Below are 72,089 nucleotides of genomic sequence, written 5' to 3'. Positions count from 1 at the left end.
CAGTTAGCAGAAGAAAAGAAATCATAAAGATCAGATAAGAAATAAATGAAAAAGAAATGAAGAAAACAATAGCAGAGATCAATAAAACTAAAAGCTGGTTCTTTGAGAAGATAAACAAAATTAATAAACCATTAGCCAGACTCATCAAGAAAAAAAGAGAGAGGGGCTTCCCTGGTGGCGTAGTGGTTAAGAATCCGCCTGCCAATGCAGGGGACACGGGTTTGAGCCCTAGTCCAGGAAGATCCCACATGCCGTGGAGCAACTAAGCCCGTGTGCCACAACTACTGAGCCTGCGCTCTAGAGCCTGTGAGCCACAACTACTCAGCCCGTGCGCCTAGAGGCTGCCCTCCGCAACAAGAGAAGCCAGTGCAATGAGAAGCCTGTGCACCGCAACAAAGATTAGCCCCCACTCGCCTCAACTAGAGAAAAGCCCATGTGTATCAACAAAGACCCAGTGCAACCAAAAATAAAATAAATTAAATTAAATTAAAAAGGAAAAAAAGGGGAGAAGACTCAAATCAACAGAATTAGGAATGGAAAAGGAGAACTAACAACTGATACTGCAGAAATACAAAGGATCATTAGAGATTACTACAAGCAACTATATGTCAATAAAATGGACATCCTGGAAGAAATGGACAAATTCTTAGAAAAGCACAACCTTCTGAGACTGAACCGGGAAGAAATAGAAAATGTAAACAGACCAATCGCAAGCACTGAAATTGAAACTGTGATTAAAAATCTTCCAACAAACAAAAGCCCAGGACCAGATGGCTTCACAGGCGAATTCTATCAAACATTTAGAGAAGAGCTAACACCTGTCCTTCTCAAACTCTTTCAAAATATAGCAGAGGGAGGAACACACCGAAACTCATTGTACGAGGCCACCATGACCCTGATACCAAAACCAGATAAAGATGTCACAAAAAAAGAAAACTACAGGCCAATATCACTGATGAACATAGATGCAAAACTCCTCAACAAAATACTAGCAACAGAATCCAACAGCACATTAAAAGGATCATACACCATGATCAAGCGGGGTTTATCCCAGGAATGCAAGGATTCTTCAATATATGCAAATCAATCAATGTGATAAACCATATTAACAAACTGAAAGATAAAAACAATATGATGATATCAATAGATGCAGAAAAAGGTTTCAACAAAATTCAACACCCATTTATGATAAAAACCCTCCAGAAAGTAGGCATAGAGGGAACTTACCTCAACATAATAAAGGCCATATATGACAAACCCACAGCCAACATCATTCTCAATGGTGAAAAACTGAAACCATTTTCACTAAGTTCAGGAACAAGACAAGGTTGCCCACTCTCACCACTGTTATTCAACATAGTTTGGAAGTTTTAGCCACAGCAATCAGAGGAGAAAAAGAAATAAAAGGAATACAAATCAGAAAAGAAGAATAAAGATGTCACCGTTTGCCGATGACATGTTACTATACATAGAGAATCCTAAAGATGCCACCAGAAAACTACTAGAGCTAATCAATGAATTTGGTAAAGTAGCAGGATACAAAATTAATGCACAGAAATTTCTTTCATTCCTCTACACTAATGATGAAAAATCTGAAAGAGAAATTAAGGAAACACTCCCATTTACCACTGCAGCAAAAAGAATAAAATACCTAGGTATAAACCTACCTAAGGAGACAAAAGACCTATATGCAGAAAACTATAATACACTGATGAAAGAAATTAAAGATTACACAAACAGATGGAGAGATATACCACATTTTTGGATTGGAAGAATCAACATTGTGAAAATGACTCTACTACCCAAAGCAATCTACAAATTCAATGCAATCCCTATCAAACTACCAATGGCATTTTTCACAGAACTAGAACAAAAAATTTCACAATTTCTATGGAAACACAAAAGACCCCGAATAGCCAAAGCAATCTTGAGAAAGAAAAATGGAGCTGGAGGAATCAGGCTCCCTGACTTCAGACTATACTACAAAGCTACAGTAATCTAGACAGTATGGTACTGGCACAAAAGCAGAAATATAGATCAACGGAACAGGATAGAAAGCCCAGAGGTAAAACCACGCACATATGGTCACCTTATCTTTGATAAAGGAAGCAAGAATATACAATGGAGAAAAGACAGCCTCTTCAATAAGTGGTGCTGGGAAAACTGGACAGCTACATGTAAAAGAATGAAATTAGAACATTCCCTAACACCATACCCAAAAATAAACTCAAAATGGATTAAAGACCTAAATGTAAGGCCAGACACTATAAAACTCTTAGAGGAAAACATAGGCAGAACCCTCTCTGACATAAATCACAAGAAGATCTTTTTTGACCCACCTCCTAGAGAAATGGAAATAAAATGAAAAATAAACAAATGGGACCTAATGAAACTTAAAAGCATTTGCACAGCAAAGGAAACCATAAACAAGACGAAAAGACAGCCTTCAGAATGGGAGAAAATATTTCCACCGAAGCAACTGACAAACATTAATCTCCAAAATATACAAGCAGCTCATGCAGCTCAATATTAAAAAAAAAAAAACAACCCAATCCAAAAATGGGCAGAAGACCTAAATAGATATTTCTCCAAAGAAGATATACAGATTGCTAACAAACACATGAAAGGATACTCAACATCACTAATCATCAGAGAAATGCAAATCAAAACTGCAATGAGGTATCACCTCACACTGGTCAGAATGGCCATCATCAAAAAATCTACAAACAGTAAATGCTGGAGAGGGTGTGGAGAAAAGGGAACCCTCTTGCATTGTTAGTGGAAATGTAAATTAACATAGCCACTGTTGAGAACAGTATGGAGGTTCCTTAAAAAACTAAAAATAGAACTACCACATGACCCAGTAATCCCACTACTGGGCATATACCCTGAGAAAACCATAATTCAAAGAGTCATGTACCAGAGTCTTCATTGCAACACTATTTACAAAAGCCAGGACATGGAAGCAACCTGAGTGTTCATCAACAGGTGAATGGATAAAGAAGACGTAGCACATATATACAATGGAATATTACTCAGCCATAAAAAGAAATGAAATTGAGTGATTTGTAGTGAGGTGGATGGACCTAGAGTCTGTCATACAGAGTGAAGTAAGTCAGAAAGAGAAGAACAAATACCGTATGCTAACACATATATGTCGAATCTAAAAAAAAAAAAAAAAAAGAGGTTCTGAAGAACCTAGGGGCAGGATAGGAATAAAGATGCAGACGTAAAGAATGGACATGAGGACACAGGCAGGGGGAAGGGTAAGCTGGGACGATGTGAGAGAGTGGCATGGACATATATACAGTACCAAATGTAAAATAGATAGCTAGTGGGAAGCAGCTACATAGCACAGGGAGATCAGCTCTGTGCTTTGTGACCACTTAGACGGCTGGGATAAGGAGGGTGGGAGGGAGATGCAAGAGGGAGGGGATATGGGGATATATGCATACGTATAGCTGATTCACTTTGTTATACAGCAGAAAATAACAGAACACTGTAAAACAATTATACTCCAGTAAAGATGTTAAAAAATATATATATATAATTTATCCTCAATCTATATTAAAATTTCCCAATAGTCTCTGAAACCTCATTTTATATATATGTTTATTTTAGGGTTAGTAGCTATACAAGGTTCATGCCTTGCATTTGATTGTTAATTCACTTAGTTCTCTTTTATCTAGAAATATCAAGATGCGGCTGTTTTTCTTGAATAATCATTTTCCAATGCTGCAAGCTTTTGTTTAATTTCCAGAGTTCATAAAAAGATGATTTTGACAATTGTTCTCATTGCTTTTATGTAGGAGATAATTTTTGGAGACAATTACTCATCATTTCTACTGACCTCATTCTTCCTTAATATTTTTGCTTTCTTATTTTCCAATGTGATTCTTTCAAAACTTCTCAAACAAAAGCACATTCTGTTTCCCTTTACTGTTAGCTAATGTGATACTTCAGTGATAAAAAAAATGGAATCCGGAGATACAAACTTACCTACATATGTAATTACGTTACCACCCACCCTTCCTTTCCAATGGAAAGCATGGTCCCTCTCCTACTAAGTCCAATCCATTCACCTGTGCCATAAATCACATCTCCTCTTTCATACTCTCAGGCTTCATTCTTTCAAATTTCTCCTATCTTTTGAATTATCATGTTTCCCTTCTTTACTCTATCATGACCAGAAAGATACAACTTACTTTATCATAATATATTCTCTACTGAAAAATTTCCTCTGTTGACCACCTGTTTTCCTACTCTTAACTGTGTCCCTACTATTAATTGAACTATTTCTCTGCTCACTTTTTTGCTCAATGTTCACAAATATGTTATCCTTTACTCTCCCCATTTTCTTAACTCCAGTTTCTAAGAAAGGACCATTTCATAGCTTAACAGTGAGCTGTGACAGCCTCTGGGGCAAACACTGGGTCTGAGAGGTCTTGGGTGAAGAGAGGCTAGCTGAATTATTGTTTAACCCAGGGACAAGTGGTACCGATTCATGTCTGGAATATCCAAATGCAACAATAATTTAACATATCAATCATCCTTGCCCGCATAATCCCTTAGTTAGATGAAATAAAAAGAAGTGATGCATAGTGATGCATAGAATCTCTGAATACAATAATACCCTGTCCTAATACCATCCTGAGTCCATGCTCAAACAGGTTTTAAGTGGAATAACTGGGCAGACCTAGCAGTAGTGACTGACAGCTGCAGCTAAAGATCTTAGGTTTGGGTTATCTAGAATTGTGCCCCGTGCCCAAACTTCTTAAAGTAAAATGCAATCACAGGTCAATTCAACTATTCCTAATATTTTTACCTTAGCTGTGAGACTTAAGAAAGACCCTCTATTCTCTAAGGAAAACATATAATATTATTATCCAATCATCATTATTCTTATCTACACCATTACCAGTATACATTGAAAGAATACAAATTATACAGAGAAGCAAGAATCTGGAACCTATATTTAAGCAAAATTTATTCAACAGAAACAAAATCAGAGATGACCTGGATATTAGATGTAGCAAACAACTTTACAATAGTTATTATTAATATGTTCAAAGTATTACAGGAAAATATAGAAAAATGAGTTAACAAATATGGAAATATAAACCAAAAAACAGAAACCATAGAAGTTCTAGATCTGAAAAATATAGAATAACTGAAATCTAAAACTTTGGAAGGTTTGGCAGAAGAATGACTACTACTGGAGAAATAATTAGTGTGAAGATAGGTCAAATGAATGCCCAAAAATGAGGCAAAGAGAGAACAAAAATACCTAAACAACCCTGAATTGAATCAGTGATTCTAGGGCAGTATCAAGCAGTCTAACATATGTGTAGTTTGAATCTCAAAATGAGAAGAGAGAATAGGGCAAAAAATACATTAGAAATACTGGCCAAAATGTACTCAATTTGATGAAAACCTTAATCCACAAATCTAAGAACCACAAATCACAAACAGAATAAATGTTCAGAAAACCACACCTAGGTACATTACTGCCAAACTACAGTATACTAAAAGTAGAGGGGTAGTTTCTAACACTCTCCCAGGTTAGTGGTTACATATTCTATGCAGGGAAACAGCAATAAGAATAACAATTGAATTTTTATCTAACAATGCAAGCTAGAAAACAAAGTGCTCTCCATTATGAGAGAGCTAACTATGAGGAATAAATTAAGCCAAGGTGAAGGAAAACTTTCAAGTTATACTTAAGGATTATAAGTAATGCTGTGGATAATGTCACAGGACGTAAGTAAGCCACAGGAACAAGTGGCGGGTTGGGTCAGAAGCAAAGAGGTACAGATACAATAACGAGATTGAGAACAGATGAACAAAGGATGGTGTGAAGGCACCCAGAATACAGACTTACACATATACAAATGATTTTTGACAAGGCACCAATATAATTCAATGGGGAAAGAGAAACCTTTTCAACAGCTGGCCCTGGACCAACTGAATATCTTTATGGGATAAATTGAATTATGACTTACACCTCACATTATACATAAAATTACAATACAAAAATTAAAGGTAGATTACAGATCTTGTTGTAAAGGCTAAATTTAAAAGTTCATAGAGGAAAACAGCAACTGCAACGTGAATGAGGATTCACATTTCTTAGAATGCATAAAGCATTGAACTGCACTTCAACAAAGTTAAAAACTTTTACTCATCAAAATACACAGTAAGTGACAAGCAAACCGCAGACTGGGTAATCAGATTCTCAGGACATATATTCTCCGAATGAATAATACTTACATTATGTAAAGAACTCTTATAAATCAATAACAAAAAGGACAGTAACTCAGTAAAAAAAATGGGCAAAAGGCTTTCTCAGGTACTTCATAAAAGAGAATGTACAAATATGTAATAAACATATGGAAAGAGTCTTAACATTATCACTTATCAGGGAAATGCATATTAAATGACAATAAGATGCCATTACTCACTCACTAAAGTGGTTAATATTAAAAAGACTTAATCAAGTATTGGGGTTGATGGGGAACAACCATATCTCATGTATTGCTGGGAGGAATGTATAAAGGTACAACCTCTGTGAAAAAGCATTTGTAGTCTCTTACACAGTTAAACATACCCCTATCTTATAATCTAAGAATTCCATTCCTGGTATTAAAAGATATGATGCACAAAATGACATGTACAAAATATTGGTCATACTCTATCTATTATGGCAAAAAACTGGGAACTTCCCTATGTCTATCAACTAAAGACTGAGTAAACAGTGATATAATCATAGAATGTCATTATATTCAGCATTTGACAGGAACAAATAAAAAGGAACCTATACATGCAACAGCATGGATGAATTGCAAAACAAAACAAAGCAAAACAAAAAAACCTGCTTCAACCCTCCTCCTTGATTAGATTTCCAGCTTTCATGAAGCAAAAGAATTAGATAGTAGATTACCTTGTATTTTACTGCAAACTTTTCTGATATTTTTCTATCAGATATATTTGTTACCAACTATTTTTCTGCCATGTTGAATTGCAAATATGAGACATGCAAACTCTGCTTGTTACTACAAAAAACAAAAACAAAACTTTTTTTTTTTAATTTATTTTATTTATTTATTTATTTATTTTTGGCTGTGTTGGGTCTTCGTTTCTGTGCGAGGGCTTTCTCTAATTGCGGCAAGCGGGGGCCACTCTTCATCGCAGTGCGTGGGCCTCTCACTATCGCGGCCTCGCTTGTTGTGGAGCACAGGCTCCAGACGCGCAGGCTCAGTAAGTGTGGCTCACGGGCCTAGTTGCTCCGCGGCATGTGGGATCCTCCAGACCAGGGCTTGAACCCGTGTCCCCTGCATTGGCAGGCAGACTCTCAACCACTGCGCCACCAGGGAAGCCCAAAACTCTGTTTTTTAATTATATTGTTTGGTGATGAGGAAGTGATGTTTTAATCATTTTACCTCTTAATAATTTATAGTCAGTTTGGTTACATTTTAGGAAATTAGATGGAGGTTTGGGGTAATAATACAGTGCAATATAATTTTTTTTCTTCAATATAATGGAAATAAGCTCCAAGTTTGTATTTTCTGTAAGAATGTTTGATTATTATAAGCAATTTACTGATGCTAAGCAGGAGATGCCTGTATTTGATTTCACCTTTATTTGTCCCTATTTGATCCCATTAAGTGTCTCTATGAAGTCTCTGTGGGAGAGACATGAATAGGAGATAATGCCACAGAAATCCAAGTAACAGATTAAAACATATATGTAGATATGTTATAGATGTAGACATAGATATATGCCTGTCATTTTCCTCAAATACCAAAGCAGAGGTTTCTTCTGAACTGGAGCATGTAAACACACAGGGTTTCCCTTTCACCTTTCTTAGCTACACAGCATCACGGTCATGCCATACCATGGTTTGCACTGTGAGCCTTGAGATAAGACACGCCAAGAAAGCTGACCTGGCTTCCTCCATACCTGAGAGCTGGCCTTAGACTGATTACTTTTCCAGCAGCCTAAAGAAAAAAGAGAAAGTGAGCACGACTGTGATTTTTTATTTCATTCTCCATCTCGCATTATGCACAGCTACCTAGACCAAGATAGTTCATCAGGACAGATTATACAGGGAGTGCTGTGTGATACTACAACACATAATGGGATGCTGATATTTATATAATGCAAACCAATTTTACAGAAGGTAAGTTAAACCCATTTCCACAGAGAAGCTCAACAAACAAACGAACAAAAAAACCCTTTCATTTTAAACATATTTTAAAGTTCTACAAAATGTAATAAATATGTCAAATGACTTTTAAAATATCTTCTCCCCAGTTTCAAGGAGTATTTTTTAAACATTTCCTCAAGGTCTTTGGTCTGCTATGCTTTATATATTGACTGATTTTTATATGATACCATAAGCCTTAAGTTGACGTGTGAACTATAGTCTTAAATTCATCAGTACTTTCACTCGGGAACCTTGCCAATTGTCTTTTGTGCCTGGAGTCTATGTCACAGGGTATTGTGTTGTCTTTTGTTAAATGGAGAAATGCATCTCTTACAAAATGCTTGTATGTTGTAGACAAAAGTAGGATAAACTGCCTTTAAAAATGTTCAAGTTTCTATTTCCTCCAAGATTGTTTAAAATAGTTTTTGTTTATTTAATTTGTTTTTAAAGTATAAGCATAAATGCTACCATTACCTTTTCAGGTGTTATAATTTTTATTTAATGATGACAGCATAATCAAGATTTTAAAATTATCCTCCAAAATCTACGCTCTTGCTTATTTCCTCAAAAGGTAGGAATAATACTAATTTTCAGAAATGTATGAGCAAGATATAAATATAAAAAATATTTCCAGGAGTCTAATTTTATAAAGGAGAAAAAATCATAACCCTGATGATATGTTTGATGAAGAAAAAAATAGTAAAAATTGGAATCAGAGCATTACTTCACTGTGAGTGAATGTGTGTGTGTGTTTGGAAGTAAACAGATGTTACCAACCCTGTGATTATCACTTGTCTGTCTGCTTCTTAAAAATAGAACATTTGCAATATTCTTGTTCTTAAGTCAGATCTTTTCAGAGAAAAGATCAAATGGAACAGAAAGAAATTTTGAACTTGGATCTGATCCTGATCCATTTAATCTTGAGCTCAGCTACCCAGCAGCACTTTTCCCTTAAACCTGATTATCAGTAGGAAAACACTTCTTGTCAAACTACAAAGAAAATCTTTCTAAATCCAGACTCCTATGAGATCCTCTTGTTTTTAGTAAGTCAGAGAACTGGTATGATATATTTGTTTGATGTAGGATAGAGGTGATTTTTGTTGCTGTATTTGTTCATGTTGTGTTTATTCTCTGGAAAACAGAAGTTCCTAAATCAGTCTATGAATCTCATAATGGTTTTAGATAAGCTCCATGGAGGCTTTTATTTCAAAGAGCCTCACATTGGGTAAATAAAAATACTCTGTTCTTCATATAGAATCATTTCACAATGTTTTTCTAGCAACAGTGAAAAGTTTGTGAGGATCCATGTATCTCTGGGCCACTATCCTTCTTACAAACCATGCTTATTTGCAAAACAGCTGGAGTCTCAGGCTACAGTCAACTGCATTGGAATAGTCTGGAACACCAGAAGATAGCTCTTGCCCTTTCTGACAGCCTGAGAGGGGAGCCTCACATATGAATCTTTCAGGACAAAAGCAAGTCTTATGACCAACCTGGGGTCTAAGCCCATAACCAGTTTTCAATCTCTGTTAAATGATCTGCATTGCAAAATAGTTTATTGAAGTACTAAAAAATGACCAAAAAAATCAATATTTTAATTAGTTTTAGTTGAGACAACACTGGTATCCTGTTTATGACATGGGCTATTGCATCTAGACTCTTGGACCTTTGTTTATTGCCTGCAACAAGAAGGGGTGCAATTAAATTCTGCTCCTAAAATTCCTTGTCTTCCTCCCCATGTGATTATGAGCATACATATTTCTTTTCCCCAGCCAAGTTCTCAAAGGATTTAAATGAAAAATAGTGGTGCCGTGTTACACCTATGTGATCTTCACAATAGCTGAAGATGAATAGAGCTTTTCCCACTTTATCAAAGGGAGAACTGTGTGTTTTTTAAGTACCTGATTTTTAAGTAGTGTACTTGATTGATGTTCTTGAATTGATACTTTCAGAGCCTTGCTAGAAACCGGGGTGCATATACATCTGAGAGGAGCTCATCAGTCCACCAGCTCCTGCAATGTGAAGCTTTCCATTTTTAGATAGAAAATGTCTGTCCTGAACCTTTGTTTTTTTCATCCCCACAGTGGATCATTTGCACCATTCCTAGAAATATCATCTCACCTAGCATCTTTTCATTAAATGAGGGAGTGAATTTGTCAGTGTTCTCATAGAAGGCTATATTTATATTTATCAGGGGTAGCTTTTACATATTACTGGCTCCCTGCAGTACTGGGAAGGCCATGGAGAGCTGTCAGTCATCTGTGCCTCTTGCCTATTGAATTCAAACAGCTCAGAAATGGCATTGGCCCAGCCTAGAAACCAAGCATCACAGAGCAGTTCATCTCCTTTGTAAGGGTCAAGTCATGCTGATGTTTTCTTAGGTTGTGATTTATTACTAGCTGAAAACCAGTAGGCTATAAAAAGAAAAAAGACATTTATTTGTCATTATTAGATGAATTTTCATGTAAAGACAGTTGTCACTGTATTTTCACATTTAATCTCTATGCATTTATTTGTCTTGGACAAATTCAGTACTTACTACTTTTTGGTTTAAGGAGAGGAGACTTTGTAATGCTGAGATTCAGTCTGTGTTTGCTAGTTTTACTGATGACTCCTGATTTACTCATTTGATGCACATTTTGCTAATCAACCATGAGAAAGTTGCAGCCAAGTTCAAGTTATCATAAGTATTTGAGATAATCATATAATTCTATTTTGTTTTCTCTCTCTGTGTTATGATATCAAAAGTCAGTTTTTGATAAAATTTGCTCCTATGAAATTCCATGAATACACTGAACAAAGGCTATGTGTTCTTTTGACCTTATAAAATCCAATAAAGTCCTTTAAAATATATTAAAACGATAGGTTCTTCACAATCAAGGAGTAGATTCCTCATAAACTCAGATCTTCTTTCCTATTTATTGGTTCACTGTATGTGTCATTCAGCAGGAATGTGCTAAGTGACATGGGTAAGACATGTTCAACACCCTTTAGGAGTTTATTGTGTTACGTAATCTAAAATTTTCATGAATTTAATCTCAATCTCCATAAACTTCTTGAATTAACTTCTGCGCCAAGGGAGAAGATACTGGGAAATGTACGAATTGATGTCTCATAAAGGAGACATAAACTTGTGGGAAAAGTAATGGTATTGGAATAAAAAAGACAGGATTTATTGCAAATCAAAACTGCAATGAGGTATCACCTCACACTGGTCAGAATGGCCATCGTTAAAAAGTAAAGTCTACAAGTAACAAATGCTGGAGAGGGTGTGGAGAAAAAGGAACACTTCTATACTGCTGGTGGGAATGTAAATTGGTACAGCCACTGTGGAGAACAGTGTGGAGTTTCCTTAAAAAAACTAAAATTAGAGTTGCTGTATGATCCAGCAATCCCACTCCTGGGCATATATACTGGGAAATATGAAAAATTCTAATTTGAAAGGATACATGTACCCCAAAGTTCATAGCAGCACTATTTACAATTGCCAAGACATGGAAGCAACCTAAATGTCCATCATCAGATGAATGGATAAAGAAGATGTGGTACATATATACAATGGAATATTACTAAGCCATAAAAAGAATGAAATAATGCCATTTGCAGCAACATGGATGGACCTAGAGATTATCATACTAAGTGAAGCAAGTCAGAGAAAGACAAATACCATATGATATCACTTATATGTAGAATCTAAAATATGATCAAATGAAGTTACTTACAAAACAGAAACAGACTCACAGGCATAGAAAACAAACTTACAGTTACCAAAGGGGGAAGGGAATGGGGGAAGGGATACATTAGGCATTTGGGATTAGCAGATACAAACTACTATATATAAAATAGATAAACAGCAAGGTCCTACTATATAGCACAGGGAACTATATTTAATATCCTGTAATAAATCATAATGAAAAAGAATATGTGCATATGTATAACTGAATCACTTTGCTGTACAACAGAAACTAACACAACATTGTAAATCAATGATATTTCCATAAAAGAAAGAAAGACAGGCTTTCTGACTGGCACTTCCCCTGCAACCAATGACTTTAGGTGAGTCACTAGAATCTCTAGATTATGATGTCCTCAATTTTGAACAATGGGAAGAGCTTATTTAATTTTTGGAAGGGTTTAAAGTGATATAGAGGGTCAAAACATTTGGCATGTATTTTGCCTTTAATAAAATTAGTGGAAATCATAATTGGATACCATACTTGCCACATAATTCTAAAGAGAAGAGAAGCCAAGAACTTGGTTCTAAAAAGAAACCAAGAACTTGCCTCTCAGTCAAGGCAACTTTTAAGCTATTTTTACCCCCTTTTCTATTGTTCTAGTGGCTGCTGAACTAATTCCTGACAAGGTTGATTTATAAATTCCTTTTTTTTTGTTTCTTTGTTCATTTTCAGATAGACTAAAAAAGAGCAACAGAAAAATGTAATTACCAGGAAAGGAGGAAAAAAAATTGGAGTTTGGTAAAGCAAAGGAACTCTACACAATTTATTTCTGTGATTCAAAGCCAAAACAGTGTTTCACACATCGTCAGTTCACAATTAAATTTTGTTAAACTGAAAACAGACAAAAACTCTTGATGCCTCTACTTTAATAGGTATAGTGGTTTAAAAAAGTCTTTATTTTCTGGACAAATGGAAAAACTTCAGGAATCATAGTTGATAATCAAATGTCAAAGTGCTCTAAATAACTTCTATTTGTTCTGCTACTTTTAAATAACACAGGAAGGAAAACAAGATTCAGAGAAATAATGTTTAAGTGGAACAAAAAAAGCACAGGACTCATCTGAAAGTTGACACATTTCCCATAATGTTCACTATAGTGATAGGTAATTATTTTGAGCTAACATTATGGATACTAGAAAATACAATATGATGTTGGTAAAATACATAAAATACAATAACAATGCTAATAATTATAATAATTATAACATTTCTGGAGTTAACCCATGGTTATGTATCAGGTACTGTTCAGTATATTTCCATATATTATTTATCCTCATGAATACTGCAATAAACAACATGTGTTGTTCTTTTCCATTAAAGGTGAGGAGACTAAAGTACATGGAGGTTGAGTAATTGGCCCAAAGTTATGCTGCTCTTACATAGGAGAACTAGAATTTGAACCCAGGCAGTCTGACTCCAGGATATATAACTGTAATCATTATGTTGCAAAAATGTGGAAGCAGTAGAATGTTCTTATGTTTGTCTTAGAGTTTGCATCTAATTTTAGAAAAGACAATAAGGAAATTGACAAATATCCTTATTAATGGTTGATCCAAATTAATTTCAGCTACTCACCACAAGATAAACTTCACCATCGTTGTACACACCCCCAACCCCATACACACACTTCAAACAACTTGATCCACACTACCTTAGCATTCGGAAACATTTTTAACATATCTGTTTATGCTTAAAAAATAAGGTCCCTGCTCAAACCATTTTTATTGTCAACAGAAAAAAACATAAGCCTTCTGGTAATAATAACATTGCCTAGTTAACTTTTGTGTTAATCATACACTGGCTGCACTCTGAGCTTTTCTACAACAAACTTTATACCATAAAATTCTACCCCTAGAAGCTCTTAAATACTTAAGAGGGACGTTTGAACGAGGAGCTTAAGTGATGTCTAATGAAATGAATATGTATTTATGTTCTCCCATCTTCCCATTTAAGGTAACTTACATCAAAATGTCCATTACAGAAACTGCATTCCTATATTAATCTCACTATTTATTAAATGTGTTACTTTAGCTTAGATTCTAAATAGTTTATGTCTAAATTCCATCATTTTAAAAAGGAACTTAATTATCATCTTTGCCGTGTTATTGGTAGAACAAGTAACTTTGAAATGTATAATGTTTAGCTGAGTATGTGGTACACTAGAAGTGCTCAATAAGCATTGATGACAATAAGGCTGGTACTTTAGGAGAAGATAGAAATGTTTTTCAAGAAAGATATTCTAAAATGAACAAGGTATTTTAGCTGGGGTCTATCAAGCAAGACATCTTATAAAGGAAAAGAGCAATACAGTTGGAGTGAGAAAATCTAGACTCTTTTCCTGGCTTTCGAGTGACCTTGGAAAGGTCTTTTACAGATTATGAACCTGCACACTGCAGAAGGATTCTGGTGCTGGCTAGCTCCCTGACACCCTCTCTCTCCATTCTCCATGTCCTCACTACCCTTCAGCTGACTTAAAAAAAAAAAAAGCTTTATTAAGGTATAATTAATACAAGAAAAACTACACATATTTAGTTGGGTGACTTTTGTCTGTTCTGAAACCTATTTAGTACTTTACTCTTTAGAGCATTTACCTGGAAAAATCCCCTAAACCTACCCACCCAGATCTTCCTCTTGACTTCTTCTCTCCATTCAAGTTCTCATCTTAAATAGCACCTTTTCATGGGAAGTCTTCACTGGCTACCCTTTATAAACCTGACTCAGCCCCCAATCTTATTGGCTTCTTAACAATCATTATTATCTGAAATTATCTTATGCATCACTTTGTTTACATGCTGTTGTCTGTTTATCCCTGATAGAATGATGTCTCTGTGAAAGCACAGGCCTTGTCCACCTTTTTCAATGCATTATATCTGACACAAAGTAGATTCTCAATAAATATAGGTTGAATAGAAAAAAAAAAGGAAACACTACCCTATCATTCTGAGACAGTTATTACAAGGACAAATAAGATAACAGACATGAACACATCTCCTGAACTGTAAGGTACATTACAAATTACTGTTATAAGCCAGATCTTAACATGTTTATGTGACTTGCCCCAAGTTATAAGAGCTATTATGTAAAGCTAGAATCTGAACCCAGACAGTCTGACTCAAAGACCTATAATCGTAATCACTTAGCGGAAGTTCATGTGCAACTACAGAAACTAGGCAAGATAATGATGGCCAACCACTTCAAACAAAATCATTCTTTCTTCATTAGCTCAAAGACATTTCAGCCTATCAGGACTTCCAGTAGGGTCCAACATGAGCTGGGAAGCTTTGTAACTCATTTTAACAACTTGGTATGGAGTATTTAACTTTTTGTTAATATCTAAGCTCTCTTGGATTGCCGAAGGCTGGTTGGGATCATTAAAGTGAACAGTTCTTCCCTTTTTAACTTCCTTTGCCATGACTAAGGACACGTCAAGTAAGGACTCATTGGTGAAAAGAGAAGCAGGGAACTAGCTGCATGAAGCCTATAACTTTCAACCCACTTTTCCATGACCTCCAGAGAGAAATGTGGCTATATCGAGTCTGATTTCAGTATGAAAACATATTTGCCTGGCGTGAACTCTCTTGGGATTTAATTCACAGCTGTTGGAAAGAAAATGACTTAAGCGAAGCCATATGTGCTTATTTTATAATTGTTTCAGGCACTGCTTGACAAAATTCAGGGTTTTTTAACCTTAAAATATTTTTTTTATATAACTAGCTTATATGGGTACCAGTGCTAGAGCCTTTTTCATGATATAAGCAGGACATTAAGTGAGTATGACTTTTTCCTTTTCTTCTGTCAACGTCATTTTATGCTCATTTGGTTGTCTCTGTAGTTCTTATATAATGTTGAGTAAGTATTTCTCTTAGACTTAGAGCAAACTTATATTTTGGTTTCTTCATCAGTTGCTTTATACAGTTTGCCAGGGAGCTATAGCTCTGAATTACTAATATTCCATCTAGAAAATAATGATGATCTATTAGGGGAGTTAAACACTAACAACATTCAAAGGTTTACTTTTGGTCAAATATGTTAGCTAATGAAATAAGAACTGCATTATAAGAAAATTCTGATAAATATCTTCAAAAATGAAAGATTCAGGTCTTAGGTAACAACTTTGCTCATTTTTTAAGAGGAGTACTGGCAAAGTAGAAAAACATCAGAATGCTGAGAGGGCTTAAAAGTATATCATATAGCACTAAGGAAACAGGATGTTTAAAGTAGAACAGAGGAGATTACAAAAAGACTTATTATTGCTATCAAATATTGGAAGAAACATGAACTGAAGTGCCATGGGAACATGTATTGCTAATAACACCTTCTTTGAACCACTCTTTGGAGAGCAAGTGTTGTGTTAGTAGGTGGTGAGTTTTCCATAATTGGAAACATTTAAGTGTGAGATAGAAGACTGCTTACTGGAGATGTTACAGGTAAAAACTGATTTTTCAGATTGACACATAAACTTTAGAATTTTTTCAAGTCCTATGCATTTGAGGAATGAATAATTATTCTCAGGATCAGAGCCCTAGATGTATAACTAGTTCTCTCACAGACCTTTGGGGGTTATTGGCCACATGACTTAAGCACAGTTTCATTATGTTTAGTAACTCTTTCATGTACATGCAAGCACTCAGATGGGACTGTACTTTGGAGTTAGTTTCTTGAAAATTTTAAGTTTTCCTCAATTACCTCAGACCAGCCAGGGCTGACAGTATCCAGCAGGCTGCCCCAAACCAGTGCTAGGACCTGTGTGAGTCCTACCTTCTAAGCCACTTCTGGATAATCTGTGAACTCTACCTCCATGCAAGAGGTTGACCAGATGCCCCAATAAGCTCCAGAACTGACACGTATATAGTATCTAAGGGTCCCATCCTTGAGTCCAAGCCTGGCAAGTTGATTGCTCCCACTGACCAGCATGGCATTTCTTTCCACAGATTGCATGAGATTGGGCTTTCCAAACAGTGCTAACATGCTGATTTTGAGTGATCTTTGCTCATGTTAGACACAGAGTGAGTTCAGGATTACCAATACTCCACTGTCAAATGTTGGACTTAAGCCGTGTGTGTGGCTTCATGTGTAAGTTCTCATACATCTGTGTACCAAGCTTGATGAAGCCTCTAGTGTACAGCAACTGAAAGCAGCATGGCAAGCAGCAGGGAACCTTTACCTTATGCACTTCCTGTCACTGGCACTCATGGTGGTCACCTATACATTCTCTGTGACGTATTCTCTGATAGTGGCAGAACCTATTTCTTCCAAGGACTTTCATGATTTTTGCTCCTCAAAGACAATGAGACCTTTCATTCGATGTCTTCTCTGCATCCGATCAATGCAGTGACATTGTGCTTCCCTAGGTCAGTCGCAAGCCACCCTGGATAAAGAACAGACATTCCTTGTGTGAATGAAACCACCTGTTACTCTGCCCATGGACTCTTTTTCTATCCTTCCACTGTTGGTTGAGTGTGAAAAGCAGGGGTATGGCCAATATTGAAATAAATTACCTTCTAAGAAAGCAGTGGTCAAGACCTAAAGAGTTCAAGAAGATACATTATTGGGAGATGTGTTTTTCTATGTTTACACTGTATAAATTTCTGAATGGTAAATTTAACATGACCATACAATGAACTACTGTTTAAATTTTTCTGGTTAATCTGGATAACTCTTGCATTCATTATCATGGTCAATAATGCAGAGTAATAACCTTTGAGAGATTCGATGGAAGTCAGTATTCATGGGTAACACAATGGATAACCCAGAATTATGAGAAATGAGGTAATTAGCATTAAATACATGGTAGTAGGGAACTTCAGGGACAAGAAGTTCCATGCTATTTCAATACAAACTGGTCTGTAAAGCCATGGCATTGTGAGTAATAATTTGCTACATTTTTCTCAAGTTGAGAGATGTGAAATTAGCCAAGAACAGTATATGTCACAATATAGAACATGAAAGAGAATTTATAGGATTGAAGAGAAAGAGGTGGTGCTTGGGCAGTAGGTAGAATCATCATGTCCACTGACCGGACAGTAATAAAAATGTGAGGAACTCTTCTCCACTCATTTTTCTACATTTTTGTCAATAAATTACTACTCTTAGGGTTCCTTGAATCTTCTAATAAATCTTTAATTGAATTGTTTATCTAGATGGGCACCTTACAAAATATTTGCTCAGGGCCCCACATACCCTAGCCGTGGCACTGCTCATCTATTTTAGAAATTGTCCTATATTCTATAAAAAGTTCCTTTTAACTCTAAAAGGCATGATTTTATATTACCATTTTATTATCTATTCCATAAATATATTTGTGCATCATTTTTAGCAAACTTAATAAGAATAAGCAAGCTTAAATAGAATAAGCTTGATGTACAAATAAGGTGAAATATTGTATGATGGGCAAGACCGAAAAACTGGATCAGATTTGAGTACTGGTGAAAATAACAGTTGGGTCTTTTCTGAGTCTATTAATTAATGATTTTATAATTCAGTAACAAACAAGTTATACAAAGAATTTCTGTATAAATTCAAGATCACAGTTAAGTGATAGCACAAGTGGAAGTGACTTCTAAGTTTTTGATTAGTTCCCCATGGTTAAGTTTGAGAATTCACTGAGCATATAGAATCTGTTTACCATGTTAGGTGACCCCATGATCCTGGGAGAGCTTATTTTTATACACTTTAACCTAGAGTCTGGGGAGGGAAGAATGTCTTTGCTGAAGGGCTTTCCTCACTACCATAACCATGGCCAGACAGTCAGTTGATTTATTGGTGCACAATTCAACCCACTGGGTGGTTCCTCAGGCAGGTCTGGCTATAGCCTACCCTGTAGATGGTGACTCTTCCACTACACAGGTCCCTTTCATTTGCGTATGTGTCCAATATAAGTGCCCCTTAAATTAAAAAACAAACAAACCCAAGAACAATTAAAATATCAAGGTATATGTCAAAATTAAAACTGCCCAACTTTTTAGGGATTCCTAACACATGAAACAAGTTAGCCCCACACCTTCATCAGGGACTGATGGGTTTGATTAGTATTTAATGTGAGGACTCCTGATACTATAATGTTTTTATCCTTGAAACATTGAGCATAATGTGATTCAAGGGCAGAAGTGGCCGTAAGTGTTGTCATTAAGTCTAGAGCAGGAGCTGGGGAACTGTGAGATATTTGTAGGAGGAAAGTTAATAAAGTAGCTTCAAAGATACAACAAAACTTATATGCCAGCTTTCATACTGAAATGGGAGGAACCAGAGATTCAGAGATTGCACAGCATAGTGGATGCATATGTGTTTTGGTGTCAGACAACTTGACTTTAAAACTCATTTGTTTTTTACTAGTGTCATATTGAGCAGAACTGCTGCGTATGTTTGTGCAGGTTGTATACTGCCCAGGTTCTCTCAGCCAGTAAGATTCAGCCAATGATCTACTTGCCAGGAGATTCTCAGAGCTGCTTCTACCTGGAAGTAAGGAAGCTTTTTTCTCATTCCCACAAAGGTGTTTTGTGTCCTGAGGATGCTAGTTAACATCTCTGAGACTCAGTTTCTTCATCTTAAACATGTACATAATACTACTATATTTACCTTGCGGGGTTGTTGCGACGATTACAGAGAATGTATGTGGAGAGCCTCCCACGATACAGGCACCTAATTAGCGCCTGTTAGAGTAATAGGACTATTGTTTGTGCTCAGCTCTGTGTATGTATGGAAAATTATATGCATCGTATGATGTATTCTGGGGGATTATGAGTTATCTGTGGAAAAGATAATGTGCACATGAACCATATTGAGTAGGAGAGGGTCAGGGTGGCCAAGAGAATAAAGTTTCATGGCAGAGGCTGGGGCATTTTACTGTGTAATTTACAAATTATATCTCCTTAAAGAAATGTTTTTAAAAAGTCTTTTGTTTTGGAAAAATGTAGATTCTTCATGACTAGTAATAGTCAAAGTATCCTTGAAAAGAAGCCTGAGATGAAATATATCAACATGTTAATAGCATAGAAGGAGCACAGTGAGTGGACTAGAATTAATAGAGTTCTTGATTTAGACCCTTCCTCTGCTGTTTATCAGCTTCATGCTCTTTAGCAAGTTATTCTCTGAGCTCCTGTTTCCTCAGTAAAAGTAGACAATATAATAGAACCTATCTTAACACTTTTGCTGTGAGAATTAACTGAGATCATGAATTAAATAACTATAAACTATGAATAGTATCATTATCATCACTGAGCAGGAGCACCAAAGGTAACTGACTTCATCCATTTCTGAATTTTCAGTTTTTCTGTAGTGAGCATGACTTACATTTATAACAGAAAAATATAAACTTAAGTATAAAAACATTCCAGTAAAAGGAAAACTGTGATTGTATGTAAGAAAGAAGATACGTTTCATAATCAAAAGCAATGAAACTTTCTCTGGGTATATCAAATGGAGTAGAGAGAAGTGCTTTCTTATGCATACCTTTTTTCAAGTGGAGACTTCTATGGAGCCATCTTCCAGTAGATTACAAATCATAAATATTAGACTTTCATAACCCATCTACATAATAATTTGTAAAAGTTTTACACAAAAACAATTCTTTCTAAGGTGTTTGAAGTAATGCTTTCATAATTAGAATAAAAAATAAAGCAATAGGGATTCTCAACCTAAATTTTCCTTTACCCAAAGGAAAATGTTGATGATGAAAAGTAGAATGGGAATTTTCTTGTTCCATTTCTTCATAAAGCATTTTTTTCAATCAACAAATTAACATTCTAATAAGAAATATAAAGTTGGTCTTTATCCCCATTTTGGGCACAGAGCTCTTAAAACTCTTGGAATTTCCTAACTGATGACAGCGATAAAGGTATTTTTTGTTATGTTAATACAGTGACTTAGAAGATTTCCAAAAGTCAGATATCTACTGCTTTGAAAAAAAATTGTCTTCTTTGGTGTGATAAGGAAAGTGCTTTAGCTTATATTTGTTAGCAGAAGATTTTGCCTCTTAGTATATTTTGGTGAGAAGAAGTTTTTAGAGCAATTAATAATGCATTAACTGACACGTTATCATTGCTTTTTTTAAATCAAATGTCTCACCACACCACTTTGTAATTTTACTCTCAGCCATCTGCCAAGCTAGGTACTTTAACCACGTTTTGTTTTACATATGTGGCCTACTTTGAAAGTTTCAACATTTTTCTGGCTTTGTTTTCAACAGACACCAAATTCAAATAACTGAATGTGTGAATGTTCCACATTTTTATACAAATATAAGCATCACAGAAAATATACATACTATTATTACTTGAGAAATATTTCTTGTTAAGCTGTATTTAGTTAAGTGCTTACTTTGATAAAGTAATCTGAATATTTCTCTTTTGGTTAAAAGAATACTTCTGATGGCTGGAAAAGAAAAAGCCTTTAAGATTTTCCTTGACTTTTGGTTATTCTCAGACTTAGTGAAAAAATTTTTTCTGTACCCATTGCTGGTAGACCAGTCCCACAGATATGGCTTCAGGCAATGAAGAAGATAAAGTTCTAGTTCTTCATGTCCGCATGGTAGACATGAATGGAATAATCCATATTAAATGGATTGTATATGTGACAAAGAAAGCTTCCTAACATTTACTGAGCACGGTAGTAGGCTGAAAAATGCCCCCAGTCCACCAAAGATATGACCATGTCCTAATCCCTGGAGGCTGTAAATGTTACCTCATTTGGCAAAAGGGTCTTTTCAGATATGATTAAGAATCTTGAGGGACTTCCCTGGTGGCGCAGTGGTTAAGAATCCATCTACCAATGCGGGGGACATGGATTTGAGTCCTGGTCCGGGAAGATCCCACATGCTGCGGAGCAACTAAGCCCATGCACCACAACTACTGAGCCTGCGCTCTAGAGCCTGTGAGCCACAACTATTGAGCCCACGTGCCACAATTACTGAAGCCCACGCACCTAGAGCCTGTGCTCCGCAACAAGAGAAGCCACTGCAATGAGAAGCCTGCGCACTGCAATGAAGAGTAGCCCCCGCTTGCCCCAACTAGAGAAAGCCCGTGCGCAGCAACAAAGACCCAATGCAGCCAAAAATAAATAAATAAATTATTAAAAAATGAATCTTGAGATGAGGAGATCATCCTGGATTATCTGGGTGGACCTTAAATGCTATCAAAAGTGTCATAAGAGAGAGAAAGGAGAAGACTCACATACAAGAGAAGGCTTTGTGAAGATAAAAGCAGAGATTAGAGTGATGTGGATGCCAGCAAAAGAAGGTTGGGAACCACCAGAAGCTGGAAGAGACAAGGAACATATTCTTGATTTTGGCCCATTGAAAATGTTGAACTTTTGGCCTCCAGAAATGTGAGAAAATAAACTTCTCTTGTTTTAAGCCACAAAGTTTGTGGTAATATGTTAAGCAGCCACAGGAAACTAATACAGCAACCTACTATGTTCAAGGCCTAAATACGTGGTAGGTGTTTTTGTTATGTTATCCTACTTATTCTTCAGGATTATCTATAGTTTTGATGCCAAAAGCTCAGCCTCTGTGCACCAGTGCCAAATTGAATCTCGGAGACAAAGTTTTGGGTGAAGTAGAAGAGAATAGCTTTATTGCTTTGCCAGAGAAAGGGAGACACAGCAGGCTCCTGCCTTGAAAAAGTGTATGTCCCAACCAGGGAGGATTTGATGAGTTTTATAGCAATAGTTCAAGGGTGGGGTTGCTGACAAGATTATGGTGTGTGCAGGGCCTGTATTCTTCTAATCTGGTCTCAGGTAGTCTTCTTGATGAGCTTCGCTAGTTCCTTTAATGTAGCCTCAGGTGGTCTTTCTCTGGTATGAAGAATGTTGACATCTTAAAGAGTTTAAAGGCATTGTTATATGTATCCCTTGAGGTGGAACCAGGACCCTGCCCCAAGGCTGCAGTATGGTTTCTTGGCTGCTCTTCCCTTGTCTTTGCATCCCTTCCCTTCCTGGATTAGCAACTGTTTGAATCTGCCCTTTGGAACTCAGGGAAGTTCATGGAAGCCAGAGTCTGTTTCCTACAAGAAAACAGGGGACAGAAAGGCTTTTGTGCCCAGGAACCCCATGGGGTCCTGCTTGGTTTCAGTTTGAGAAAGATTATATTTATCTTAATTGTACAGAGGAGGAAAAAGAGTGAATTTACCCAATGTCCCACAACTGCAGTGCATCAGGGTCAAGATGCAAGAGTTTCTCTAAGTGGTCCCAAAATTTATGGTGCATTTACCTACTCATGTGTGCTCACTAATATATTATTCCTTTAAATATCACCCCAAACACTGGTGGCCTCTCATTTAAAGGTTTCTTTGGTAGTAATGAAAAGAAGAGACAACCAGTGTCTTAGATAAAGCTTTCATAGGTACTTGCTATGAAAAGAATAGTCACCATATATCTCTAGTATTTTTCTACTCTTTTTTCATCATAATCGTTATTTTCACACAAACCTGGCTAGCTAAAGATAGACCTGTTAGGTAGACTTTCAAATTGGTTTTGATCCCCAGAGTCTTGACAGCTGGAGTTTCTCTTCATGAAAATCTTAGCTTTGCTCATAAGACAGAGTTTGAGAAAGCCTGTTATTCAAGGAAATGATAGATTTTCATTTATGTTACCTAAGAAAAGAATAAAATCGGGGTGAGAGTGTTAAGCAATGTACACACATTAAATGTATTCATTATAAAGTGACTACATGTATGCATTTATGACTCAGATGGTTTCCTGTTTTAATTTAAATTGACAGAAAAATGTACTGTTTCTTTTCCCCATCTTGTTTTATTTCACTTGTAACATGCTAACAAAACACATTCTAGCTTAAATCTGATTTTGTTATTCATATCATATAAAATTAGGTGTACAGGTGACCAAGGTTGTTGGTAAATTATAAATCAGTCCTCAAACTGCATTCTCCTTGTTCGCTGGTCTACCTTCCTGCCTTTAGATTCAGTCTTGCTCTAGTTCTTAGGTCAGAATGGATTGTAGGGAGCAAGTACTATGTTTTGTGATCTAAAGAGTAATCTTTAGCAAAATCAGATAGAATCAATAGGTGGGATACACCCAGTATAGGTAACTGCAGCAATGACCACAGAAGTTCTTTCATTGTAGATATTATCCAAAATATTCATTGGAATACAATGAACCCATTCAAAGGAATGTAAAGAAAATGATTTTTATTATGTAAAATTTGTTTTGTATGGTTTTATTCACATGAACATAAATTTTTCCATGAGTTCATGGCTCATTGTTATTCAAGACACAGTGATTCTCCTTAACCTATTAGGTTGAGTCATAATCCTTGCTCTGGATGAGGCTGGACCTCCATTTTTCTTGGGCTGCATCCACTGAACTGACCCTTCTTTCCTGAGTCCTGTGAAGTCTGATCACATGTCATTTGCTATTGGGATATTGTTTCCTCATTTCATGACTTGAATTATGATTTCAGTTAGTCCTTTTATGTAGATTCTCTACACGTTCAAGGTTCACTGTGTGTTCAGCCTTTGGAGTGATTTGGCTGATCTCCTTACGCTGTACACAAAGCTGGTGCCTTCTCTGCTGGGTAAGTCAGGAATGTCTTTTGTTAGTCTGCTTGGCTTGGCAGCTTTCTCTCTATCTGGAGCACCCTGGCCTGCTCCATCAGTATCCTGTGCTCTGCTGTGGCAATAACAATTATAGAGTATTTTCCTCTTGGCAGAAAGAGTTACTTTTTAACTAAAAATGGATTCTACCATGAAAACTGCCATGACACTTGCTGACAACATCACTTTGGCGGCAATATCTTTTTATCTATGAGGTTAATTTCTATACAGTAAAATACACATATCTTAAGTTCACAGTTTGACAAATGTTGACATCAAGGTATAGAATATTTTTATCCCCTAATATAGGTCCCTCATGCCCTTTTCTATCAACCCATCCCCTTCCCCAGGCAATTACTATTCTAATTTTATCACGTTGATTAGTGTTGCCTGAGTGTGAACTTCATATAAATAGAATCATACATCATACATTATTAATACCTCATATATGCATCATGAATCTTTTGTGCCCGGCTTATTTTGCTCAACGTCATGTTTTGGACATTTATCCATATGTTTACACTCATCAATACTTGATTTTTATTAACGGATGAATGGTCTTCTATTCCATGAATATACTATAATGTATCATCTGTCAATTCTGCTATTGATAGATCTTTGGACTCTTTTCAGTTTGGGGCTATTCTGAATAAAATTAGTTTGAAAATTCTTGCACAGGAATATACCTAAAAATGGAATTGCTGAGTTACAGAGCAGGTGTTTCTTTAACTTAATTAGAAATTGCAACATCAGTATTTTAAGGGCAGTTGTTAATATATTTTATGGCCACTCTGGACAGGCAATAAAAGTTCAAACCCCTGTAATAACACAAAATCAACAAATTGACTTTTATTTCTAAGTTTTTGAAATTGAATATTTCACTCATTTATTTATTTGATAAACTTTTAGCACATCATTGACTGGGGGATTTTTGCAGAAACTAACGCCTGTGGCCGTAATACGTCTCCGGTCAAAAATGTGTTGATTGAGAAAGAAAAGCAGGATTGTCATATGCGTAACCCTAGAAACTCAGGTTGCCTCGTAACAGATGGACCACAAGCAAGGATGCTTTTCTTAATGGGAGGAATTGCACCCAAGCTTACCTTCAGATGGGTGCAACTCCCTTCCTCTCTCTAGCATATGCGTTCTCAATTGTGGTGACATCACCCCTAAGGGGGAGTAAATTGGTTCTTGAGAGGGTGGGTGGTGAAAAAAACTTATCCTTTTAAAGTATACAGCAGAGATATGCATACAGAACATAGAATTATAGTATATCTGTGGTATTTCTGTATATTATATACAGGTATCTATAAAAGGCTCCCTATAGGGGGAAACAATGGAAAAAAATGGTTCAGGAATATTGATTTAGTAGCTTAAATACGATTTCTCAGACAACTCCTTGCATTGGTATTTATATTTAGATTCTCTAGTGCCTAGGTTCTTTCCTTTTATACCTCACTTCCAAGGCTATTCACAAACTTGCACTATAAGAAGGTATATAACAGAGGACAGGGACCTTCCCTGGAGCACCATTGCATGGTATCACCTCCAGCCTCATCTAGTTCTCACCTGGTTTCTCTGTGTCATGATGAGAGAACTTTGATGAAATATATGTCTATATTTGATAACCTGGGGGTTTATACGTTTTCCCTACAAAGGGTGGTAAAGGGTGGTCTTAACCAGTGCCATGAGACCTGGTGTTATTAGCCTTTACCCACCTTGTCAAAATGTCTAAGTTGTATTCTATCTTGTATTCCATGTAAAACAATCCAAACTAATTTGCTTGTTTGTAAAAATCTTCTTTGCCAAGAACCTGTTGAGAAATCCAGTCTTGTTCATGTCAATTCTTTCCCTAAAACTAGTAGTCTGACCCCTGATCCCAAGTCCAGTGCTTCTGGTCATGGTTCTTCTTGAGCATACCTAAAGAGACCTTCTATTTTGCTGTCTGGGCATACAGGCCTTTCCTGCTTTGCTGTACTGACTTAGAATATTGAGATTCTTTGATACTTCATGTCATTCCCCATTTTCAAATATTTACCTTAAGAAAGAACAGAGATTTCTGTGCCTTTCACAACAAGCCATGCCAACACAAATTGACTTCCCTTGACACCAAATATGTAAGTCTAGCACCATGTCCCCATTTTTCTCCAGCCTACTCTGTCTTGCTGCAAATACACTGCAATGTCTAGTAGTCAATTCCTCAATTCTGACAAGAGTAACTCTATGAAAATGGAAGAAACTGCTTTAATCCCTCTTTATCTTATCTGTGGCAGATAACCTGGTTGAGAAATTTGCTCTGGTACCTTTCCATGGGTTTATCAAGAAAGAATGACAGGTATTCTTTTCCTTTTTCCCTAGGGACTCTTTTTCCCTTATTCTCATTGAATAGATAATAGGCTTAGGGAAATAAATGCTGGACTGTCTGAGACTGGTTGAATTCTAGGTTTTGAAAAAAAGAGAGACGTGACTCTGAGAACATATCTATTCCCTAAATCTTGTAAATTGGGTGCTTTGAGGTTTGAAACAAACCTGCACTCCCCACTTCCACTCTGACCCAGAGGTGGTAGGAGCGTTTAAAGGAATATTTGGATTATTGGAGACTGAAATTTAAGTTGTAGAACCTTGGGAATCACAACAATGAAAAAGCTGGGATTTGCCCAGAGCATCAGCACTGGAATGGCTTTGAATGGTCCATGCAGCCTCAGACAGTGAACATCTTTGTGGAGACCATGACATAGAGATCTGTGGTCTTTTTTCAAGCTTTCCAAAGTTATTAAGTATGGAATCCTGCATGACTGTACGGAAGGGAAAGGGTCTCCTGCAAAATGACTGACTGAATTTCTCATTTAACATTCAAGGAGAGGACAGAGGTAAGGAAGTCCAAAGCCAAGTTGAACTCGATTTGGAACATGGGGAGAGAGAGTTCATGCACTCAGGTGTTGAGAATCAAATTTATACTTATTTTACATTTAACAGTACTGCCTCTGTTAGATTATTTTTTTAATTAATTAATTAATTTATTTATGGCTGTGTTGGGTCTTCATTTCTGTGCGAGGGCCTTCTCTAGTTGTGGCAAGCGGGGGCCACTCTTCATCGCGGTGCGCGGGCCTCTCACTATCGCGGCCTCTCTTGTTGCGGAGCACAGGCTCCAGACGCGCAGGCTCAGCAGTTGTGGCCCACGGGCCCAGTTGCTCCGCGGCATGTGGGATCTTCCCAGACCAGGGCTCGAACCCGTGTCCCCTGCATTGGCAGGCAGACTCCCAACCACTGTGCCACCAGGGAAGCCCCTCTGTTAGATTTTGACCATATGCTTTTAAATAGACCATCCATCTCAAATTTGTATCACTTTATCTTTTTTATTTTTCTTCATGGCATTTAATACTATCTGATGTAATAGTATGTTTGTTCACTGCTTTTCTCTCTACTAGTTTTAAGCTCCATAAAGGATGAAGGTTTGTCTTTCTTGTTCGCTGCTCTATACCCCATACTTGAAATATGCCTGGCATATAGTAGGCACTCAATAAATATTTAATGATTGAATGAATAGTATTCAGAAGCTCTCATGGTAAGTAGGAAGAGATAGTGAAGAAGTCAAAATATTTAATCTTAAAATATTGACAAGATGCAGCTCTCTATGAAATAAAAAGGATTTCCTGGATTTCTTAAAAATAGTGCTACATCATCATTTTGTATTTTGCTTTAATACTCTCCAGTTTATTTAATACCTTTGATTTCCTTTTATGGCTTATTTTTGTTCAGAAGATGATCCCCCTGGAGTGTATCAGCAATTGGGGAGGTGTATGATTTTATTAGCTTACTTTATTTCTTTGACAGTCTTAGACTTCCAGTCAGTCTGAGTGATCTTATGTCCCTCTTTGCATATTGCTAATATACCTTGCTATTTTTTAATATAGCTTAAAATGCATATTTTGTATTCTCCCTGTTTCTGATTTTCCAAAGTAATAATAGATCATTTTTATATGGTAGATGTTTAATATTTTTTGCCTCTATAGTCTATGTGGTATATTTACATTGATATCAGCATGGAATTTTTAAGGTACTTTGAAGCATAGAATTCATGTTAAAGGGATTAAGACAACTCTCTTTGTTTATCTAGAGTCAAAAAATAAATGTGAGGTGGGGGAAAAATTGTGAGAATTTAAGAGAAGGAGAGTCCAACCTATCTGGAGCCAAATTCCAACATATTCTTACCAGCAGTGTGTACAGTCTGAAGAAAAGAGAAAATTATTGAGCTATAGGACTTTTCTTTACCATGAAATCTCACCAGGTCACATGTATCTCCAATAGGATAAATTTTCCTTTGTTGGTTATCTAGTGCTTAGTAACAGATCTTCCAAGTATGAATGTCTTAATCCAACTATAATAATTTGATATCTTTCACAGTTTCTCTGAATCAGGAATTTGAAGGATTTGGCTGGGAATTTTTGGCTCAGTGTCTCTCCTGAGGTTGCATGCAGCCAGATATGGGCTGGGCTGCAGCCACCTGAAAGTTTCATTAGAGCTGGAGGATCCACTTTTAGGTGATTCTGTTATAAAGCTGGCATATTGGTACTGGGTATTATGAAGAGGCTTTACTTTTCACATGGGCCTCGCTATGGGGCTGCTTGAATATCCTGACATCATGATGGGTTTTCCGCAGAGTTGAGCAATCCAAGAAAACCAAAGCAGAAATTGCAATGCCTTTTATGGCCTAGCCTTGGAAATCACACTTCTACCATGTTTCTTGGCCAGTCCAGATTCAATATGGAAAGAAACTAGATAAAAATATGAATACAAGGAGACAGTAAGTATTGGAGTCCATTTTGTGGGCTGACTTCTACAACTTTCATACTTAAAACTGTCTCTAGGCAGAATTAGAAAGAGAGAAAGCAGAAACTTATTTCCCCAGTTGTGAATGTCTACTTTATTAGTCTCTCTTAATAGCATTTTTCTGCTCTCTGAACTGCTAATCAAAATCTACAACATCCAGCCCTATGGTACCTTAGGGAGAATTCAAATGATATTCAAGTAGACATGAAGGAGACCTAAATAGAATACACTGAAAGTACTTTTTTCTTTTCTTTCTTTCTTCCTTTTTTAAATTTTATTTCTTTTTCAAATATTAAGCTTGGTAAAATTGACCTGTTCTCACTTAATATTAGAAAGGAGAAAAAAATAACAGAGCAATAATTGTACCACATTTCCTTAGTCCATTTTCTCTTCTCTCTTAAACTATCATTTTCTGGCTTCACTCTCCTCAAATCTCTAAGCCTCCTCCTCTCCTCTTACTGTCAGATGATGACCTTGCCTCTTAACTCCTTAGCAGTTAGACCCACTTTTTTTTTTTTCTTTTACCACGCTTTTATTTATTTATTTATTTTTATATTTATTTTTTTTGGCTGTGTTGGGTCTTCGTTTCTGTGCGAGGGCTTTCTCTAGTTTCGGCAAGCGGGGGCCACTCTTCATCGCGGTGCGCGGGCCTCTCACTATCGCGGCCTCTCTTGTTGGGAGCACAGGCTCCAGACGCGCAGGCTCAGTAGTTGTGGCTCACGGGCCTAGTTGCTCCGCGGCATGTGGGATCTTCCCAGACCAGGGCTCGAACCCATGTCCCCTGCATTGGCAGGCAGATTCTCAATCACTGTGCCACCAGGGAAGCCCCCTAGACCCACTTTTAAATTAACTTTCCTACACATGTGTTGTGTACTCTCCCTCACTTCTATCATTAGGAAAAAATTGTCTGTGCTTTTAGCTACTGTCGGCCCTTCCCCTCATGTACTAGAATGCATCATCTCTTAATCATGGAAACTTCTCCAGCAACTGGTTTCTTTCTTTCCTCCATTTCCAAGTTTTTCTTTTTGGGGGTTATTCCTACCAGCTTAAGAGCATCCCATTAATTTTCCCATTTTATTATTATTTTTTTACTTGACCTCACATTCATCTCCAAATGTTGCCCATTTTTCTCTTCCCTTTTAAGAAAGCTCCTCAAAAGAGTTATGTATACTTGCAATCTCCACTTCCTCCTCTCCCATTCTCTCTTGAACCAACTTCTTTTAAGCTTTTTATTCTCATGTTTCCACTGAAACAGCTCTTGTTAAAGGCCAGTAATAACCATCATATTGCTATGTTTAAAGGTCAGTTCTAAGTCCTCTTTTTACATGACTTATCAGTAACATTTGACACAACCAATCACATCCTCCTGCTTAAAATATTTTCTCCATTTGGCTCCCAGGCACACAGTATACTCTCGCATTTTCTACCTGTAACAATGGCTGCTTGTCTTCAGCTTGTGTTGTTCCTTCTTGCTCACCTATCTGATCTCTTCACAACAATATATAACAAACAATTACAGAGGCTCAAGAGTTTATAGAATTGATGTCTCTACAGAAAAAAAATCTTGAAAATTAGTATCATTTAATTGGAGAATTTAACATGCTCTCATTTCATGACACTCAAAGGAAAAAAAAAAGGGAATTCAAAATATATGGATAACACAATTATAATGCTCAAATAATACAGACGTGCTAAAAACAAGCCCTGGCTGATTGTTACTCAGGAGGACCTCCCTGCTCCCTCGCTGGGAATTAGAACTGAGTGAGTTGCCACACCCACTCTCCAAAACAGCCTTCTTTCTACTATGTATGGGATTGTTCATGGTGCTTACATACAGTCTTACTCAGAGACTTAGGATCTTGTGGCTTTGTTTACATTATTTTGTTTTTATTGTTTGTTTTTCTCTGTTAGAAGAAAATAATAGAGAAGTCAGGAAGGATTCCATTACCTCTAAGGAGAAGAGCAGCCATTTCAGCAGCCACTAGTCTGTAAAGGTTTTCCCATCTGCCTACAACACTGGATATGCACTATGGGTGTAGAAAACCAATGGAGAAAGAGATTAACAGTATGAGTAGGATCTAGCATTTTAGGTGGAATTACTGGACATCTGTGTGTTAGGACAGAAAAACTCATTACCAAAGTTTTGCATACCAATGGTTCTGGTTATAGGTAAGATGTGTGGAAATTTAAGTTTGAGTTTTCCAAGAAATTCTGGTTGTCAATAAATAGTATATACACTTTAATGTTTAGAATATATTTACTAATTAATGTTAATTCTAAGTTAGACTATGCCACTAGTAAAGAGTTGAGAAAGATTAGAAAGAAAGATAAGAATATTCTGTATAGGGAATGTGAGTATAAAAGTAAAACACTTGATCAAATAAAAATACAAGAGTTTTATAGTAGACTGATAAAGACTTGCCTTAGCAAGAATGGTAAGTGACTGTCAGCTAGTTATTTACTTTACAGCCCTCAATTAGATTTCATTGTTATTTAAAAGATGAGTAAGTACCAGTATTATATTATTAGATGAGAAACCATAATAACAGTTCTTATGAAAAACACCTTACCATTTTGCATGTAGAATGTCCATTATCTTTAGCAATGCAAATCCTCTGTGACATTCGAATTAAGTATTTGCATTAGAGTGTACTCGCTTTTTCTTCACTTTTATCCCTAATTCATAATTTTGAGCATTTTGCTTAGAACAGGATTAGGATCATTGTTATTAGGAAAACACTGTTTCCTATTTAGAGTTAATGAATTCACTAGAGATTTTTGCCCTCATGATGATTACTTGATTAGGTACACCTGGAAAATCATTAAAGGAAAGAGCCGGAACAAGAAGGATTCTTTTTCTTTTTGCTGTTCAGACATGTGCAGGCATGTCTGAGGATACTAGGGACACTCAGGCTATAGAAATCAAGCTATTTATTTAAAACATGAATCCATGACACTCACTGACACCTGTGTTCCCACAGCTGAGATCAGAATCCTACTGCATTTAAACTGAGCAGAAGCTGGGGCTAAAATAATAAGAGAATAGCTTTATTTAATAATTTAAATTGCTGATTTTAGTGATAACCACCTGTTCAGATTTTCTTATCCATAGAATGAAGAATGGTATGGGAAATTTGATCCTTCTATAGTAATATCATTGAGAATTTTCTTTGTAAGTGGGTACAGGGATCATAATCAATTGGAATATTGTTGAGATGAGGGGTGGCTAGTATGTATATCGTCTAATTTTAGTGATTAATTAAAGCCTAGAAAGATAGGAATTCAAAAGAAATGTTTTCCAAAAGCAATTAGATAAAATAAGCTAATTAACACATTTTAATTTAATTAATATTTAAATAATTTATTACATCTCTCTTAGTGGAAGACATTTTCTCAGGCATAGTAAGGCAGAGTGTTATTAAAAAATTTTACAGGCCCTGTCTCTATACTCTCATTCTGTAATTGTGGTAATTTATGCTTTGATATGTACTTTTGGTAGTCAAAAATATAATCTCTGTAAGGGTATTTTTTAATATAAATGTCATTATGCATGCTAGTCATAGTAATTTATTAGATCACCTTTGGGGATTAGTTGGGAGTACAGCATTATATTACAAGAAAATTTAGTGGGTCTGTGGTGTTGGATGTAAATCAGTGCTACTAAAAGTGAAAAGTATCCTATTATATAGAGAATGAAAAGTGGAATTCTATATTTATTTGTTTGGTCTTATTTCTCAAATGACAATAATAACTGTTGGAATTACTATTGCTTCAAATAATATGTAGAACAGGATAATATTTGTGTTAGTAAATGTTTGATTAAAATTATTTGAACTAAACTAAATATTGAAATATAGCATTATTTTGGGATTTCAGTTACTTTTGATTAGGTGAAATTGGCTAGCAATTAATATTAATGGTGGTAACTAGCTTATACCTACTGGTAAGGGTGTGGATAGTGAGTTGAAAAATAGTTCAATAAGATATTAAACTTATTTATTTATGCAATAAATTTATTAAATAATGAGGCTTTAGGAGATAGTTAATTCAGATTTTGTTTTGAGGCATCATACTTAAGGTAGGAAAGCAATTTTTAAAGTTGAAATGGATTGAGAATTTTGATGTAAAAAACTGTACATAATACCAACTACTCTTACAAGAAGTGTTAAGCCTATAGCAGCTTTCTGGGGTGCAAATGTAAAATGTAGTGCTTGATGTTAGGTTAACATTTACTTTTCAAAAAGCATTATAATAAACAAACATAATATTATGCCCATTAAACATTGTAGCAAAGTTATATGGGATAAATTAAAAGACTTAGAAGAACTATTATAAATGCTAGTGGGAAGTTTATATTGATAGAGTTATTAGGTAATTGTTATAACCCATAATCTAAGGTGTCAAAATTATTTGTTTTATTGTTAAACTACATAATTTTACTCTTACAAATCTTTTTTGAATTAATTTGTAGGCTGAGTCTGTGACTCATAGTATAAGAATAGCATTTATTTATTTATCTATTTATTTATTTACCATTTTATTTATTTACTTCATCTATAGGTTGATATCCTAAAAAGTCCAAGGTAGTGTTAGTAAAAATAAAATATGGGGTCAAACAGTAAAAATTTGATTGAGACTAGGAAACATTTTGTTGTAAATTGTAAGAGGGACGGTTCTAGATTTTCAAATACAAATTCATATGGATTTGATTTTTCTGTATATTGGTAGTAATTGTGGTAACCAGAATGTGAAATTACTAATATAGATGCTAATATTGTTAAATAGTCCTGAGTTGGTTGTACTAATTAGTACAACAAAAATAGGATCAGTATCAGTACACTGTTATATAAAGAAATAGATGATAATTAAAAGGGTCAGCTTTAGGGTCAGTGTCAAAACTGAAGTGAACAGATGTAAAGTAAAAATTTATTTGCCATATAAAACATATAATTGGGGAATGTTTTACCATTTCCGTGAAATCCATTTTTCAGAAGTAATACTGAGTCATAGACGCCATCATAATTAGTGTATGATGTTTCATAATAGGTCAAATATAAACATCTATGATGATAAATAGTGTTTGTAATATTTGTTTTCTGTGTATTTCCTTTAGACCGTGGGGGCTCCGGTGATAGATACTACAGCAGCTGGAAAGGGAAAAATGTTAAGAAATGATACTTCTAATAAATTTAGCAGTTTAGTAGTTTAATTCATGCTAATGATTAGCCTCTGTCAAATTTTGGCAGAAGGGCTGCACTTGAGTGACTGAAAGCTCAAAAATATCCTGCAATAAAATATTTCTAATACATTAAAGAGAATTATTTCATATTAAAGTTCTTTTTGTACAACTGATGTATGGGGATCTTGGAAAGTATCTTCTTAGACACTATCCCTTCATTAATAACATACTGTTAGTGCATTGTTTAATAGTCTGAGTATTAATAGAGTTAATGATTTAAAATGGAATCTTTAACAGTGCAGATAAGGCCCCCTTTAGTGGACAGGAACTTAACTTTATTACATGTGTGGCAAGTCATTAGGTATTTTCTGTAATTATAAGCTTCTTAGGGGGTGAAGATGTGATTGAATTAGGACAACTGTAAACTAAAATTTTAAGAAGTATTCGAATAATAAACATGATTGAGGCTACTGATAGGAATTTACATTATTGATGTGGATCAACTTTCAAAGTATTCTAAACGTACTGTCTCAAACACAATGTCTATGAAGTTATGGTTTTAACCACAAAATTTCAGATCCATAAATTTTTTTTGTTTTTAATAAAGACCACTTCTAGTACATGTTAATGCTTCTCACTTTACTTGTCCTGGAAAAGCAACTGTTCTTAAACCTAAAGAAGGAATAGCTCATGGATGGACCATACTTTCTGATGAGGCTAATGTTTAGATTGGCAGTTCTATGAGGATTATTACATGACTATCAATTTCTAGGAAATAAAATTCTCTGAGTTATAAGTCTGAATCAAAGTTAAGACCTTCATAGTCTATATAATCATAAATTCCATTCATTGGCATCCTTTTGTTTCTATGGTTAGGAATGGGCTATTTTTTTTCCCAATAATTAAATAATGCATAATAATGGAAGAACAGTAAGAATTAAGATAATCAAAGGTAAGATGGCTTATACTGTTTCTAATTCTTAAGCACCTGTTGTGCTTTTGTGAGCTAATATTAATATTAGATGTATAATATATGTTAAAAGATAAACTGAGGCATATTAAAAAAGATTAAGAATTTGAGCAAAAATTGATTTGAATTGGGCAGTGCCAAATCAGAAGTGGTTAGGAGTGCTTCACAACAGGAGGTCGGGGAGAGGCTTTTATAGAGAAAAGGTGGAAGCAAAGTAAGGAAATTATTGATTGGCTATAGTCTGGAGTCTAGCAGGCTGTTTCTGACTGGTTGTCTTTAGGTTTCGATTTTATAACCCTGAGGCATTAATTGATTTTTGTTTGTTTACATAGGATGTCACATTAGAGCCACATCAATCTAATGATCTCCTTGTTTAATTAATAATTCCCTCTTTGATCTCTCTGCCTCCGGTCTCTGCAGCCTCCCCTGCTTTCGGGCCTAGCAGCCTGAAGAAAAAAAAAGAAAAAGATAAAAAAAAAACAAAACCGGAAACACTTTAATATCTTAAAAAAAAAGAAAGAAAAGAAAAAGAGCGAATCCTCCTCGGAGAACCCGCGGGGAAGTCACTTTTGCACGCTTCCTGCCTGCCCGACGCCGCTGCCGCACCTGGGCGTCCGTCGGTCCCCGTCCATCAGTCCGGTCCGGTGGTGAGCCGCTCGCGCGCCCGCTTCCACGCGCCTCCGCCCGCGCCGCGTGGCAGCCCCGTGCCCGCCTCCTTCCCCCCCCACCCCCGCCGCGCGCCGGCCTCTGCGCTTCACGCGTCCGCGCTGCCCTTCGCCGGCCCGGCGTGGGAGGCGGCTGCGCGCTCTGGCCGCCTGGGGCTTGCCGAGTTGGCACGGACAAATATTTGGTTTTCCTCTTCCCGGGGCTGCTGTAATCTTAAACCGCGGAGAGCCCGAGGCCTGTATTTATAGAGAAACGCACGTTCCGGAGGCCGCCGTGGGCACCACTGGGTTTCCTCTGGAAGAATTTTTGTAATTTGGAGGACAGTCCTCGTTTTAATTTTCTTCATTTTTTGAAATTGGGAGCTTCAAGACCAGGACAGCTGAAAATTACAAACTCCCAGGGAGGGCCATATTGTTTTTGAGAGCTCTCTGTCTGCGGTTGGGCAGTCTCAGTCTCGTCCGAGCGGTCCCCGAACTCCTCTCCCGCCCTCGGAGCCGACTCCAGCTTCTCTGAGTTTCACTGCCACCTGTGAGCCACGGCACGGGCCACGGCTCGGAGCGGAGCCCCCTTTGTCCTGTGTGGTCCCTCTAAGAAGTCCTCCTGGCGGGGCTCAGGGTGCTGGGGGCTGGGGAGATGAACGCTGCGGCCAGCAGCTACCCCATGGCCTCCTGCACGTTGGTGCCCTGCGCTCGGACGTCATCGAGGCCATCCTGTACGGAAAGTTCAGTCCTGCGGGGCCTGTGCTGTCCATCCGGGTCTGCCGCGATATGATCACCTGCCGCTCCCAGGGTTATGCCTACGTCAACTTCCAGCAGCCGGCTGACGCTGAGCGGGCCTTGGATACCATGAACTTTGATATGATTAAGTTAAAGCCAATCCGTATCATGTGGTCTCAGAGGGATCCTTCTTTGAGAAAATCTGGCGTGGGAAATGTCTTCATCAAGAACCTGGACAAATCTATAGATAAGAAGGCACTTTATGATACTTTTTCTGCTTTTGGAAACATTCTGTCTTGCAAGGTAGTGTGTGAGATGAGAATGGCTCTAAGGGTTATGCCTTTGTCCACTTCGAGACCCAGGAGGCTGCCGACAAGGCCATCGAGAAGGTGAACGGCATGCTCCTCAATGACCGCAAAGTGTTTGTGGGCAGATTCAAGTCTCGAAAAGAGCGGGAAGCTGAGCTTGGATCCAAAGCCAAGGAATTCACCAATGTTTGTTTCAAAAACTTTGGGGAAGAGGTGGATGATGAGAGTCTGAAAGAGCTATTCAGCCAGTTTGGTAAGACTCTTAAGTGTCAAGGTGATGAGAGATCCCAGTGGGAAATCCAAAGGCTTTGGCTTTGTGAGTTACGAAAAACACGAGGATGCCAATAAGGCCATGGAAGAGATGAAAAGAAATCAGTGGGAAAGTCATTTTTGTCGGCTGTGCACAGAAGAAAGTGGAACGGCAGGCCGTGTTAAAGCGAAAATTTAAACAGCTGCAACAAGAGAGAATTAGTCGCTATCGGGGTGAATCTCTACATTAAGAACTTGGATGACACCATTGATGATGAGAAGTTAAGGAAAGAGTTTTCTCCTTTTGGATCAATCACCAGTGCCAAGGTGATGCCGGAGGATGGATGGAGCAAAGGGTCTGGCTTTGTCTGCTTCTCATCCCCTGAAGAGGCAGCCAAAGCAGTCACGGAGATGAACAGACGCATCGTGGGCTCCAAGCCAGTGTATGTCGCCCTGGCCCAGAGAAAGGAAGAGAGAAAGGCTCACCTGACCAACCAGTATATGCAGCGGGTGGCCGGGATGAGAGCGCTCCCCACCAATGCCATCTTAAATCAGCTCCAGCCTGCAGCTGGGGGCTACTTTGTGCCAGCAGTTCCACAGGCTCAGGGAAGACCTCCATATTACACACCTAACCAGTTAGCACAGATGAGGCCTAATCCATGCTGGCAGCAAGGTGGGAGACCTCAAGGCTTCCAAGGAATGCCAAGTGCTATACGCCAGTCTGGGCCTTGTCCAGCTCTTCGCCATCTGGCTCCAACTGGTAATGCTCCGGCCTCTCGCGACCTCCCTACTACCGCTCAGAGAGTCGGGTCTGAGTGCCTGGAACGCTTGGCTGTGGACTTTGGTGGGGCTGGTGCCGCCCAGCAAGGGCCGACTGACAGCTGCCCGTCTGGAGGTGTTCCCACAGCTGGGCAGAACCTAGCGCCTCGTGCTGCTGTTGCTGCCGCTGCTCCTCAGGCTGTTGCACCTTACAAATACGCCTCCAGTGTCCGCAGCCCTCACCCTGCCATCCGGCCCCTGCAGGCACCCCAGCCTGTGGTTCACGTGCAGGGGCAGGAGCCACTGACCGCCGCCATGCTGGCCGCAGCACCCCTAAGAACAGAAGCAGATGCTGGGTGAACGTTTGTTCCCGCTCATCCAGACGATGCACTCAAACCTGGCTGGGAAGATTACGGGGATGCTGCTGGAGATTGACATCTCGGAGCTGCGGCACATGCTGGAGTCCCCCGAGTCTCTCTGCTCCAAGGTGGATGAAGCTGTGGCGGTCCTACAAGCTCATCATGCCAAGAAAGAAGCTGCCCAGAAGGTGGGCGCTGTCGCTGCTGCTACCTCTTAGACAAGGACACACCGATTCAAAAGCCAAATAAACCTTCATGGAATTCAGCTCAAGGTTTGAAGACGTCCTAGCTTGTCCTGTGGACCTCAGCACCAAGAACCACAAATTGCAAATTTAATAGGTCATTTTGTATCAAAAGGTCAATTATGAAGTGCCTAGAATTTTTCAATTAAAAGAATATATTCTCTGGGTTCTGATATGGCCCAGACAGTGTTAACTTTTTCTTTTTCTATTGTGAGTTTTGATTTTTTCCCCCCAGAAATTGGTTTTGTTTGATGTACCTAAGTCTTGTTTCTCAATAAAGGAAAAATCTCCATTAAAAAAAAAAAATTCCCACTTTGAGTCATCCTCTAATACATGAGATATTGACCAAAAAAATTGGTATTAGTACCACTTTTATTCATCATCACAGTAAAGTTGCTCTTGTCTCATTGTAAAACTGATAGGTTATGATGTCAGATTCATAGAAGAATGGTTTTTGCTGTTCATTGTGTTGTTCACCTTGTTTCTGTTTCTCTAAACTTATTGAGACCATCTGAGGTACTGCTGATGGCTACAAACATGCATTTAAGACTTTTGAGAGAACACAGCTCAGGAGGGAGATTACAGTGATAACTATTAGGAGGATAATACCAAGATACTGAAGTATATTGCTTAGCCAGGGCCCTCATGAAACAAACCAGTTGGTATCAAATAAATCAAATAATGTTTTTACCTGGAGGATGTCAACCTCCAGGTTTTAGCCAAGTGGCTTGTTTGTTAATTTCTCATATTTGCTACAATACCAGAGGTGTTGATCCAGGTACAGAGGAGGTATTTGCTATGGCACAGACTTCTCCTTTTCAGCCAGTAAGTACTCTAAAGCAATTCTATTATCTAAAAGCACCTTAGGAAGAAAGTCTAGAGACTTTTGTTGTGTGTTAAGGAACAATGTCTTCCCATGCATTAACAGAGAGAAAAAGCAAGTAGCAAAAGGAATAAAGATTTCATATTAGAGATGAAGATATTGATTTATGATTTTGGAAGAGCTGTCCCCCTCAAGATGCCATCTGCTTCTGAAGAAAAACTGCCCTAGAAGTCAATTTTAATTTTAGATCTCCAGCTGGTGTTCAGTTCCAAGAGTCTGAAGGAGACCTTTTAAATTGGAGGAGGTGAACCCGAGGGTCAAGTCTCTGAAGTTTGGCTGTCATTTGGATAGTGAGGAGAACCTGGTATGGTCCCTTCCATGGAGTTCAAGGGAAGTCTTTGTTCTTAGTGATTCCAAATCAGAAGGGTGGGAGATCCCGCCTGCAGGCTCTGGAGGGAGGGGGGTGTCCCAGCGGGTCCCACCATGGTCACTAGAACCTGTGGAGGAGGAAAAATAATTTCCACCCTACCCTTTATTGTGAGTGCTTGGCTGAGACCCCTTTCTTCTGTGGTACCTCATAAATGGATAAGCTTATCCTCTACTGTGGCCATTGTAATTCAAGATTATCTTTGGTAAGGTTAACCTGGTTGTTCAGCCTTAAAACAAAATTTTATTCCCCTGAGGCCTCAAACTGGACCCAGTCCAGCTTAAGTCAGACACATTCTAACCTTGTACCCAGTACCGTTTCTAAGTCAGATCCACTCTGGCTCTGGACAGTTTCCAGAGCCAGTAGGGGGGAAAAAAAAAAGCTGTAAGTCTGAAAGCTCATAATGAAAAAACTGCAGAGGTAGGATCTGAGAGGGATTTACCATCACCTCCAGAGGCAACAAGACAGCAGCAAGCTCAAAGGGGCACAGCAGGTACCTTCGCCTGCTTGATCTTTGTTCTGGGGACTGTCAGCAGTCTCCTTCAGTTCCCTCTTCTGACATCAGAACCATTAAAAGATAACTGAGGCATATTAAAAATTTTAAGAATTTATTTGAGCAAAAATCTATTTGAATTGGGCAGTGCCAAACTGAAAGTGGTTAGGTACGCTCTCCTGACAGGATCTCGGGGAGAGGCTTTTATAGAGATAAGGGGGAAGCAAAGTAAGAAAACTGTTGATTGGCTATAACCTAAAGTCTACTTGGCTGTTAGTGATTGGTTATCTTTAGCATTTTGATTTTGTAACCTTGAGGCACTTATAGGCTTATATTTTGGTTTGCTTATGTAGGCTGTCATAGCATTAGAGCCACATCAGCCTAGTAACCTCCTTATTTAATTATTTTAACATATATAATACTAAAGAGCTAATTGAAATGCTATTATAAGACATGGAAATGATAACATTATTCTACAATGGAACATATACACCTTGAAAATCTGCAGTGGATATGCTAAGAGACACATTTTTTTTTCTGCAAAAAACACAATTTTAATCTATAAATTAACTTTGATAGAGTTAGGTAATATTTACCTTTGGTAATTGGTAATGGTTATAGTATCTTACTTGCTAAGAAAGCTCATAAAGGTTATGATGTTGGCTTGAAACCAATTAGATTTCATTCCTTCCTTTCTTGATATTTATGATTTTGTCTGGTGGGTTATTTGAAAACATGATGTGTTGGAAAGCATCTGTGAAGTCACTCAATGTCTGTTGCCGTAAGCTCCAGTGCTGTTTTTGTTTTAAAGTAAAACCCTCAGATTATTAATATTTTATTATCATTTCTATTAGTGGACTGATTCCATAGATGAGAGAGCGTTCACATTGTGTTAGCGTCTGCATAGGCTAATTATCACCACCGCATGTCAGAAAGGCCAAGAAAATGTTGGGGAAAGAAAATTAAATTATTGTTAATTCTAAAATAATTGTTCAGCTTTGCCTCATATAGGATGTAGCATATATCTTGAAAATAATGGGAATAAGTAAACAAAACCACCTATGTAATAAATATTGCTTCTATAGATGTGATAGAAATGAGCAACAACAAAATATGTATCTTGTAGAGCAATATATAATAATGAATTAGATAATTCCTGTTAACCTGTTCACAATAAGTAGGAAAAAAAGCCTATGGCTCAGAGTCTAGCTGGTGATCATTTATTACTTCATTCTTATAACATAGCTCGTCGGTCAAAGGCTTAACCTTTATTTGGATAATAGTAATTATGATAATAATTATAGTAGCAGAAATGAGATATGCTTGCATATCTACTTCAATACTTAGGGTATAATAGTAATGTGATATATAATAAACCCTAAAATTCCAATTGATATTGTGGCTCAGACTATTTTTATGCAACTAAAGAATTTTTTACTGAACAATATGTTACAATATGTGAAATTATTCCAAACATATGTACTTCAGGATGTGTAATCAATTAGAATGAATGTTGTAATTAAGTTAAGGTCTCCACCTCCTGTGGGATCAAAAGATTCCATTTGGTTAAGATAATCTCTGCTACAATTATAGAAAGATTTACTACTAATAAAACTGCAATAATCAATAGAAATCAAAGAAGTGGTGTCTGGTATTGTGATGTAAAAGGTGGCATTATGTTAATTAGTTGCAGTAATAAATTAATGGTGCCTAAAATTGTCGAGACCCCTATTAGATGAGGGGAGTGGATAGTTAAATCTATTGTGCCTACAGGTATTAGATTGCCAGCTAATAAAAGGGCGCATTGTTCACCCTGTTCTTGCTTTGACTTCTGCTGTTGTTGATGCAAGTAGTAAAAGGAATCATGGGAGTAATAATCCAGAGCTTATTTATTTATTAGAATGCTATATCTGATGCACCTATCATTAGTGGTGTTAATGAGTTTCAAAGTCCTCCAATCATGTTGGCATTGCTATAAAGAAAATTATTACTAAGACCTGAACAATAATAACCAATTATAAATTTAAATAATTTCTAATAAAATCCTCATTGATTAAAATCAGCCTAAATTAGTTGTCTCGATTAGTCATCTCTACTATTCTATCTAGTTTAAAAACCAAGTAGTCAATATACAGAAGTGACCACTTTGTGATTTGTTGAGAATAGTCAAGAGTAGATAAATTTATGTAAAATGGCTAATAATAAACTTTATATGGCAGATATAAGGGCAGAGGCTAATTCTTCATTTTACCAAACTGGGAGGTCTAACTTACATACTGAATTGCAAGTTCCAAGAAGCAGTTAAATAAAACCTTGTTTCGGTTTCTCCTGCCTCTCTCTACAAAAGTTAGAAGTAGATCAAAGCCAGTATTGAGGGAAGGTAGTTATCAATGTAAATGACACATATGCATATATTTGTAATTATTACATATAACAGAATAATTGCTAATGTGATCTCATGTGGAAATTTTATTACACACATAGGGCTCCGATTAGGGTACATTCTGAGCTTAACTGATTACATGGCTAAGCTTGATATGGACAAATGGTATTTTGAGATTTAACTCTGTTAGTAGATATAGTCTTAGTGTGCGCATTCAGATTGTTTATGCAAGGTCAGGACAAGAATAGTTAATAATCTATACTAGTATTGATAAAGTTAGAGGTCAGAGTTGTTCTTTGATGTATCATTTCATGACATCTGCAACTGGTTGAAGTCCATAAGGACCTACAATATTTGGTTCTTTCTGAAATTCAATGTGACCTAAATTTTTTATTGAAGCATTAAGAAGGCCAAGGTAAATAGAATAGGGAAAATTAGTAATTATAAATTAACTAGAAACTTGTTTATTAAAATTAAAATGTCGAACTCCTGAAAACAGTTTTACATTATTACTGGATTCTATCACCTAGATGAGCCCAATTCTTGACTTATTTAATATCTAGTATCTGGCTCTTTTGTGGAATGGACCTTATTGCTTAAGTCTTTTCATAATGTGAGACATCTTTGTATAAAGAGGAACCAAATGGAAGTGTTCTGATCTGAATTCAGGTCACACAGAATTTTTAATGATGGAGCAAAGGAACCTTTTAAATAGAAGTTACATTTTTAGAATGTCTGGATACAACAATAAAACAATAAACTTTAACATCAATTTGACCTCTAAAATAGGATTTTATTATTTCCATTTGAGAACTCTGTTCCATTGGTGAAAATTTTGAGTAAATTAATAATAGTTACATATTTAGAATAATTAGCCTACATTTGATCATTTGGTGGCTTTTCTATACTCTGAGGTCACCTCAACCAAAATAATTAATTCAATTTATGATTAGTTCCTTAGATAACGAATTTTCATGTTCAATTAATAAATTTAAGTTTTATGGGTTTTAGTAAGTAGAGGGAAGGTTGAATGTTTATTAAGTTACTTTAACTTCTTTTAATCTTTCTTTACTGCATATTTGTTTTAGGTTAACAGTACATTGAACAAATACGTTCAAAAATTTTTTTCTATCCTCTAGCAATAGTTTATTTATTTTGGCAAGGGACTATGCAAAAAATTATTTCCTATTACTTATATTAATTTTTTTCCTGCATATGTAGTTAATCCAATACCGTGTTAGGAGGTGGTTTTGCTTGTAGGTATTTAGCATGGTTGTGCTGGTGTGCACTTGTAATTGGTGCTGCTCTTAAGCCAGTTACAATTTTATGAGTAATTACTCTCCCAGGATGGTTTTATTCTGTTTCAAATGATCTGTACATCTTCTGATTAACGTTTAAATTTACATTAGGATTTATTCTTCTTTAGGTAAATTCAAAGTTGAACTTAAATTCTGCTTTGGATAACCAGCTATCACCTGGCTCAGGTTTTTGTTTGTTTGTTTGTTTGTTTTACCTCTACCTGTAAGTTCATCCCATTATTTTGTCACAGAGAAAAATGTTTCCATATTAATTGTTTACAAGTAGCTTGTATGTTTTCTTCCTGTGTTTTAAGTTAAAGTTCTCTGTTTATTATGTCCTAGTTAATTCATTATGCCTAAGTATAAGAGTTACTCTTTCCTTCTTTTTTTGGTTTTGAACCTTTAATGAGAAAAATTATAATATTGAGCTCAAGAGTACCATGTTTGTACGTCACTGGCTCAAGGGTTGGGGATTCAGCTAGAACTAGCAAATAGGTTATACATAAACAAAGATACATGCGGTCACAGAATGAAAAACTGCTGCCTGGCACGATTATGTCTGTTTTCTTATCACTCATGTTGGGGATCCTGTAGCCGACGAGAATAGACATCCACACTCTGGGTGCCCTCCAACACATCTACCTCCAGCAGCATGTGGTGAATCTTCATCAGAAATTTCTCATCACACTCATACCCTTTAATTGGCCCTTTGGGTACCTCACCCAGATGCAAGGTATCTGCCACCTCCAGAAACACTGCTTACTCCACCTTGGGTATCACTCACCAAGAAGTTTAGATTGAACTTCACTGGGTTGATGCAAACCTCGGCGGCCTGGAGATGCAAGAGGAAGCCATGGGCACCGCCCCCACCTCTCCTCTCACCTGTGACCTCAGAGAGTTATGAGTGAGCAGCTTACATTAGCCACCAAGCCATCTTGCCAGGCTGAACAGGAAGTAGGTCGGCACTCCTGCCTGTGTCACTTCCGGGATGCTCCCCTTGCTATATCCTGTTGGATGGCTGGTAGGAGCAGAACTGGGGAACTTGCTGGAACTCTTTCCTCTTTTTAATGTTTATTTATTTATTATTATTATTATTTTTTACTTAGCGACATAGTTTCCCTAACATCTAACTTAGATTTTTCTCTTCCATACTATACTTTTAGATATTTGATACAATTATTAGTAATAGTTGTATTTGCTTTATTAGTAGTAATTGTATTTTTTTAGTTTGAGCTAGGATTGGTTCAAAGTGGTTTCAAGTTTAGTTTAAATTCCCCAACTGCATACTTGGTGCTTTTAAGTTTAAACTGCACTTTAGTTTGCCCAAGTGACTTTCTAGTGTACTTACCATGTTATTGTATTAGATTTTTTTTTATTGGAGTATAGTTGCTTTACAATATTGTATTTCTGCTGTACAACGAAGTGAATCAGCTATATGTATACATATATCCCCTCCCTCTTGGACCTCTCTGCCACCCCCCCCCCAGCCATCCCACCCATCTAGGTCATCACAGAGCACTGAGCTGAGCTCCCTGTCCTATACAGCAGGTTACCACTAGCTATCTATTTTACACATGGTTGTGTATATATGTCAATCCTAATCTCCCAATTCATCCCACCCTTCTCTTCCCCTCTGTGTCCACATGTCCGTTCTCTACATCTGCATCTCTATTCTTGCCCTGCAAATAGGTTCTTCTGTACCATTTTTCTAGATTCCACATATATGCATTAATATACGATATTTGTTTTTCTCTTTCTGACTTACTTCACTCTATATGACAGACTCTAGATCCATCCACATCTCTACAAATGATCCAATTTCATTTCTTTTTATGGCTGAGTAATATTCCATTGTATATATGTACCACATCTTCTTTATCCATTCCTCTGTTGATGGACATTTAGGCTGCTTGCATGTCCTGGCTATTGTAAATAGTGCTGCAGTGAACAATGGGGTACATGTGTCTTTTTGAATTATGGTTTTCTCAGGGTATATGCCCAGTAGTGGGATTGCTGTGTCATATGGTAGTTCTATTTTTAGTTTTTTAATGAACATCCATACTGTTCTCCATAGTGGCTGCATCAATTTACATTCCCACCAGCAGTGCAAGAGGGTTTGTTTTTCTCCACACCCTGTCCAACATTTATTGTTTGTAGATTTTTTGATGGTGGCCATTCTGACTGGTGTGAGGTGATACCTCACTGTAGTTTTGATTTTCATGTCTCTAATAATTCGTGATGTTGAGCATCTTTTCATGTGCCTCTTGGCCATCTGTATTAGATTTTTAGATTAATATTACTTATTTTTTATTATTCATATTATGTTTGGATTTTATATGAGGAAGGTAAGCTGTGTGCACACTTCAAGGCCTGATTCAGTTGGCTTTTTAATTTGCTTTTAGCCTCTAATTTCCTAAAGTTTCTGTTAATGGATTCAGAGAATGTAGCTCATTCTCCATACCCTCATGTAACATTGTTAAGATAATTCTTGTTGTTATTTCAAAACCTTTCTTAGTGTTTGCTGTAATGGCATTATACTGGTTAAATCAGCATGTGGTAATGAAGATTTACTGATTATAGAACTGGGTTCTGTAGAGGAGTTTAACACATTGCAAAACATTTTCAATTTTGAGCTACTGCTAGTAGTACTTTGGTCATTTTTTTTTATGTGTAACACTGTGTGTCCTAATGCATTTATCCCAGCTATTACAATTTGTGGGGATGCTTTCGATATATAGTTACAAAATATTTTGTTTTGACATGTTTTTAGAGAGTTCGATTTCAAAGTCAAGATTAGTTCTTTTAAAATCTTATCTATAAGAAAGTTAAATTGGGAAAATCGTTTTCCTTTAAAACATGTCTCCAGAAAAGACACAGGTATAAACATAACTTAATATTGTTAAATATATTGTAAAACTCTCTGAAATCCAAGTAGATAACTTTTAGATCCATTGGTTGAATATCCATTCCTAGTAAAATGAGAAAGAATCTCTATGCTGTTGGTGTATTATAATTTTTTCAACGTGTTAGCCTTGAATAGAACAATCTTATTCTCATTTTGAAACTAGGAATAAGAATAAGATGGCTTGTGAATGGATTAGTGAAAGGATACTTTATTCTACTTATTTTTATTTGGTTTCTTTTCTTTTAAAAATTAATATTAATACATTCATTTATTTCTTCTTTATTTTAATACACGTGTGCATGCACGTAAGAGGAGGGAAAGAATCCTAAAGAATGAATAGGAGGAAGTCTTGGATAAAGTGTAATTGAGGTTTTTCAAGCTCTGAGAACCGCTTCTGTCAAGGCTCCTAAATTAGGAAGGGTGTACGTCTTTCAAGGGGCTGCACACTGTTTGGCAAATCAGGATGTAGAGCTTGACATGGGTAGTAAGGAAATGAAAAATGATGCTAGCAACTCATTGCTAGAAACTGACAGCTTGGCTGTAGCGTTCCCAACTAAACATAAACAACTTTCTCAGAATACAATCGATACTCAGGCAAGGCCACTCTGTGACCACAATAGAGTAAGACAAAAAAGGACACTTTATAACCATTGAAGTAACTAAACATCCCCTTCTCCAGGAAAGCAAGAGTGACTACTGCTTCTTCACTAGTGACAATTCTAGGTCCACTTTGGACCCTCTGCCTCCTAGATAAAAAATATGAAAATACCCAGTGACTTGTCCCTGCTGACAGCATCCCACCCCCAGTTATCCACAGGTCTCTAAATCCTGCTTAAAATCTCTCAGCATGAATCCACACATTATAATAAGCTGCTCCTAACTCTCTTTTACAGAGACACTTCAGTGTTCCTCTGATGTGTGTTCTCCCTCGTTGCAAGAAGATAAACCTAAATTTGTTTGATTACAGGTATATGGTGGTCATTTGTTGGCAGGCTTTGACTTAGCGACATGAGATGGTCCTGTATTGTTAGGCTAGAATAAGATCATAAAGGCATACTAGAATGTATAATGCCAAGGAAATGGCCCTCTGTCTTTTCTGCTATGGATGGTCATTGGAAGGTACAACAAACAGGAAAGAACATTACAGAATTGTTGAAACCTTCATTTTGGTGGTAGTTTGGAAGATAAATTGTTTTAGGGGCAAGATTAAAAGGAAATAATTTGGGAGACAGTCTTAGCAATGTGGACAAGAGGTGATGAAGACCACAATTAAAGACTGACAGTGTGAATATAAAGTAAACAGAGAGGAAAAGCACAGTGCTCAGTAACTGATTCTAGTGATGCCATTTACTAAAAGGCAATGTGTAAGGAACAGCTTTGGGGAAGGTTAGATGATTTGAGTAGGAGTTACTTGTGAGACTAGAGTTTGATAGTACAGGCAGCAACCCAGTCCATTGATCTGAAACTCAGGAGAGATATTTGGGTTGGAAAACAGATTTGGTTGCTACCAGCAGAGAGATGACAATTACAGCCATTTAATTTTTATGTGACATTTAGTTATATCCTGAATGAACCGAGAAGGCTCTGCTATTCTAGTTTTTGCTGTCTCCTTCTAGCAATTAACTAATTGATGCATTCGATTGTAAAACACCGAGTGAAGTTGAACAGGATAATTTGTACCTGCCTTAAGAAGGCAAATAAACTAGATTCAGGCGATTCATAAATACAACTCAGCTATGAGGTAAGATAATAAACACTCTATCCTGTTCATGAATCCAGGTTGTCAGGCAGGAATGACCTGAGGGGTAGATTGCTCAGCTAATTTCTCAGATCCAGCCAAGCCCATGGCAATGGTGAGGATCAGATGAATATATGCATAAGTGGAAGATTTCTCTGTGAAAGGAGTTTAATCCTTCCTTTTCCAGGGGAGATGACGTACATGAATGAGTAATAGTTGATAATTCCCAAGGTGTAGCTGTGGGGAGGAGAATGTTGGTAATCCATAGTCAGAGGATTTTCAGTAATTATTCATTTCCACATTCATTCCACTCTGAAGAATTTTTTTAAGACAGCCAGTATCTTGAAGGGCACATGGATTCTTCCAGAATAAAACATTGTTAGTCCATGATTAGGCAAAGCCTTTCTATAGCTGGGTTTTGTTGTTGTTGTTTGTATTTTTGTTCCCAGTAGCTGTAAACTATGAACATTTATTGTTTGAGTCGACTTATTTATTTTCTTCAGTCACAGCTTTGGACAGTATGAGAGTGTGTTATAGGTATAACAATACTGGACATTCATGCATACTTTACATACATTGTTATATTTAATTGTTATCCCAATCTCATGAGTTAGGTAACAATTTCATCCTGATTTTGGGGTTGACATAACTGGGGTTTAGAGGAATTGTTCATTATGATATAGCGTAGTAGATGTTGGAACTGTCTCTAGTGGTAGAACTCTTTAGTACTACACCTTCATTTACGTAGTACAAAAATTAGTGCATAGTCTTCTGATAAGGAAAAAATATCACCAACGTAATCATTATATTGTTCTTATTTGATAGTAGTATTTATTATAATTTGCTTCTAGGTTTCGATTGGTTTCAAAATATAATCATTGCCTGCCAGAGAATATAAATTAATCGCTGACATTTTACATAGTATTGTGGTTTCAGTTTCTCACTAAATGCAGTATCATAATCATCCTCTCTCTTTTATCACATCTTAAAATTGGAGAATCCTTTTATTATCTATTATAATTACTCTCCCTTTCAGGTATGTTCTCTTGAACAACAGAAAGCTTTGACATGGATATATTAACCATTTCATTTTCTACTGTTTATTTGGTTTTAATCCTTATAGCCTGAGAAAAGTTCTCCTTCATCTATAACCTCACACCCTGCTTCTCCTTAGGTCACATTTGGCATCTTATCTGTGAACCTTGTTTTTAAAACTCAGTTTCCTGGACTCCACATTTTATACTGAATCAGAGCCTCTAGGGATGAAGCCAGTGAATCTGGAATTTTAACAGGATTCTGAGTAAGTTTTATGTACACTATAGTTTGATGATCACAGTTCTAAGGAGAGATGGTTGGACATATTTTCTAGATGTTTTACCCAGCTGCTAATCTTTAACTATATGATGAAAATAACAAAACATTTGTTTTTGTTCCCTCTGAAATTGCAAATAATACATTATCACTCCACATTCCTTACAATTATTGCAAGATATTTTTGGTAGCACATAATTAGTACATTAGTATAATCATACATATAAAACTCAAGTGTGAAAAGATGTATTTTATGTAACATATGATTCAGTGTTAGAATTCATTAACATGAACTAACACTTTAAAGAACAAAGAAGACTCCCAGCCATGGACGCGGGATAAAAGTTCAATGCTGAAAGGCTGAAAGAGATGATACCAGGTATTTCGTACCATATCATCGGAAAAAGAGTTTTTCTTTATTTCATAACTAGCCCAACTGAAAGGTGCGGGAGAATAGTAATACAATTAAATAAACCAAAGGCATCATGACTCAGTTTGTCAATTTCCTTAGAAGAAAACAAATAATTAGTCTTGCCACTTTCAAAACCAGTGTAAACATAAAATTACTTATAGTGAATAAAATGAATACAAAGGATATGTTGGTTTCGTATTATGGTTAGGTAAGGAAATGAAAAAGACATGGAGATAACAAGCAGGAAAGGTAAGCCATAGAGGCAGAAAATGAGAGTGCAAAGATAGGGAGGCTTATGTGTTAGCAAGGGCAAAAGAGGCAAACTTCTGCAGAGATTAATAATTGCTGCACAAGATCCATTTCCTCCCTCTTCTTTAGTAGAAGATCCTGAGTATTACTTGAGTACTCAGTATTCTCAGCTAAGTGACAACACTTCCCTTTCTCTCTTGTGTCTGCATATAATATTGAGACAAAATTTGAGCCAACGTGATATCAGGGAACCACAGATATTGGCTAATGGAGTTTCCCTAGTTGGGAGAAGCACTCTTTAGTCTTCCGTTCTTCCTCTGTCCTATTGCCTGAATTGGGATGTGGTGGACAGAGCTCCAGAAGTTCTCTTGTACCATGAACTATACTTGAGTACAGACACCAAGTGAGGGTGTGGCAACAGAATGATAGGAAGAACTCCATCTCCATGATGATGCTCACACCAACCCTGTACTGCCCACATCAGGGATTTTTATGTGAAAGAGAAACTCTGTCTTTATTTGGCCTCTGTAGCTTTTGTGGTTTGTTAGTTATTTGAAGGTGAGACAATTTGAGCTGAACAAAAGATAGACACCAAAGAAAATAAATCACAATTTTTACTTAATGTTTCCCATCTTTTCATAGGGGTACTACAACTGACCTTACCACAACCAAAATCCTAGCCCTAACTTTGGCTTTAAACTCAGTTGTTTAGCAATTCTAACAGTAGAGGGAAGGCATCATATAGACTCATATCCAGGGAAAGCTATCCTACTTTGAAGAATCTGTGAAGAGACTTGAAGAAGGGTGGCACTTTAGAGTTTCTGCTCTCTAATTTAGTTCTTCTATTTAATATCATTAATAAAGTTCTCGGTCAGTAACTTTAATTCCTCCAACAAACCATTGCTGACTCATATCCAGTACACAGTTGCCTGAGGATCCCAGACAAAATCCTACTGGTATAGGTCCTGCTTTTCTTCGTTACACTTTTCAAGCAGCTACTTTATAATTTACCCTTACTAGCGTGACCATTATCTCTTACATTCTGAAAGTGCTCTTTCAGAAAAAATCAATGAGGAAAGACCCCAAAGCAGTGAAATAAGGCCCTCAATCTTAATAGCTGCTATAATATGGACATTTCTGAATGAGCTATGTGAATTTTTTATTGATAGTGACAATAGATAGAGATGACCCATACTTGGCATACGAGAAATTGACTAAAAGTCAAAGTGTTAGATTTCTTCCAGACATGAGGGAAAGACTACAGAACCAACTGTTTGTTCTTTCCATAATTGCAGTGTTTGTTTTGTTCTGTATAATTTTTTGTAGACTTAACTCATTCATAGTTATATAATGATATGTTGCATCTGAGGTATCTACAAATTTTCCCAAGTCTGCTAATATGATTACTAGAAGATGTAATTAAAGATAGTGATGAACAAATATTTTGTCTCTGTAACCCTAGTACTAAAAACATTTACTAGACAATGTAATTGGAAATACATTTTCAACGAATTAGGAATATATTAAAATAACAAGAGATAGCCAAGTGCAAAATTCATATGAACTCATAAAAGAGCCACACTAGAAATATAAATATCATTCAAATGGAAATCAAATGCATATAGTGGCTTTATTCATAATTAACACAAGAAAACAGGCATCTGTATGTTTACTGTGATTTAAAGAAATATAAAATAGTTACTTTATCAGCTAAATTATTTCTGAAATCCAAAAATAGAGAGACTTAAATACCAGAGCATTCCACTGAGCACAAGCGATTGAATTCATGTTTTCACCTTTGCTTTCTCCCAATACTTACAAATATTACTACAGTAAAATAATAGATGTGCCAAGACCAAGAGAATGAGAGCGGGTGTATCTGTGGAACATATCTGTGGAAGTGGGGAAAGAGGTAGATAAGTGTTCAGTGATTTAAATGATCAGAATATTTGAAATCCAAACAAGTGGTCAGGAAAGTGTAGAAGAGAGGAGATTCGCACTACCAACCACAGAAAGGCTCAGATACAGGAGGCAGCAGGGATCTTCACAACTGGAGGTCCAGGTGGAGAGGATTTTTTAAAACTTTGTAGAAGATGCTGTTAGTTATTTGACCTCTTTTCATACCTTTTTTACCTGGCAGCTACCCTTGCTCAGTGCCAGCAGAAGGAGGTTCACTCTGTCAACAGTCAAACGAGAGGGAATCCGTACTCTGGGATATCAGTAACAGATGATAAAAGGGGTATTAAATAAAATTCAATATACAGAACTATGAGATTCACTAGCTCATTTCTACAATACCTGGAACTGTCAGGCTTAAAATCCCTAATTAGTAGACTGAAGGATTCATTTCTGGAAAAAAGCCTATATAAGATAATATATTCTTAAAGATACTGACAGGAAGAGGTCCCCCATCAAAATACCTAGTAGCCCAGAGCTCTGCATCACCCACCAGTCTGCAAGCCCTATACGTATATTCAGAACTTCCCGTATGCGTCCCAGGGCTTCCTACTAAATAGGAATTCATAGCAAAAAATGACAAGAAATTTAAGTAAAGAGTTGAATATGAAAGACAAACATCAAAATGAAGAGGTATAAAGGAAATGATGGAAATATATATATATATATATATATATATATATATATATAGTGCAAGAAACAGGAATAAACATTTATATCTATCTATCCGTCTTTTCACAGAGGAAGTGAGAAAATATTCCATGACATGAGAAATAAGATGACAAAGGTAAAAGTTTAAAAGATAACACAAAGATTTTTTTGATATTTAAAATATTATAGCAGAAATTAAAAATAAAATAATTGTAAATGAAATTGAGATATTTTCTCAAAGAGTAGGAAAAAAGGCCATGTGATGGTAAGTAGAAGCAAAAAATAATATTAGGGAATAAATATAGGTAGTCTAGCATCTGAATGATAGAAGTCCCAGAAAGAGAAGACTAAGAAAATGTAGGGCAGATAATTATGAAACAAATAATTAAAAAAAATTTTTTTTGTGTGTGTCTGTGTTGGGTCTTCGTTGCTATGCACAGGCTTTCTCTAGTTGAGGCAAGTGGGGACTACTCTTTGTTATGGTGCGCAGGCTTCTCGTTGCAGTGGCTTCTCTTGTTGCGGAGCACGGGCCCTAGGCATGCGAGCTTCAGTAGTTGTGGCTTGCGAGCTCTAGAGCGCAGGCTAAGTAGTTGTGCACACGGGCTTAGTTGCTCCGTGGCATGTGGGATCTTCCCGGACCAGGGCTCGAACCTGTGTCCCCTGCATTGACAGGTGGATTCTTAACCACTGTGCCACCAGGGAAGTCCTTTTTTTTTTTTTTTTTTTTTTTTTTTTTTAAAGAACTGAATAACGTGCATCTCCAGATTAAATGGGTCCAATGAGAGGGAGAAGGAGAGGGAGAGAGAGAGAGAATGAACAAATATTTGAAATAAAAATGGTATCCAGTGTCTCCAAAAGCCATACTGGAATCTCGAAGAAAGTGGATTAATTACCTTAAAACACAGAAGGGGAATAGTTTTGAACCTAGAAATCTCTACTTGACCAAGAAACCAAATAATTCTAAGAGTAGGTTGCAGACATTTTTCAGACATACAAGATACCTAAAACTGAACTCTCTTGCACTTTTTCCAAGGACTCTACTGAAAGAGGCACTCCACCAAGATGAGATAAGGAATTAAAAGGGTGAAATATATTTTAAGAAACAGAGGATTAGTACTGTAATTAGGAAAGGATCTCCACCCAAAGTGGAAACTTGAGAGCCCAGGAAGACAACTTTGCACTGAGTTTGGAGAACCAGCCTCTCAAATTTGAGCAGAAGGATAAAGGACTCCAGAAGGAATATTTTCAAAAAGAAAACACATCAAATAGGATCTGTGATGATTTTTAATGTTTTTCAGGGGAAGTTTATAATTATGAAAGGTAGTTTGGAGGTCAGTTACTGATGCATTAAGATACAAAGAACAAAGCAAACAAAATAGAACTATTACTTCAAGGAAAATAAAACTCTATACACAAAAAGAGAATGAAATCATGGTATACTTCAGCAATGCATTTTATTTACAATGTAATGATGACATTGACACCACACATTGACTTTAACAAACATTATTATGTTACTCTGTTGGGAGATGGAGGAATGGGAAGGATGCTGTGGAGCTTACCATGCAAGAGACCAGTGAAATCCACACTGAATATTTTTAAAAACTGAAAGTCAAGAAACAACAAGATAAACCTGTTGTTTAGAAACATGTAGTTAAATAACAGATTATCAGCTAAAGGAGTTAAAAGGGGTGGCCTGTGAGGAAGAGAAATAGAAAGAGTAAATGGTTTTCATAAAAATGTCTTGTAGTTTTACTTGACATCTTAACTTTCAATATTTTCATTTATAATTCTAAATACAAACACAAATATCAAATAAAAAGGCGTAAACACTCCTTTTGTGAATACATTTTAAGGCTGTCATGCCTTTGTCATTTGGAGTGCTCAGTACTTTCAGCTACTTCCTAACAATGCTTTGTTCAGAGAAGTGGGAGCAAGGAAGAAGGGGACAGTGTCTCTGGAGGAGAGCAGAAGATGAAGACACAGCAATACACGTTTCATACTTTCTACAATAACTTACCCTTGTCCTGCTTAGGCCTCTTATTTATTATTTAATGATAAAAGACCAAATCTAATTCACTAAATTAAAAATAGCAAGCCAGGGGACTTCCCTGGTGGCGCAGTGGTTAAGAATCCACCTGCCAGTGCAGGGGACATGGGTTCGAGCCCTGGTCCAGGAAGATCCCACATGCCGCGGAGCAGCTAAGCCCGTGCGCCACAACTACTGAGGCTGAGTGCCACAACTACTGAAGCCCGCATGTCTAGAGCCCGTGCTCCGCAACAGGAGAAGCAACCGCCATGAGAAGCCCACGCACCGCAATGAAGAGTAGCCCCCGCTAGCCACAACTAGAGAAAACCCGTGCACAACAACGAAGACCCAACACAGCCAAAAATAAATTAATTAAAACAAAATAGCAAGCCACTTTTTAAAATTAAGAAATACTGCTAAATGCCAGAAAACATTGAAATCTCTCTAAAACCTTAAATATATACAGTAATTATATTATTAGGCAATATATGGTTTTCTTTTTTTTTATAATTTTTATTGGAGTATAGGTGATTTACAATGTTGTGTTAGTTTCAGGTGTACAGCAAAGTGAATCAGTTATACGTATACATATATTCACTCTTTTTTTTTTTTTTAAGATTCTTTTTGCATATAGGCCATTACAGAGTATTGAGTAGAGTTCCCTGTGCGATACAGCAGGTTCTTATTAGTTATCTATTTATACATAGTAGTCTGTATATGTCAACCCCAATCTCCCAATTTATCCCTCCCCCCCCATCCCCTGGTTTTCTTTTATTTGACCATTGCACACTATACAAAGCGACCCAAAGTAGGACTCTGGCTTTTACAGTTACTTTGAATTATTCTGCACTGTGGCAGAATAATTTAGTTATTATCATCAGGGCTTTTAAAAAAAATCATGCCTGTTCTTATGTTAGCATTTTTATGCCAACTTCCTTTGGCAATCAATATTAATTCTATTTCAAAGCATGATGGGATAATCAATCCAAGAGTTATTTTTTCCAAGGGTTGCCTCCATAAAAATTTTTGAGAATCACTGCCACAGTCCTGGGTCTTTCCTTACATTTGCTCTACATTTCTCAGTCTGAAAAAGGAGCCTATTACCATGAACGTAACAACGAGCATCTAAAGTTTTGACTCAGACAATTCACTGCACTGTGAACGAATATGAAAGTGTAGAAAGAACTGTAAAGAAAATCTGGTTAGATTAAACCAGTTGCTCCCCAAAGTGGTCCTTGTACTAGCTGTATCAGAAGCTCCTGGAGGTTCTTATTTAAAATAGATTTAGAGCTTATCCCATAACTATAAGACCACAACTTTTTTGAGTGTGATCTGGTAACCAATAGATAACAGTTGAGATGTTTCAAACTACCTGCTTAGACTGAAATTATTTTTGTGTTTAACAAAGCCTTTGTTTACATTTAATTATATTAAACCCTGAATAATAATTGGGGCTAATTAGTTTCTGTCACAGTTTTAATGTCGTTACTGCATAAGCCACAGCCATAATGGCTGAAGGTAGATCTTCCCTAGAGATACAACTTTAAAGCACAAGAAACCACAGAAACCACAGGAAAAAAATGATTGCTTTAATTTGTCACTGAGCTTTGAGCTCTTGCCTTTTTTTTTTTTTTTAGAAATAGGAATTCATCCTCTAGGCTTTCAGGTTATTTTTTCAAGGTACAATTCACTTTTCAGAACCACAAATGAATGTCTGAATGTCTCTCCATCTGTTTGTGTTGTCTTTGATTTCTTTCATGAGTAACTTATAGTTTTGTGTGTACAGGTCTTTTGCCTCCTTAGGTAGGTTTATTCCTATGTATTTTATGCTTTTTGTCACAATGGTAAATGGGATTGTTTCCCTCATTTCTCTTTCTGATTTTTCATTGTTAGTTTATAGGAATGCAAGAGATTTCTGTATTAATTTTGTGTCCTGTGACTTTACTAAATTCATTGATTAGCTCTAGTAGTTACCTGATGGCATCTTTAGGATTTTCTGTGTACAGTATCATGTCATCTGCAAACAGTGACAGTTTTACTTCTTCTTTGCCAATTTGGATTCCTTTTATTTCTTTTTCTTCACTGATTGCCGTGGTTAGGACTTCCAAAACTATGTTGAATAATAGTGGCTAGAGTGAGCACCCTTGTCTTGTTCCTGATTTTAGAGGAAATGCTTTCAGTTTTTCACCATTGAGAATAATGTCCTGGATTTTTGTTTTTTGGAAGGTTTTTAATCACAGTTGCAATTTCAGTGCTTGTGGTTGGTCTGTTTATATTTTCTATTTCTTCCTGGTTCAGTCTTGGAAGGTTATACCTTTCTAAGAAATTGTCCATTTCTTCAAGGTTGTCCATTTTATTGGCATAGAATTGCTTGTAGTAGTCTCTTATGACCCTCATGGATTGTTGGTGGGAATGTAAATTGATACAGCCACTATGGTGAACAGTATGGAGATTCCTTAAAAAACTAAAAATAAAACTACCATATGACCCAGTAATCCCACTACTGGGCATATACCCAGAGAAAACCATAATTCAAAAAGATACATGCACCCCAGTGTTCATTGCAGCACTATTTACAATAGCCAGGACATGGAAGCAACCTAAATGTCCATCAACAGAGGAATGGATAAAGAAGATGTGGTACATATATACAATGGAATATTACTCAGCCATAAAAACGAACAAAATTGGGTCATTGTAGAGATGTGGATGGACCTAGAGTCTGTCACACGAGTGAAGTAAGTCAGAAAGGGAAAAACAACTATCATATATTAACGCATATATGTGGAATCTGAGAAAATTGGTATAGACAATCTTATTTACAAAGCAGAAATAGAGACACAGACTTAGAGAACAAACATATGGATACCAAAGGGGAAAGGGGGAGGGGTGTGGTGGGATGAATTGGGAGATTGGGATTGACATATATACACTATTGATACTATGTGTAAAATAGATAACTAATGATAACCTACTGTATAGCACAGGGAACTCTACTCAATGCTTTGTGGTGACCTAAATGAGAAGGAAATCCAAAAAAGAGGGGATATATGTATACGTATAGCTGATTCACTTTGCTGTACATTATAAACTAACATAATATTCTAAAGCAACTATACTCCAATAAAAAAAAAAAGAATGTCTGAGGGAACACATAGTTCAAAGGTTTCTCTGAAGCAAGATATTAAGTCCCATGTGTCATGAGGGAGCCAATGAAACTTCAGACGCAGAGGCCTGAATTTAATTGCCAGAGAACTCCAGGAAAAAAACAATTCTACCAACAAGGATAGATTTTTTTCTTTAAAGACTAGAAAGACCCCAGATGTGTATAATAGTCATCTGTGTGTTAAAGGAACAATTTAAAAATTGTTTCTATTTTATAGCATTCTTTAATTTTTGCAGTAAAGATCATTCATTCCTATTATATCCAGGAAAAAAAAACCTAAACATAATTTAAGTTCTTCCTTTAATGACAAAACAATGAAGTTTTTTCTCAAGATTGCAAAGCTGGAAAGTGAGGGGGCAATAAAAATTGTAAAAATTCCTTCTGTACATTAGGAAGTCCCCTTGTTAATTTGGGGGTCTTGGATTTTTAGTTTTGGATTTTGGGGTAAAGTGTGTCTCTAGGAATAAAGGGCAGTCCAGGAATTTGCTACTTTATGGGAGACAATGTTAAATTAAACTTACCTATGGTGTTACTTTAGGAGACAGTGGGACTTTATCGATAGAGGATGTTAATGAAGGTAATAGAGAAGATGTCCAAGTAAAATTAGAATATTCTTCTCTCTCTTCTGTGAGGTTCCCCGAAAGACCAAAGGATTTTAGTGAAGTTCAACATATACTTTACCTGTAGACTTAAGTAGGTATAGACATGAGCTTGACAGTCCCATATGACAGTCTGCTTGTTAGATGTTGTTGGTACAGCTATTAAGTCTATATTTACTTATTGTAAAATAGGCCCTACACCTTTTAAGTGATTTTAACAGTGTGGATGTAAATATAGGAGATGGGCAAGAAAACATTTTTTTATAAGGGAACAGGATTGTCATACACTGACTAATATTTCGGGACAGGAATATTGATGAATGGCTTTCCGCCTTTGACAACTTGACAGCTGTCACTATAGAAAAGGACATTTGTTTACAGAGGAAGTTTGCAGGCTGTGTTCTGAGAACTGTATTTCATTACGAAGCCTAGCTGTCTTTAATTCCCCATTTGAATCACACATATATGGCTAAATATGAAGTTTTCAATTTATGCTCTGAAATTTTATGCCCCTTCTTGCTCTGAAAAGAGAAACTAGAAAGCCCTTCTTGAGGGACATGGAAGTATGGACAGATATCAGTTGCCTGGATATCTCCAAGTCTGTGCCCTGGTTGGTCTCTGTATTTCATGAGAGTCAAATAAAATGGCATGATCCCATATCACATTGGTTGTAGAAAATAAGCAGACCATTCTTGTAAAGTCTGGGGAAAGGTTTCACTACTTCTAATCACTTCATCATGATTTACTACTCTATGTCTCTTCCTGTGATAAAATTCACTGAAAAATTAAAGGGGCATGACCTTCCTCCAATTCTTAATTACTGCTGCCTGGGATGTGAGTACAATGGCTGAAGCACCGGCAGTCACCTTCCTAATTGTATCATTGCAGTCACGTGCTACTGGCTTTCTGCTTCTATTCTTGTACCACTACCACTACAGTCTACTCTCAATAAAGCAGCCAGAGAGATTCCTCTAAAAGGTAGAGAAATCATTTCATTCTTTCAAAAACTCTCCAGTAACTTCCTGACTCATTCAAAGTACATAAAGGCTAAAGTCCTTTCAGTGGTCTACAGGTCACCATAGTTTGGACTCCTTTTAGATTTGGGTCTCACCTTGAGTCACTGTCCTCCTACTTTTCACCTGATTTATTCTCCTCCAATACACTAGCCTCTTTCTTTTTTCAGACAATTCATGCATGCCCCAGACGTGGATTTATTCTTCCCTCTACCTGGAACATTCTTCCTCAAGATATCCAAAGTCTCACTTCCCTCACAGCCTTCAAGTTTTGCACAACTGTCAACTGCTCAGTGGGACCTTTTCCTTTACCAGCCTATTTAAAATTGCTACTCCCATCATTCCATATCCTTCCTTCCTTGATTTATTTTTCTTCATGGAATTTTGTGTCTTCTAACTTATTATAAAACGTATTGATTTTGTTTGAGATCTGCCCCATGACTAGAATAGAAAGCTTGTGTTGGGGTGTTTTTGTGTTTTATTATTATTTTTAATCAGTGTTATAGCCCTTATACCTGGAACACTGTTCAGCGCTGGGGTTTCATGTCAGTGTGCTTTGTACAGTTGCCCAGGGTTCCTATCTAAGAAGGGCCCCCACGCTTAGGGTTTAATGCTCTGTAGTTGCCATCTTGAAATGTAATTCCTGAATGTCATTCTTAATGATTTTCTCTTTGAATTTGTATCATCAGTGAAGTCCAGTAGGCAATGGAGTATGTGCCTGGGGCTTGGAGCATGAGCTCTAAGGGCCTGTCTCCTGCCACCTTTCTGCCTCCTCTGGCAGGTTCTCAGCTCCCTGCTCCCCTGACCTTGAGGTCCCCAAATTCTGCCTAGTTGCCCCCTGTTGACCCCTGCCCCTGGCATCTTGGGCAGATCACAGTGATGGCAGTTTCTGCCTTGGACTGGTGTCATCACAATGCATTTGGTGGGTGACTCAGTGGAGTTGAGCCTCCTCTTCTACCCCATCAGATCCAGAAAGTGACTCAATATTACAGAGGCTCTATTTTTAAACATCTCCATTTTATGACTATCAACATCTCCCTCCTATTTGTACTGAATTATATTAAGATCTGGTCATTCTTCCCCTGGATTCTGCAGTGGTCTAGCCTGGTCTCTGGCCAGTTCTCTTTCCAGGCTCCAGGGTTAGGCTTTCTTTCTCCCAGCAAGCGCCGAGGGGCTCTGTCTCTCTCAAAGTATTCTTATATATCTTTGTTTTGTAGCAGTATATGTCATATGCCAGATTCCTTTTATGGGGACAATAATTTACTAGTTGAGTTTTAAAGAAGAGTAGTTATGAATTGGAAATAAATTGGATCGTGTCCCTACTACAGGCTTTCAAATGTATGTCAGTTTTCAGGAAATACGTTTACATTTTTAAGAAAGTATTTGATTATTAAAATAGTGTATTTCTAAATTACAATTGGTATGATAACTGTTTCTATCCAGTTATTGCAGAAAACATAAGTTCTTAAAGTTATTATGTAGGAGTCAGAATTTCTTAATCAAAATCCTAGGAAGCCTAATGAATTTTGCAGAACATGGAAGCACTCTCCTAAAATACCTCATTTTAATGAAAAAGTGTGTGCCCACAAATTGCCCTGCTAGTTTTCTTCTCCCCTACTCAACAAAGCTGAATCCAAATATCCTGGGAGTAGGCCATTCTATAATGAGAAAATTAATAGATTTTACTTTTAGAGTTAAAGGCAACTTATTATGTTATTTCATTTTCATCCCTTTTCTCTAGAGGTCTTTTCTGCACAGCACAGATTGTTGGTACTTCACATCTGACTCATGTGAGGAAGTAAGTGCGCATGAGCAAAGATAGTGAAGTAGGAAAATGAAGGAAATAAGAAGGGAGAATAAAAATGAAAAGCATTTTCATGGGGAATAATGAGAGACAAAGGCTATAAATGCTCATCAGCACATCCTGTTGGATAGCACATTATTGACTTCTTAGCCTTCATCTGTGTTACAAAGTTCAAATATGGATCCAATCACCAGACTAAATCCTAAATAGAATTTCTAATGCTTACCCATTTCTTTAAATAATTATCCCATTACTAAAAATTTAATATCTCAGATAACTTACTAACATAATAAATGACTATATTTTTGTTTGAGATGAACAATCCAGTTCTTTCAGCATTTTGATGCAGAGTGGCTCCCAGGAAATAAATTTAATCATTCAAAAAGTAAAATTACAAAATATTTTTTAAAAAGCAAATAGGATTTTTTCAAGTACGCCTAAGAATTATTAAAAATAAATATTCATTTGCTAGCCAGTTACTCATCAAAATTTATTTACCATCATTTTGGTAGAGTTCTCTAGAGATGGTGGAGAATTAACAGACTTTGAATATACACCAACCCTCATGAAAGTTACAAATAGAAATACTAGAATAATAACAGCTGATGTATGTAAGCAGAGCTACTCAAAAAGTACCAAAAATAGGAAAATGGAACATTTACAATTAATATGTGTTTGGTGCCCACTATGCATGAGGTTTTGTACCAGGCGTTGGGGATATAAAGGTGAATGAAAAGCACAAGATTCCAGGTTCTGGAATAAGTGGAAGAATTGAAATGAAATGAAATGAAAGTAACATGGGAAACTGTAATGGGAATATCTCTTCTACATATTCTGTGATAAATGAGAGAAAAGTGGGGAATGAAACTAATATAATTTCATTTATTGAGTATAAAAACCTTTCAATAATACTAACTAATGTTTATATCTTGTTCAGTGGGTGCCAGGAGCTCAGTTAAAAGCATTAAATGAATTGATTTCATTTAAGCCACAGAAAATCACATGAAATAAAGACTACCCCTATCCTACATTTCTAGAATATTGCCCTGAGGCTCAGAGAGTTTAACTTACTCTCTAAATTTACACAGCTTTTAGAGGCGGACTGATCCTGGAGGCTGTGCCCTTAGTAAACTACACTGTGCAGTCTAAGAGTTGAGTATGAGAAAAATAGTAAGGGAACTCAAGCCCGGAATAAATAACATTCTCAGGTGCACAAAACTTTTATGAGAAAGAAGTGCTATTAAAGTAACATCTACATGATTTCATATTACCTGTTTTTTCCTATTAAAAAAAAGCTGCCTCCTGATTAAATTAAAATGGAAGTTTGGCGTGATGAGGAAAAGCTAGAACTGAGTGGAAATAAGGTTGACTGGGCAGCAGGGTGAAAAATCAGTGGGAGGCTGAATAATTCCTAGTTATATAAGCTGTGTATTTTTATATTATAGTTTGACACCTTTTCCACATTTCAATTTGCATGAATTTTAGAGGAATTAATTTAATGAAAAAGCATATTTAATCTTTCAGAAGAAAAAAAAGCAATATTTATTTTTATTTCTCCATCCAAATATCACTGACTCTACAGTGACTAGAATCTAAATGAACACTTTAAGTAAATAACACTGTAAATCTTTCAAGAAATATGAGTTCCTTAGATCTTTGAGGCAAATAGTGCACTTTCCAGAACTGATGATGTGTACTTACATTGCACTTGGAAAGAAGTAACTCATTTTCCTCCAAGATGTTCCTGTAAGAAAACTGTGGATACATTTATGAGGTCTCATAATGGAAAAAGCTAAAAGTAGTTATATGGCATTTGATTAGTAGCTCCTGACTGAGATTCTCTTAACTACAAAATACCTGCAAAATATAGGAAAAAAAGAGATAAGACTTAAAATATTTTCAGAAATTGATAGTAAGTTTCACTGACTTAATCTTGATGATTTTGGAATAAGTAAAATAGTTGCTGCCCTGCCCATTTTTCTCCTCATGACACAGGTGAACACCTGAGGACTTAAATAATGAAGGTAAGGAAACTTGTGCTCACCTACCTTAGCCCTTGAATTCTGGATAGCAAGTTTCCTTATTCTACAGCACACTAGAATTCGCAAATCTCAGAGAATTGAATTTTATAAAAAGTGTTCTTGGATTGGAAGAATCAATATTGTTAAAATGACTATACTACCCAAGGCAATCTACAGATTCAGTGCCATCCCTATCAAATTACCAATGGCATTTTTCACAGAACTAGATCAAATAATTTAAAAATTTATATGAAAAAAAAAAAAAGACCCCAAATAGCTAAAACAGTCTTGAGAAAGAAGAACAGAGCTGGAGAAATCATGCTTCCTGACTTCAGACTATACTACAAAGCTACAGTAATCAAAACAGTATGGTATTGGCATTAAAAACAATCACATAGATCAGTGGAACAGAATAGAAAGCCTAGAAATAAACACACACCTATGGCCAATTAATCTACAACAAAGGAAGCAAGAATATTCAATGGAGAAAAGACAGTCTCTTCAATAAATGGTTCTGGGAAAACTGGACAGCTACATGTAGAAGAATGAAATTAGAACATTGTCTAACATCATATAGAAAAATAAACTCAAAATGGATTAAAGACTTAAACGTAAGACCAGATACTATAAAACTCCTAGAGGAAAACATAGGCAGAACACTCTTTGACATAAATCACAGCAATATTTTTTTGGATCCATCTCCTAGAGTAATGGAAACAAAAGCAAAAATAAACAAATGGGACATAAATAAGCGTAAAAGCTTTTGCATAGTAAAGGAAACCGTAAACAAAACAAAAAGACAATCTACAGAATGGGAGAAAATATCTGCAAACAATTCGAATGACAAGGGATTAATTTCCAAAATATACAAAGAGCACATACAGCTCAATATCAAAAAAACAAACGGCCCAATCAAAAAATGGGCAGAAGACCTTAAATAGACATTTCTCCAAAGAAGACATACAGACAACAGGCACATGAAAATCTATGCTCAACATCACTAATTCTTAGAGAAATGCAAATCAAAACTACAATGAGATACTACCTCACACCAGTCAGAATGGCCATCATCAAAATGTCTATAAATAATAAATACTGGAGAGGGTGTGGAGAAAAGGGAACCCTCCTACACTGTTGGTGGGAATGTAAATTGGTGCAGCTAATACTATGGAGAACAGTATGGAGGTTCCTCAAAAAACTAAAAATAGAACTACCATATGACCCAGCAATCCCACTCCTGAGCATATATCCAGAGAAAATTCTAATTCAAAAAGATATAGCCACCCGAATGTTCGTAAAGCACTGTTTACAATGACCAAGACCTAAGTGTCCATCAAGAGATGACTGGATAAAGATGGGAAATATATATATATACATATATATATATATATACACACACACACACACACATATATATATGAATATTACTCAGCCATAAAAAAGAATGAAATAATGGCATTTGTAGCAACATGGATGGATGTAGAGGTTATCATACTAAGTGAAGTAGGTCAGACAGAGAAAGACAAATATATGATATCACTTATATGTGGAATCTAAAAAAATGTTACAAATGAACTTATTTACAAAACAGGAATAGACTCACAGACATAGAAAACAAACTTAGGTTACCAAGGGGGAAGGGAGGGAGGGAGGGATAAATTAGGAGTTTGGGATTAACAGACACACACTACTATATATAAAATAGAAAACCAACAAGGACCTACTGTATAGCCCAGGGACCTATATTAAATATCTCAATAATATAATTCAGATTTTAAAATGGAAAAGAATATGAAAAAGAATATATGTATATCACTGGCTGTACACCTGAAATTAGCACATTATAAATCAACAGTACTTAAATTAAAAAAAAGTCTCTGATCATCCAATGGAAAGTACAGGCACTTTAATCTTTAAATTACAGACATGTTCATCTTTAATATCATTCTGTTAAACATCCATGGATTGAAAAATAAATCCTGGATGTACTGATGTATAATGATAAAGTGAGACAAGATACACTATATGATAAAAGAGTATGACAAGCAGGATTCAGGAACTGATATTGTAATGCAGGTGGAAGAGTTTTCTGCTTTGGATCTCTATACTTTCAAAGAAGATGGAAATTAGTAGAAACTTAAACAATGTATTATGAAATGTATATGCTGTAACCCATATATGTGTCAAGAATGTTAAAATTAAGAACTATACCAAAAAAAAAAAAAACCCATGCAGTTACAAAAAATATGGACTTCCCCCCCTTTTCTTTTTTTCTCTCCTTCCTTTTTCCTTTTTTATTTGTCATTTCTGCATTAGACAAGGTTTTTCTAGGTATAGATGAAAATGAGAAAAAGAACCAGAACATGAAAATTAAATATGCTATAATCAAGTAAACAAAACAAAACACATCGTCATATCAAAAATCAGTCATGAAGTCATGTTTGTATAGGTGTGTGTATACATACATATATGAAATAAGCTTGCAGAACAAGTGAATGGGAACATCATGGAGAATTCTTAAAGAGAAAGGTCAAGCTATTGAAAATTAATATTAGAAGAAAAACTTAGAAAACTCTTGGACATACTCAATAAAATTGAAAGAAGAAATAACCTGATGTCAAAATATTAGGACCCCTATAAATAGTATGAAGACCCAGAGAACAGACAAGTTTGACATATCAAAAAACAAATTCACATTAAAAAGATATGGGTGCTGTGTGGGGGAAGTTTAAGGATCCTAAATCTAATTTTTTAAAAATGTATGATACACAATTTTGTGAGTCAGATGTAATCTAACACTTCAAACTTGATCAACTTTTGGCAACATAGTAAAATTTATCAAGAGAAATACTTAAAACCTTCTAAAACACTTAACAAGTGTGGCCAAAACAATATTTTCAAGACTGAATAACCCAGTAATTCAACATTTAGAAATACACTTTAAGGAAATAATAAAAAATTATTATCAAAATGTGTGCACAAACGTGTATGACATCATTGATTATAATATTAAACTTTGGAAATACTCTGAATTTCCAGAATTAGTAAAGAAAATAATGCTACCTAATTATGAAATAATATTGGGAGTATTAAGCCATATTTTCAAATAATTTTATTTCCATGGAAAAATATTTGCTATAACATAATGTTAAAATGAGAAAAAGAGATCCCTAAACTATATATTCAAATACTTCTAATTTTGCAAATGTATATAAATATGTGGTATTTGGTGAAAATTTTTATGTCTAGAAAAGATTTACTTCTATATGGCTGAGCAAGAGTAACCAGGGTCCTTTTTATATAATTAATAGCTGCAAACATTTTATTGAGTCAGAAATACAAAAACTCAAAATCTCTTGAGAATATTGGATGAAGACAGGGAAAATTAGGCCAAACATGGCCTGTTATAAAATTTGAGACCAAACAGCTATTGTGGTATAGCTTTTTAAATGTCCGTTTAGGTCAACTGCAAATGCATTTACCAGAATTGCCTTCCTTAACCTGAATCTGGATGAAGGTTGGGAAATTTGCCCATGATTTACAATGTGGAATTGATGCAGCAATCATGTGCTCTCACACAGGTCAGTGTAGGGTTAGACGATCCTCAGCTGGACCTGCAGCTCCTACAGCTCCTGAGGCTTTCTTCCTTCAGTTTTTTAAAATCCTGAGCTAGCTACCCATGCAATTCCACGATGTAGCACAGCAGCTTTCCTACTGGTCACTTGCATCGTCTGAATTGAAGACCCAGAGGCATCTAGAGACCAGTGTGTGTTCCAGAGAAAGACAGATGCGGGGTTCAGTTTATACGCATGGGTTCACTCATCCTCATGGGTTCTATTTTGTCTCTTTCACACCATATCTATCTTTCCTTCCCAACTGCCAGCCCTGCTGACCTATGGCCTTGTACCAGACTCAGATACAACAGACTGACTGACACCAACTGGTTAATGAGCTCCCACAATCATGAAAGGTCTAATCTTTCCCTCCAATTGATTGGATCACTCTTAGTAGTTTTGCATCTCTGGGTGAATCCTATAAATGTGTTAGCCATGCTTGATCCTCCCATTTATCAATATTAATACTTACCATGTTGAATATACTGATCAATTATCATGATGGCATAATGTATATGTGTTCATTTAGCAAAAGTAAATTATAACTACACTGTTGTATTAAGTCACTGAAGGAGGACTTGGTATAGAAAGGCCACTGTTATATAAAGAGTATAAAAATCACATTTCTAAAAGTAATGGTGAAAGGATAAAAAAGTAACTTCTACCATTGCTTCCTCCCTGCCAGATTTTTCTCTCACCTGCCTACAAACATCTATGTTTTTAGGGAGAGTTTTCTGTCTTTTCTGACATACTCTAAGGGTTAGAAACACTTATCATAGTGGGCTGAAAAAGCGGTTTCTGACGTCAGTTCTTTTATTCTTTTCTCCTTTTTGCTTGGGAAACTATTCCTGGGAATCCTTGATGTTCTATCTGTAGACTGACCTAGATATATTCTTCTTAACTTCTAACCTTACCACTTCTTGAGGAGTAGGAAGACTCTGCTCCCATGACTTTGTATTTTATTCAGGCAAACACTGTCCTGGAGGGAAATATTCTCAGATGTGCCTGTTTCCTTCTGATGTTCAGGAGTTTCCTGAAAAATCTGAATTGCAGGAGGGCAATAGATGAAAATTGTTTTTCTCACTACACATTTATCTTCATTATTCTCTCAGTTTGGACAATTCTTGGACTCTCTGGAAGTGTGAGGAAGAATAAAAGGGGATCTTTGTATATATGATATTTCTTTCTGGAGACATGATTAATTTTTCTGAAAGAGCACATTTTTAAGATAGTTTTAATTTAGATACGGGTCCATAAATAGTAAGAATTAGAAAGTCTTGACTAAATAATGCAAAATGAATGGTCAAGTGAGGGAATCAGTAACAGCCAGCCCTCTGTTGGAACACATAAAACTATTTATTTAAAAAAATCAGAATAAGAAAAACATGCATATAAAAATCATGGTTAATCATCCATTTCTATAGGAATCTAAAACGTCTGAAGTGTCAGCTTTCAGAAGAGCTGAACTATGGCAGAGTTTGCCTTGCTATTCACAAGAACAAAGCCTTACATCTTTGCTTTTTTCCGAATTTTATTGGCAGACCTCATCACAGTGCTACCTCAATCTAATTGAAAACATTTCAGTAATAGTAAATATCTGTGATATTACACTCCATGTAAAGTCAGACAAATGCTCTGTTATTGTCAAGATAACAAGAAATCTTAAGATTTGTCAAGAAATATCTTGTTACAATACAGATGGTTTAACCCTGAAGAATCATGCAACCATTTTTTTTTCTTTTTTTGAGAAGAGAGAATCCAATAATAAGTATAATCCTTCAGGTGTAAAACATGCTTTAATTAGGATAATCCAATAGATTTAATCATTAAAAAAATTAAGCCTCTAATGAAAGGACAGAGGTCATTTTATTACAGGGTTTTGCAAAGGTTTAACCACTGCTCACAATGTGTATAGTAATTTGTAGGAGTTATGTTCTGTCAAGTCACCACGCACACTGACTCTGTGAATACTGAGCTATTGCTCCAAGGAGAAATACAGGGTTATAAGTTCCTACAAACTTCTGGTCACCGCATTTTTTTCAATTGAAACACCATTTGTGTTATATAGGTTTGGTTGCCAAATCCTCGTGAAACAAGTTAGTCTCCTCTTCCGCATAACTCTCTTCCTGTATAACACTTAGCAGGTATTATTTGAAAAATTTCTGCAGCCTTTTGATTTGTGTAGCACCTGCCTCACATGCAAGTTTAACATTTTCCCCACAATATCGCCTTTTGAAACATGTGAGCCAGTCAGCCCTGTTAGGGAAGGAAGGGTTTAACATTTTCCTGACCCTAAGTAATGTGACCGTAGGTTCCTTTGGCTTTCAGCCTCTACAGTGCAGCCTAAATATGCTTTTAAAAAAAAAAACAACTCAGTTTTGTCTCATGAATCCACAAATTCAGCCACTTTTCCATATTCTCCACAATTTCATCACACGCTATAGATGTCACTATAGCCCTTTATGGGGCGGCTTCACATACAGATTGGTGAATTTCCTCTTCCTTCTTCTGGATGTACCTTATTGTTGATCCAGTAGCATTGATCTCACAGCTGACAGCATTACAACTCACACCTGAACACGTTTTCTCCATAAGACACATCACAGCCTTTAGCGCATAGGAACACTAGACAGCGCTTCAGCAGTATGCTTGGAGGCCATTGTAAGAGCAGAATCACCAACAAAAAGCCCCCAAAATGCAAAAAAAAAATGGCTTTAAATAGACCCCCCCCCCAAAGAACACTTGTTTCCAATAGAAGAACTGAAACAAGAAGGCAGAGAGTGTCACCTTGTCAACCTCAGCTGGGAACATTTATGTAGGACAACAAAGTTTTTGCCACACTGCACAGACCCACAAATGACTATGACAGCACCCCCAAGTATCGATTTGGGGGCTACTAATCCATTTTAGCAATCAGGGGACTTCACAAATATGGAATCTGTAGATAGTGAGGATTGACTGTATTAATGATAAAGATCCAGTTGAAGAGATGGTCTTGTTGCGTGTGCTTCATGAACTGTGAATCAAAGTTAGGTTTCTGCTTGGCAGTCTCCTTTCCTATTGGAAGTTGGAATTTTATTTTTTGACTTATTACTACATTATGGAAGATAGAACAGTTTTGTCAGCACAGAACTGAACCAGGACTTTTTTTTTTAATGACTGAAATAAAAAATGAACTACTTTTCCCTCTGGGGCTTCTTTATTTCATGTTTTGAGGGTTTTATTATTCCCTGTACACTTTGTGTAATGCTTGGTAACTGTGGCAATTCACTTACACTTGCACCTTGAGAAATTACGAATTCATTCATGCATTCTGCAAAGACATTCGTGCATAGGCAAATTTTCTTAGATAGGGATGCCAACCAAAATGGAGGAGTAAGGAATTCCAGGGCTCTGCTTCTCCACGAAAGCTGTTAATGAGCTGGCAAAATTGTCAGAATCATCTTTTGCAGAACTCTGGAATCTAGTCAAACACTCGCAACCAGCAAGGGAAAGCTTATTGAAGAAACAAGCTGCTGCTTTACAGTAAGAAAGCACTGTGGCATTTTAAATTGCCCTGTGACTATGGTGACCATTGGGAACGCAGCCCACATTTCCAGGAATACTGCTGAGGAGCTTTGTAGAATGTTACATGGTTTCTGATGAGAAGTCTACTGTAATTGCTGTCCTTATTCCTCTATAGGTAATTTGTTTTCTGGCTCCTTTCAACATTTTTCTTTGTCTTTGGTTTTCTGCTGGTTGATTATGATATACCTAGGTGTAGTTTTTTTGGATTTGGTATCTGTCATTAAGTTTGGAAATTTTTTGATAATTATTCAAATATTATCATATATGTGTGTGTATTTTTCTTTCCTTTTTTTCTTTTATTCCAGTAATGTGGATATTATATCTTTTAAAAATTTCCTATAGTTCCTGGATCTTAGATCTTTTTCATTCTTTTTTTCTCTTTGCATTTCACTTTGGGATGTTTTTATTAACAAATCTTTAAGTTCACTGATTATTTCTTCAGCCATGGTGAATCTACTGATGAGCCCATAAAGGCATTTTTTTCATTTTTGTTACAGTGTTTTGGATTTCTAGCATTTAACTTTTATCCTTTCTTAGAATTTCTGTCTTTCCTTACACTACTCATCTGTTCTTACATGTTGTCTGTTTTTTTTTTTTCTTAACATATTAATCATAGTTATTTAAAATTTTCTCTCTGATAATTTCAACATCTGTCATATCTGAGTTAGGTGTGACTATGATTTTTCTTGACTTTCTGTGTGCCTTATATTTTTTTTTGTCAAAAGCCAGACATTATGTTTCATAGTATGAACTGAGGTAAATAGTGCTCTAATAGTGCTCAGATTTATGCTAATCTGTCTAGGAGTTGGGCTTTGTTTAATGTTCACTTTAGCTGTAGGTTTCAGAGACTCAAATTCTTCTAGG

At 36.5% G+C, this 72,089-nt stretch overlaps 1 pseudogene; it reads left to right on the top strand.

Annotated features, from left to right (window-relative positions):
• Nucleotides 1–36,766: 36,766 nt before the first annotated feature.
• On the top strand, nucleotides 36,767–38,807 carry LOC133097241 (polyadenylate-binding protein 4-like; annotated as a pseudogene).
• The last annotated feature ends 33,282 nt before the right edge of the window (nucleotides 38,808–72,089 follow it).

The sequence above is a fragment of the Eubalaena glacialis genome, chromosome 9 (assembly GCF_028564815.1).
Source record: "Eubalaena glacialis isolate mEubGla1 chromosome 9, mEubGla1.1.hap2.+ XY, whole genome shotgun sequence".
Lineage (NCBI taxonomy): Eukaryota > Metazoa > Chordata > Mammalia > Artiodactyla > Balaenidae > Eubalaena > Eubalaena glacialis.
This window is presented reverse-complemented; position numbering and strand designations above follow the sequence as displayed.